This window comes from Microtus oregoni, unplaced genomic scaffold, assembly GCF_018167655.1.
Source record: "Microtus oregoni isolate MIOR12 unplaced genomic scaffold, Mior012 000049F_ref0000343, whole genome shotgun sequence".
NCBI classification, from domain to species: domain Eukaryota; kingdom Metazoa; phylum Chordata; class Mammalia; order Rodentia; family Cricetidae; genus Microtus; species Microtus oregoni.
The window spans coordinates 13,305,165-13,377,253 of record NW_024543223.1 but is presented as its reverse complement, the minus strand read 5'-3'; the positions used below and the strand labels follow the sequence as shown (position 1 = coordinate 13,377,253).

At 42.5% G+C, this 72,089-nt stretch overlaps 1 protein-coding gene and 1 long non-coding RNA gene across 2 annotated transcripts; one reads left to right on the top strand and one right to left on the bottom strand.

Annotated features, from left to right (window-relative positions):
• The first annotated feature begins 18,302 nt into the window (after positions 1-18,302).
• Tapt1 (transmembrane anterior posterior transformation 1) lies at positions 18,303-66,442 on the top strand. The gene is made up of 14 exons (XM_041636386.1): positions 18,303-18,552; positions 26,788-26,918; positions 39,489-39,607; positions 48,630-48,792; positions 49,488-49,623; positions 50,673-50,770; positions 50,938-51,007; positions 55,255-55,335; positions 57,726-57,835; positions 58,919-58,978; positions 59,286-59,354; positions 61,141-61,217; positions 62,387-62,547; positions 64,218-66,442. Exons 1-14 carry the CDS (start codon positions 18,363-18,365, stop codon positions 64,445-64,447), a joined length of 1,695 nt encoding a protein of 564 aa, XP_041492320.1. The 5' UTR covers positions 18,303-18,362; the 3' UTR covers positions 64,448-66,442.
• LOC121436456 lies at positions 49,270-54,175 on the bottom strand. The gene is made up of 3 exons (XR_005972707.1): positions 54,120-54,175; positions 50,397-50,532; positions 49,270-49,557 (listed from the first exon to the last, which is right to left on the bottom strand). It is a non-coding gene; the product is annotated as an uncharacterized LOC121436456 (long non-coding RNA).
• Positions 66,443-72,089: the final 5,647 nt, after the last annotated feature.

The window sequence follows — 72,089 nt, the reverse complement described above, 5'->3', positions numbered from 1 at the left end:
CTCACAGCACTTGCTGCTCTTGTAGGAGACTAGAATTCGGTTCTTAGAAACCACGACAGCCAGCTCAGAACCACCTGTAACTCTAGCTCCAGGGGCTCTGATACCCTTTGGCCTCTGAGAGCACACACCACACACACACACACACACACACACACACACTCACACCCACTAAAAGAGCAAAAATAAAGAGGCTTCATGAAACCCATAGAAATCCTGCCTGCTTAATTAAGCAAGGTAGTCCCGACCTCCCCAGACAAATTTCCTCAGAGTCAGCAGATCAGGCTGGTCTTCCACCGACTCAGTATCTGCAGACTGGATTAGAGCCCTTCTCTAAGTCCTCCCACAGAGCACAAAAGCTGCAGGGAACAGAGAACCCTGAGAACAGTCACTGGCTCCCCCCACAGCAGCCAGGTCTTCTTTCCAAAGTGTTGTCCTAAGGATTTACTCCTCCTGCCTTGTCCCGCCCCTGCCTTCATTCCTAGTTGTTCTTATTATAAATAGAGGCACAATTTTAAAATGTTCAAGAATTTATTATATGAGCAGATAACAGTGCACAGATTTGAAAGTACAAAACCTGAAGGGGCTTGGGGCTCCATCAGAGAAGCCCAGGGGACAAGCTTCTGCAGAGGGGCCTGGAGTTAAATCACGAATCTGACTGGTTGTGGTGCCACAGCCTTACTTTGTCCATCCGAATGCAGAGTCCTGGGCTGTCAAGTGTGCATCAGGCGGCTCTTTCAGACTGATGGAGCTTAAGCTCAGTTTTTCCCTACCATAAGCATTTACAAACAATAGGCCCAAGCTACAGTCATGTTTTCAGTCTCAGCACGCTTATTTTCAAGGTAGAACCGGCTTCATTAGCTAGGGAAATTTCTGGGACTGGTCTCCATTTCAGTTTGCTTAAGCAAGTCTCCACTCTGCTATACTCTCGGACAGCTGAAAGAGGAACAACCCAACACTCCAGTGTGACTCTTAGTCACCGCCTTGGAAGATCTCACCAGTCACTGGGGGTCATGTAAACATTATCACACTGAGACAGAGGATGTTGTCACTGTCATTAACAGTGATTGATCTTGAGCTTTTGATCCTGGTGACCTTAATTTGGTCATTGGGTGAATGTCACTGTTGGCAAGGTTTTGAAACCTCCGAGAAGATGTCATAATGATGGGGAGAGTAATGGGCAAGGACTGAAAAACTAATCCCTGGGGAAGAAATTCCCAGACCCAAGATGTAAACAAGTCCCTGAGAGCAGTGTCTCCTGGTAGATGAAAACTTTAAATCAAATTTTAAGATACTTAGCACTCTTAACAGTCCCTGACTTGTGGACACATACCCAACTCTTCCCACCTCCTGGGAGTACCTTGTATCTAAGGCTCACTTGTTTTGCAAGTGTGTGTGCGTGTGTGTGTGTGTGTGTGTGTGTGTGTGTGTGTGTGTGTGTAAGGCTGAAGGCCACATTGAAAAAGTTTGAAGAGAAGCACTGGCTTCGCTGAAGCTGTTTTCCTACAGTCTTAGAGACATTTTCAGCTGTCTCTTCTGATCTAGGAACACCTTCGGGAGGAATAAGCACTCTGATGGGCAAGGGAAAAAGGAAAACCCAGAGCTACGTCTAGCTGAAGGATTGGCGCTGCCTGGAATTTATGGACAAATGATCCCAATTCAATGATTTTGTTATCGAAAGTGCCTTCTGAAACAGCACCTGAGCATGAGCAGGGACCAGTCCTAATCCATGGCACCCGTGCTGATCCGCGAGCAAGCCTTGGACAAGGTTGAGCTGTTTGTAAAAATAAAATCCCTTACCTTTTAAGAATAAAGCTAATTTTTCAGGTTCTAGATTAAGGCAAATCTTGGATTCGTTGACCTCAATTTCCCTAAGAATTAAGGAGCAAGCGAAACTCCTAACTCCTGAATTCAGGTAGGGTTTGTTTTAGGGATTAGGATGGAGAAGAGTTACTTTGGGAACATTTATCTGCATATCAACACGAAACATACCTTGTGCTCCAAAGGGAAGAAGAGAGAATTTATTCTGAAACAAATATGAGTGACCATGCCCCAGGAGCTAAGATAGAAGCAGCTACATTAAGTTTTTCATAGTCATAGAACAACAACAAAAACCCAAATTTATTAATCATTAAATTTACAGAATACATAGGTGGGACATGAGGTAGGTGGATTACAGCAAAGCAAGGGAATCTCTGTTCTCAGTGTCAAATGTTACCTGTCTTAGCTTTGGAATTGGTGGAAGCTAATAGTCTAAGTTAACACATTGCAAAGCTCCTACCTGATATCCAAAAGATGTTAGGCCAGATACAAAAGTTGGTAATAAATGGTTATTAAGAGAACTGAGGCTAGAGAGTTGATTTCTCAGGTGAAGATGCTTGTTGTCAAAGCTGAGGACCTGAGGTCAATCCTTGGGACCCACATAGAAGAAAGAAGGAGTTAGCTTCTGGAATAATTATTGGCAGCATTCCAATTCTCCATCACAGGACTGTTTCCAGCCAGTCAACCAACCCATCAGGATCTTCAGCATACATATGACTTTTTCTCGACATGTCAGTTCACACTGTTAGTAGTTACAAGCAAAGGAGGGTTTGGTATGGTTGCACTGGGAACACCAAATTCCAATACTTTGAATGCGTTGTTGAAGAATAACAGATTCACATGAGGTGTTTCAAGCTTGATCAGTAAGAAAACAGAAAGCGGTGTCTGTGGTTGCTTTAGAGGTGGTGAGGAAGTAGAGTTGGGGAAGTCTGATTAGCTGGCCTTTGGGGATGTGTTCATCCCCTGGTGGAGAACCTGATATGTTTTTACAGCTGTGCCCAACCAATAAGAGTCGATAGTCCAATAAGAGTCTGGTTCTCCACATCTGTATTGGCACAAACTCAGTATTCTTCTTGATTAGTCTCTCTCTCTCTCTCTCTCTCTCTCTCTCTCTCTCTCTCTCTCCACACACACACACACACACACACACACACACACACACACTTTTTAAAGTATTCATTAAGCACTATTTGTAACCACCATTAGAAAAGCCTGGCTACTAGCCAATCAGTGTCTTATTAAAACAATGCAAGTGACAGAGTACAAGACCATTGTCCCACAGCATACTAGTATTTGTATTAGTTAGAAATATATTTTGTAGTAAAAGGAGCGGTGGACTGCATTTCTGGCGCCAGGCCACCTGGCTAGTTTACCAGAAATAATTACACGGAAACTGTATTCATTTAAACACTGCCTGGCCCATTAGTTCCAGCCTCTTATTGGCTAACTCTCACATACTGATTCAACCCATTTTTAATAATCTGTATGTCACCATGAACTTGTGGCTTACTGGGAAAGATTCAGCATGTCTGACCTGGCAGCCTTATGGCAGGTGGCTCTCTGACCCTTCTTTGTTCCTCCCAGAGTTCAGTTCTGTATTCTCTGTGCATCTAAGGGCTGCCCTATCAAAGGCCAAGGCAGTTTTCTTTATTCAACCAATGAAAGCAACACATAGAAAGAAGGACCCTCCTACATCAATATTTAGACAGAATTCACTATTCAAGGGGAACCCTTTGGTGGTTGGCCAAGAGCAAGATACTATAGGGAGCCTCCTTTGGCATTCTGGGTCCTCTGGTTGATTCTGTAGACACCAGAAGGTTCAGTGTTTTGGGGAATAGATGGCTAGAGTAGAAAATAAAGGCACATCTGATTTACATTCCCAGTTCCTCCACCTGCAGAAGCTGCTAGAGCAGCCTTGGATCCTTAAGAGGAGACTATGGTGTCACTGTAATCCAGAAGCAGAGGGTCCCACAAGCAACCTTCCTGGGCCTGTACTCCAAGCAAGGCAACCTGGAGACAGACACAGAGACACACACTAGATGGAAGGGGCTGTGAGAAAGTCATGCCAGTACTACAAACAAAGAGCAAAGCCAGTTCCCAGTCATAGTAGGCAGTGTGTTCCAGCAACCAATGGAAGTCCTGTCAGACAGGGAAAGAGTCACGGAGAAGGAAGCAGGTCTCTTTCCCTCCTTTCTGTTTTCCAACGGCATATGGCAAGGAGACTTTGGAGCTCGTATGGAAGTGGTACAACTTAGAGATCATCTTAACGGTGTTTATTGCACCCTTCAGTTTGAGGATTAAAATGACACCCGGTATCTCTGATGATATTTCTACCTCACTGGACATACATCAATCAAAGCATCAAGGCTTGATACGGGGAAGCAGAAACAGCTGTCTCCAGGTTGCCTAGGCTCTGCTCTTCCAGACTCTTGATGTCCCCTTCCTGTCCCCTATATAGTGTATGAACAAGAGCTCTGAGAAAGAAGCTGTGTCTGTGGAAACGGACTGGCCGACAGAACTGCAGTACTGTAGGGAGACTGCAATGCTACAGGTCCACATGCTGATTGTCCTATCTTGGGCTATTTTTAACACCCCCACCCCATATAGCCATCTCTTATCCACCTCTGTGTCAGAGCTAACATTCTGTGACTAATAAGCCTTGGGAATCTCGTACCTAGCAGACCCCTTGCAGTGACCAACCCAAAAGCAAGAATGTCATCAGATGCTACAGGATGGCCTATAGAGAAGCTTCCCCCATCTTGCTGTAACCCTGATGTATCCATCCATGTATTTGAATTGCCTTGCTTTATGACCTTCTTTGTTCTATAAACTACAAAACTTCACAAAACTACATTGGAACGTGGAATTTGGGGTAACCTAAATCTGTGTCCCCAGGTCACAGTCACTCATCATGGCACCAGAATAAACTACCTTATTCCCTTTAAGAAGAGAACTGAGAGCTGTGGGGGTTGTTTTGTTTTAGTTGGAGTTTTTGTTGTTCTTTTATTTTGTTTTTGCATTGATCAGTGCCAACACTAGAACCCAGAAACAGTGGCAAGCCGGTACTGAGGTTACCTCAGAGCCAGCAAAAACAGAGGCTTGGGGACTTGTCAGGGAAGAATGCAGATAGTGGCAGGTCAGTCCACTTTTTAAAAAAAAAAAATCCTCATGCCAGGAACTCAGGTTGGCAGAAGTCAAGCCAGAATGCTAGACTCAAGATCAGCCAACAAAGTTGTCCTGCCCTTTGTCCTACAAGCAAAATGACAAGAACAAGAACAGTGTCAGAACAGGATGGAAGGGGGATGCAAGCTGGAATTACAAAGGGACTCAAAGAGAATGCCCTTCCTCCAGTGTCCTGGAGATTCGGCCACTGGTCTCGACTGCCATATAAGCAGTATAAGCAGGCAAGTTTCCTTTAAGGTACAGAGTCCTGAAACCTGCCCCATCTCGGAGACAAAGTTAACCTTTGAGGCTGTGTAATCTGGCAGGGAAGAGGCACAGTTAGAAGAGCACATTTCATGTTTAAGTGGACTCAATAGTTTGTTAATAGATTCTATGGCAGGGAGAGAAAGGAGAAAGGAGAGATGGGGAGTGAAGGGCGGGAGAGGGAGTGGAGAAAGAGGGAGGAGAAGTGGGGAGGACAAAGACGAGGAAAGAAAGTTTACCAACATTGATTAACCTAAACTAGCTGGTTCTTGGCCCACCTTTTCACACAGCAGAGCAAAGAGGACTGAGTTATCTGTTGGGCAGGAAGCTCCCCAAGGACTGGGCTTGTGTTTCTTCATGGTGTGAGCTCTCTGGCCTGGTATTAGGAAATGCCCAATAACCAGTGACAATATGGATGAATGGGTCTTGCTTGATAAACACAAATGATACATGTGTTGACCACTGTCCAGTTTCTGTGAGGCAACATACATTTTCCTATAATTTGCACAGCCGTGGGACAAATGAGAGGAGTGATGGTGGCAAGGTTGGCCAGAGCAGAGGACTTTGTTTTGTTTTACCTGACCAGTTGAGTGATGGGTCTCCATACATGTGGTAATTAAGTCTTCAGCCCATAGCTAGACAGTATGTACAGCAAATTCTATCTGATGCGACGGCATTATGGGACAGCAGCATTTCTGAAGGGCAGTAATAGGCAGTGTGACAGGTGACATGACTGTGGATTAGGAATAGACTCCTTCCAGTGAGTTGGATGTGTGTTAAGTGTGTGCGTATACTGTGCGCCCAGACTTCAGAGTGGGTGCTGAGGATCTGAACTCATGCTTGTAACAAGCATTTTATGGACTGAGGCAACTCTCCTCCAGTGAATATTTTGAAGTGCTGGGCAAGTAGGATTTGGCTAATAATTGACCCATAGAATCAGAAGCTGAAGGAGAAATCAGAGAAGTACAATTAGATGAGCCTGGTGGGTGATGTTGGGCACAGGCTGCTGAAGGATCCCCAGACATGGAGATGCAGGCAGGTAGACAAATCTAAGACCCAGCCTATGGAGGGAACTAGGTTCTTACTATGTTCACCAGGGAATCCAGCTCTAAGTGCAACCTATTAAGACTGCACCATGCTCAAGTCTCCTCCATACTAAAGGGGAACAAATAGACCAGTCAAGAAATAAGCACACTTCCCTCTTGGCAGGCAAGCGTTACCAGTTTAAATTATCTCCACTTTCATCTGCCCCCAACTTGTGTACATGCTGAAGGATATATCTTTCTCCACTCGTGAGATGGCTTTCCGTGAGGACAGGTGCACTCTCGTAGCTGTTGCTAAGCCTCAACAGCACACTTCTGAACACATCCTCGCCCTGGCAGCCAACCTCAGTGACCACTTCCTCTTCCTTGATCAGACTCCTCCCTCTCGCGAGTTTCTCTGTAGCCTTGCCTTTCCGTGTTCCATTCCTTCTCTATCTACTTCTTACTACAATAGTATTGGTCCTACTGGGTTTGGAGGGTAATCTCTCATGATGTGTTCCCCTTGTGAAAGGTAATTCATTCTCTTGGGTTTCAGACACAAGCGAAAATGACACTGGGCACAGATGAACTTCACAGATCTTTTATCAAGCAAGTCTCCATTCTTGTGTCCATGAAGCTGTTTCCTGGACATCTCCCCTGGGTTATCTCTGATAACCATTGATGCTCACAGGGGCAGTTTTGATCTGAGAGACTAACTAGAAACCGACAAGGGCCAAACTACATATAACAAAACTTTCTATAGATAGAGAGGAGGCTTCAGAATCACCTATTACAGGCAGAAAGATGGCAGAGAGGTAAAGGCACTTGCAGCCAAGCCTGACCACCTGACCTGAGCTCCATCTCCAGATCTTACATGGGGAGATGGAGGAGAGTGAGGGGAGAGTCCACTTCTATAAGTTCTCCTCTGACTTCCCTGTGCATCCACAGATAGATAGATAGATAGATAGATAGATAGATAGATAGATAGATGCATAGATAGATAGATGGATACATAGATGGATACATAGATAGATGCATAGATAGATAGATAGATAGATAGATAGATAGACAGATGCAATTAAAATAGAAAGAATTACTTGCCATGAGTAAATAACAACACTGAAATAATTCTCCGAAGAAAATATTGGGCTTTTAAAAAAGATTTATTTATTTATTATGTACACAATATTCTGCCTGCATGTGTACCTCAGAAGAGAGCACCAGATCTCATTACAGATGGTTGTGAGCCACCATGTGGTTGCTGGAATTGAACTCAGGACCTCTGGAATAAGAGTCAGTGCTCTTAACCACTGAGCTATCTCTCCAGCCCCCTAGGCTTTGTTTTCTAAGTTAAGGTAAAATACACCTGAGAATAACAAAAAAATATAAAAGAGAAAAATATTATTGCTTGCAACTTGATGAAAAATCAAAACGATCTGATGAAAGTTTAGATGTCTAAAATTTGATGCAGTAAATTTGACACCATAGAAGCAGTTCCATAAGCTCAAATGAGATTTTGCACGGAAAAGGGTTAAACTGCAAATATCTGAAAGACGAAGAAAAACGAAGTTGACTGTATTGTAAAATTCACATTAGAAAGATCCTGTGTTGGTATAAATTACACTGGTACAATAAAAATCCAAGAGGAAAGAATTTAGATCTGTCATATCGAAAATTAAAGCAAAGATTTAAATGGTGCAATGGAGTTCTCCCAGAACAAATATTTGCCACAAAGCCCATCAGTGTTTGACATGTCATATGATGACGGAGTATTCGCATACAACAAGAAAAGAATCAGGGTTACAATATATAGAACTATCACAACAAAAGTCAAAAATGCCCTACTCTTCCAAAGAGCACCCCAAATCCTAATTTCCATATCAGACTCATTTTATATCCCCCACATTCTTAGTTTTTTTTTTTTTCTCTGTTGCTATGACAGAAAACCACAGACTGGATAAATGACAACAGAAATTCGTTCTGCTGTGATTTGAAAGGCTGGTGTATTAGGTACTTTCTCACTGTTATAAACTATCTGACAAAAAGTAACTTAAAGAAGGGGGGTGCTCTAGTTCATTTCTGTTGCTGTGATAAGATAATTAACAAAAAACAACTTAGGTAAGAAAGGGTATACTTTACCTCTCAATTGAAGCAGCTAGTCACGTGCCATCCCATCAAGAGCGGAGAGAAATAAATGTGCTTGCTTTCTTACCTGTGCTCAGCTAAAATTCTGTACTCTTACATAATCCAGAATCTTCTTCCTAGATTCTTCCTAGATTCTTCAGGGTCTATCCCACAGTGGGATAGGCCTTCTCATATCGACTAATTTAAGATAATCCCCACAAGTATGCCCACAGGCCAACCCAGTGTAGACCACACCTCACATAGATATCTTCCAAGGTAACTCTAGGTTGTGTTAACAAAGATAACCATTACAGGGGGATTATCGTAGCTCACAGTTCCAGAGTCCTGTCTACCATGGCGTGGTGTCAGGAGCATGAGGCAGCTGTTCACATTGCATCTGCAGCGAGACAGACAGCAGTGGCTGCTCATGCTCAGCTTGCTTTCCTATTTTGATTCATCCCAGCACCTCGGTCCAGGGAAAGTTGGTACCTATGCTTGGGCGGGTAGGTCTTCCCACCTCCACTAACACAGTGTATGGACTCCCTTACAGGCACACCCAGAACTTTTTCTCCTAGGTGACTCCAGACCCTTCCAAGCTGACAGTCAATATTGAACACCACAGCTGGGAAGACTTTTCACTGAATCATAACACCGTGGGAAGCAGCACATGATGAGAATGTATATGTGTGCATATGCGCATGCGCATGAAAGGGAGCCTGAGAGAGACAGAGAGGAACGGAGGGTGGAATGTCCACAACAGGGCCCACTCCCGTGATAAATGCATGAACCTAGACATGAGCGCACAGCCCCAAAACGCTAATCACTACATAAAGACGCAGCTCTTAATGCTTACGATGGCAATTAAATTTCAGCATGATTTTTTGGAAGGGACATTTAAGACACAGCAACCAACCGTAGCTTATGAATTCTCCATCTTGCATTCCCTATGTTACACAATGGACCATCAGCCCAAGTCAAAATCCTATAATCTTCCTTAAAGTTTCTCCTCTCTTTCCCTCCTCTAGATGACCACTGCCCCGCCCCCCACCTTTTCCCGCTCCTTAAGTTTCTCTGTGTGTTGAGTCTTCCCCATTCCTAATGCTGCCTATGCTACCTTTGGTCTAACTGCAGCCTCCTAACTGGTCATACTGGTTCACTGAACCCTTTCAAAGAACTCCACACCTTGCCAAGGAAAGAGAGCTTCTGAAAACACAAATAGGATCCTGTTCCCTTCGCGGGTTCTGTTTCCTCAGCTGGCTTCCAAGGCCCCTTCTGATGCTCACAGCTCTAACCGAGCCACATCATCACAGAGACATTGCAGCTCTCCCTGTGTTTTGAGCTTGCACTGCTCTGACTCTGACGTAGTCTGCGCACTTGGCTCTCTACTCAATGCCCTCCTGAAGCCCTCACTCCAACCCTTATCCTCACAAATCCTGCTCATTCATCAGTGATTATTTTGCAGTTGTCTATCTTCTTGTCTGTCCCTTTTCATAAAGTCTTTAGGGCAGGGTCATGGCCTGTTCACCTTCATGTTCTTAGTAGTAAGTATAGTAAATAATAGTTGCAATTACCAATGAGTAATAAGGCTCTCTATACATGTTGAGTTGAGAGATGGAAGTTATTTAATCTTGACCACAATCCGGCATAACAGGTATTATTATCCTCATTTAAGGAAGCTCAAAGAAGGTAATTGGTTCCTGTCCCCAGGGCAGGTAAGGAGGAATATTCACCCTCCAACAGCACAATTATGATGCGTGTGTGCCTTCTTTCTAGTCTAGTGTTTTGGACCTTACAGCTGAATGTCATTAAAACACAAAATCAAACCAAAAACCAGATCCGGGGGAAAGGGCTCCTACGAAGGTGGCATTGAGAACTACAATGGCTACTTTTCTTGTGGCTGTGGCAAAAACATCTGACTGAAGAACTTTATTGGCAGGGTTTACTTTGGCTCCTGGCTCGAAGGTAGTGAGGGCCTGGTGTCAGGCGCTTGAGGCAACTGCCTGAATTGCATCAGCAATCAAGAAGCAGAAAGCATTGAATGCTGGGGCTCAGCTTGCTTTCTCCTTCTTACTCATCCCAGGACCCCAGACCATGGAATGCTGTCCATATACAGAGTGGCTCTTCCACATTAATTGACCCAATCTAGAAACCACCTCGCAGACATGCTCAAAGGTTTTTCTCCAAGTGACTTCAGGTCCTCTCGAGATGACAATAGTAGCCACCGCAAAGGTCAACAGAGGAGGAAGCACTTTTAACAAAATGCTATGCAGTGCAGTCTGATGTTGTAGGGGGGTGGAAAGTTGTTATAACAGAAGAGAGAGGTGGCCACAGAGGAAATGGTAGTGAAAGATGGCTACAGGGAACCTCAAAGATTTAGGGAGAGATAGAAGGGCAAAGTTGGAGGACAATCCTTGGAAGATAGAGAAATACATAGTTTCCTTATCCATCAGCCACTTTATCAAAATGAGTAAGAAATTAGTATTCTCGGTGTGGCACAGATGACAGCGCTGCGCACGCCAATATTTTGACATCTGAAAACACTGAGATGATTAATGTACAAGAGCATAAATGCCACCAGGGCGAGTTCTCAGAAGCTTACGCATCGCACAGAGAGTGTCTTTTCTGGACGCTGCCAGAGTCCTCAGGCAGGCCATTATGAATGTATTTCTTCATGTCTTGTGCCTCATCAACGCATTCCACTGTGTTCCAAGTGCTAATTAGAATTGCACACCAATTGCCAAAGTAAAAGCAAAAGCACTTACATTATAACAAGTGTCTAAATGAAATGGCTCAAAGTGGATAGCCTCATTGTAGGCTGACATATGCTCCGCAGCCACCCACAGGAAGGTCTGGGGAGAAGGCGGACACGGACCAGAAAGTCAGACAGTGCGCTTTCCCTCTTGGAATGTATAACTCTTCCAAATCTTCTAGAATTTCGAAATTTACAAATAACAGCTTCCTAAACGTCATCCCGTTCTACCTTTTCAGCAGAACCAAAGTGGTTCGGTTTGGGACTCTGAAGGCGCAGTGATGTGCATGTGATAATCATATCACCTGTTAGGAAACTGGATCTGAGTCCCTTGAGAAATCCCCTCAAGTAGTGATCATCTTACAGCCGTACAAAGACAATCTTTAAAACGTTTGCCCCACAAGTGTTACCCTAACTTTCCATAAAGAAAAAAGAAGCCAGGTGCTAGAAAATTTTCCTAACTACAGATTGGACTTGCTATTGAGAAGAAGACTTAGGACACCACTATGCTTACTAAACACAAGCTAATCCTCAGCGTTCCCGCCCAGCTGTTGTGGAAACAAGTGCAAGTGAATTTCCATACGTAAGGGTTTCAAACTGTTCAGTTTGTGAAGGTGAGGGCAGTGTCTGCACCCTTTTAAGATTCCCTAGCTTCCCGGCCTGTTTCTTGGCCATTCTTGCCCATTCTTTTGCCTAGCCAATGTCTCATAACATGTTCTTTAGGATTATCTGGACACTGAAACTTTGTCTTCAAGTTCAAATCAAAGATTGCTATGTCTTCCTGCCTCACTCTCCACATTTGTCTACATCATCTGTAGGCCCTTCGGATGCCTTCCTTGGCCCTGTTTTCTGCTTGGCAAACTCATTTTGCAACCCCAGTCAAGGGCCACTTCTTTACAGCCTTTGTGGCTTCCTTCAAACTACAACTAGTCAGCCTCTTCTTTATACTACCATGACACCTCATCCACTGATCCCCACCCCCGCGTGAGTGTGTCCACACATGCAAACTACTACATCCATTTGTAGTACTTACTTCTGGGAGGGAAGTGCCTCTTAGTTATCTTGTCAGGCTAAGGCTGTGTGTAATACCTACCGCATACAAGCACATCAACAGCATGCACTGAAAAAGAGTACTACAGTCTGTTGGCTGAAGGTAGGCCATCCAAGATAAACATTACAACTGAGGATTCAATACAAAAAAAAAAGATATTAAAGGAGAATGCAAAATCAGCATTTAGTGACAGCCTAAAATAATGCAAGAAGTAGCTAAAATTGCATGGTTCTAGACTAGGAGGAAATTTATTGAGACTCTAGTTTGTCCTTTGCTACATGAAATTAGGACAATAAGGCCAACAAGCACAAGGCATATCTCAGGACAAGAGTGGCCAACCTCCTACCCAGCTTTCCCAGTTCGAGTCAGAAGTTTCCCCTGCCATATTCCATCGTCTTTCTGGAGAACATTTCTTGGCACCACTGAAAATCCCAGCCTATGTTCTAGTCTCATGCAACTATTTTACCCACTTTGATGCAGAAAAAAAAAAAAAAGCAGTTGTTTTGAGAAACCATCCGTTAGTTAAAAACATGTGCTTGCCTGGGTGAGTCCACCTGGGTTTACTCGAGTCCCTGAAGGGATACCAGATATTGCCCCAGTAAAATGCTGGTGATTAGCAACTTTTAAAGCAAAATACTCCTAATACCAAGGAAAGTATTTACTTGCCACGGAAAAATCAGTTATACAACCTACAAGATGCCACTGTTAATCACACCGGGGGCTCTTTCCATGAGGCACGATGAAGTGTTAGAAACAAATGCAGACTGAAGGAAAACATCACGTTCCATTCAGTTCCAAAGTGAATGGAATCCGTTTATTTTAGTTCCTTTACCTCCATATGAGACTGACTTTTATGGGTACAATAAGATAAATCACATATGTAAAAACCACATTTCATAAAACAGCATTGTGCTAAAAAGGAGTATCTATCCAGTTCTCAGACCATAAACACCAGCACCATCATAAACATCAAAATTGAATACTTGAAAATGGTTTGCAGCATGATAAGCACATCTCGATGTACACATTTAATGGCGCCATATATCTACGACATATGTAGATGAAAGGTCAGCGTGAACGCTAAGGAGAGGAATGAAGATCAGTGTCCAGCCTGGCCTTAACTTGCGTAGCGAGCAGAAATTCATGTGTGACTTACATGTGTCACATTTTAAACCCAGCACGTATGTGCCACCAGAGGACATGTGCTCAAGGGAATGGGATGGAATGTTTGTATTCCTTAGGCAAAGCAGAATAAAGAAAACAAATCGTCCTCAGTCTGGCTAATGCCACACTGTATGCTGTCTTTACTGCTGTTTTAAACACATGACCACACGCTGCTCCTTTCTGTGAGGGAGACCATCTTCCCAGGTTATAGGGGGAAGCCAGGCAAGTTTTTCATTATTTGAAAGTGGCACAGGAGAAATGAGAGGAGCAGAAGCATTTCACAAATATACGCCCAACCCCGGAAAAGAACTAGAATAGGGCAGACATGTGTAAAGACAATTGGAACGCAGGTGGATCTCTAGAACTAGGAAGGCACAGACTAAAAGGATTATTTTGAAAATGCGAAACTTTATTGAATATTTGTAATGATTTGTGGTAATCAGGACAAAAGTGAAAGATTAATCATTTGGTTACTATAAGAACAGCTGATACTGTAGAGTGAACCATTATTTGGGTCCCTTTCATCAGCATTTTAGATTCATCAGCATTTTAGAATTTTCCAGAAAGTTAAACACCTATACAGAGTTATATTGACCATAAATTTTAAATGTTGCCTAACAGAGCATGGATTACGTTCATACCTTTTTTTTTTTCCTTTTAGTTTTTTGAGACAGGGTTTCTCTGTGTAGCTTTAGAGCCTGTCCTTGAACTAGCTCTTATAGACCAGGCTGGCCTCGAACTCACAGAGATCCGCCTGCCTCTGCCTCCCGAGTCCTGGGATTAAAGGTGTGCGCCACCACCGCCTGACCACACTTTTGTCACATAAATAGAACCGGTCCTTTCAGTTTTCAGAACTCAGTATCTTTGGCTAAATATTCCTTTTAGCAAAGAAATTATTAGATAAGAATATTTTGTATAATTTTTGGAGTTTAAAATACTGTGATCTCAGTCAAATATTCTCATGCTAAAGAAATACTTGGGGATAAAATTCTGCTGGTGACTGTTAAGTTGTAATGGGTATATTTCAATTAAAGGTGTGATTACTTCTTCTAGAAACAAAGCTAGTTTCTATGGAATAAACCCAGAGAGGATAAAAACATGAGAGTCAGTCATTGGAGGGGGGAGAACTGCAAAGGCAGAAAACACTACTGAAACCCAGAGATATAATAACCTCACACCAATTTAGCGCAGACTCATCATAGACCCAACAGTGTCTTTTTATTCCTAACCTTACAGCAAAGCCGTTTAGATTTCTTTAAAAGACCTCAACTCTTAAGCTGGGCGTAGTAGAGCACATGTGGAAGGCCAGCACTTGGGAGGCTGAGTGGGAGGATCATTAATGTTAAGGCCAGCCTGGGCTACATGATACTCTACCTCCAAAGCAAACAATCAGGTGCTGGGCGGATGGCTCGTCAGTTAAGAGCTCTGTGCCTCTTGCAGAATACCTGGGTTCAGCTCCCAGCACCCACACGATGGCCCACAGGTTATCTGTAACTCCAGTTTGAGGGGATCCAATGGGCTCTTCTGGTCTTTGCAGGCTCCAGGCACACACAAGGTACACACACAGGCACAAGGGCAAAACATCCATACACACATAAAATAAATCTCAAAAAAAACCTCTATCTTTTTCTCTGAAGATAAAATAGCAAATGAATTAAATTCAGAGCTACAGTTTCAAAACTAAATAATGGCTTTCATGGTTCCAGAACTAGAAGTCATGTATTGTCAAAGTGGATTCCTACTAGAGACAGACATCACTATACAAGAGATGAGTTGGATGTGCCATCAGGAGATTAAACTACTTCATAGTTGAAAACTGAAAACATCATAAAGGTGGCATTCTATGTTATCACAAAAGGGAAGTAGTACTCTTTTGGCCTATATATTAATTCCAGGGCCACACAAGTAAATGTGTCGTTGCGACAGTGTTAACCCCGAGACTTGTAACCACAAGTCCCATACTCTTTGCTGTACTATTCCTTGAAGGAACAAATACACCAAGAAATCCCTTACACTGAAGCATCACTCTAGGGAATCACGGTGCTCTTGCAGAAGACCCAGGTTTGGTTCCCAGCACCCACATGTTGGCTCACAACCACCTGTAACTCCAGATACAGGTGATCAGACGTCCTCTTCATGGGCACCAGGCATGCATGTGGTATGCACACATACATGCAGGCAAAACATACAGGCAAGCAAAACACTCAAACATAAAATATAAATGAATACAAAATGGCTTTCTGTCTTACCATTTTCAATAGCCACACAGTGGCTATAACAACCATAACACTCTTCCCAACTTCTCAGCTTCTATCTACTCTATTAAAATTATTTCCCCCAAATAGAAATTTTGTTTCTTGAATTTTTTTTTCTTTTTTGAGACAAGGTCTCACTATGTCGCTTTGGCTGTCCCAGAACTCACTGTGTAGACCAGGCTGGCTTCCAACTTAAACATCTGGCTACCTCTGCAACCAGATGCTGGGATCAAAGATCTGCACCACCATGCCTGGCTGGTTAATTCCTTTCATGAACACACCTAGTCAGCAGCATGTTTCTTGCTTGCAGAATTAAATTTACTATAGCTCATTATCATCCAAGTCTAGTCCTACAACTCAATGCAAAATATTTGATTTGGAGAAGGCTGTTATTTAAAACACCTGTTTTTAAATGATAGTGTTGTAAACCTAAGCCTTTGTCTTTCTTTTATAAAAATTATGTTTAATTGGTACCTAAGTGTTCCTCAGAGGTTTCCTGGTTCTGTACTAAGTAAGTTATTTGTATCTTAAGGTTATTTGTAACCTAATTTTGAGGGTTCTGAATGCTTATTATTTTGAGGTTTGGGAGGAGCGGCCTCCCGTCACCTAGGTAGTTTCCAGTTGCTAATCTTGCCTTGACCTTGAGTGTTAGAAGTACAGGTGTGTACCACCACACCTGGCTCCTAAGTGTTGATTAGAAGCACTGCTTCCTGGATTCTGAATTAACTGCCACAGGTCAAATTATCTTTAAAATGAAAAGAAAAAAAAAGCTGGGTATGGTGGTGTACACCTTTAGTCCCAGCACTGAGGAGGCAGAGGTAGGGAGGTATCTTTGAGTTCAGAGCCATCCTGGTCTACATAGTGAGTTCCAGGACAGTCAGGTCTATGTAATGAGACCCTATTAAAAGCAAACAAACAACCCCCCAAAACAGAAATAAGTAAAATAAAATTAAAAAAACCTTTGTATATACAACAGGCTACTTGATGATTTAATTAGATATCTATACAAGGAAAGAATGCTGTCTGAATTTAAAGCATTTTGTGTGTACAGTGAGTTTGAAATTATGCAGTTTCACAAGTCAGATACAATAATGTAGGCCTAGTATTAAAGCCCAGTAAAAGAGAAGCTCAAAAGCCCTTGAATTTTTCATGTGTCCATCATGCTTACTCTGGCTGGAACACCTTCACTTCTTGGACAGGCTGAATTTCCTGACTGGGCCCCTCTCTTCCTCTTTGAGTATTTAAGATAGCAACAGCCTTCGAAATATAGCATCTTTCCTCAGGTTTGAGACTCAAAAAGCGGCAAGCCCATTCCTACAAACCTCCCTTAGCAAATCGAGCAAATCCCTTCTAGATCCAAGCGAATGGTGGGGGCAATAAGCAGACAGATGAGGGACACAGACACTGGTAAAAGCAATAAAATCGGCTGCCTTCTTAACAATCAGCAGACAAAACGGGGTTGTTTGCACAATACCAGAGAATAATGCAATCTAGGCTGGAAGGAACTTTAGAGGCTATAAAACTTAATGCCTTTTGATTTTCATGATTCTGTTTTGACCAAACAAAGCCAAAACTGATTTTATATATATTGCATCGTTCGGGTTTCCACAAGGTAATGGATTGGTATTGGTATTTCTTGGACTTTGCAAGTTCCTCTTTAACCTTTCCTCTCCCCAAACATACTGCTCTCCTATCAAATGGCCTTGCTGTGCACAGTCCTACAAGCTGGGAGTTTACAGTCGGGTGTCAGGCTACCCCCATAAGATCTCCTAGATGTACCATGACCTGTTCCATCGGTTCTCTTAAGTGCAGGGCAGATCAGTGCGAGGAGAGGCATTTGTTATGCTTTTACTCATTAAAAAGTTGCAACGATACAGGTAAATTCCGAAGTGGGCAAGAAGGCAATCGAGGGGCCACCGTGCCAGTTGCTGGAGCGCACAGCAATCACGCGGGAAGCTCGGGTGAAGGTCTCCAACTCTGAGCCGGATCCATTTCCACCCAGCCCGCAGCGGGTGGGCTCAGAGCGGCTAGCAGCGAAGTGTTACGGTCGCGGCCCCAAGGAAAGCGGTGACCAAGTGACAGAACCAGGCCACCTTGGCTGTCACCCGCTGTCACCTAACCCGAAAGGCAGCCCAGAATGTCCGCGGCGCGTCAGGCGCATCAGGCACACTGCCCGTCGGGCCGAGTCCCCCACCTGTTGGCACGCTCCCCCGAGCTAGGCTTTGGACACTGTCCACGGACAGGGAATGTGACAGACGATCATAAATATGCAGGACAGATGCAGCCAAGACAGCAGAGCCACCGGGCCGGCGCCGGCGGGAGCCGCGGAGCTGGAGCCCGGCCTCAGTCGCCGCGCTGCCAAAGCCAAGCGGGTTGCGCCGGCGCACTCGGGTCACCGCAGTGGCACCAGGGGCTCGGGTCGCGCCGACAGCCACGCCGAGCCCCGCCGCCGCCCGCCGTCCCCCACCGCGCCACCCGGCAGCATGGAGCCCGGCACGGCGGCCCGATCCGCAGAGCCCGCCGCGCGCCACGGCGACGGCAGGAAGAAGATGGCGGCGGCCGTGGCGGCGGCCACCGCGGCCTCCCACGCGCCGCTGACGCCAATGGCGCGCGCCGGCCGGCGGGCTGCGGATGGCGGCGGCCCCGGCTCGGGCGAGGGGCGGGGCGAGGCGGCGAGGGGGCCGGCGGGAGGCGGAGGCCGGGCGGGCGGCTGGAGGGAGGTGGTGGCGGGGACAGTGTGTGGCGCTCGGAACATGGCGGGCGTCTGCGACGCGGCCGCCCCGGGAGAAGGCGGCGGTGGCGGCGCGGACGGCCCCGAGCGGACGGGCCGCGGCGAGGCGGAGCAGCCGGGCGGTGGCGGCTACGGGCCCGCGCCGCAGCACACCGAGACACTGGGCTTCTACGAGAGCGATCGGCGGCGGGAAAAGCGCCGCGGCCGCGCAGGTGAGGCGGGCGGAGAGCGGGCGAGCGGGCGAGCGGGCGAGCGGGCGGGCGGCGCTAGGCCGCGGCGGGCTGCCGAGGGTCCGACGCGGGCTGAGGTGGCGGGGACGCCGCAGTCTCGGGTCGGCGCGCGGAGCGGCCGCGGCTCCGATGGCTCCCGAGTCCCCGCGGCCGGTGACAGCTCCCCCGGCCGCTAGTGCGCGCGGCCCGACGCTCCCGCGGCCATCCCCGAGCCAGGTGCGCCCCGGAGCTCGGCTGTTCTCCTGGTCTCCGTCTGCTCCTGGCCGGTCTCAACAGTTGACAGGCGTCTCCCGCATCCGAAAGAGGTCAAAAATGGGAAGCGCGGGGCTTTCTAGATGATGTCTATGCCAAGGTGACTTTTCCCTCCTGTGTTATATGCGAAGTTGAGCCTCGGAAACCTGTTAACTTACTCTTGGAATACGTTTTTCGTAGACTCAGCTGACAGTATGGTCGTGACCGTGAAGTTCAGTAGTTTCCTCCGAAATGTGCGGCACCCCTTAAAATGTTACATGTGGACTTTTCCTCAAACTTCTGCCAGGAGAAACAGCATTGCCGCACAAGAAATCATGTACCACTTTTGAGCCCCACCGTCCGTAAACACTTTAAAGCTTACTGCTAAAATATTAGATTTCCTGTGTGTTCTCGGGCCTTATTATTTTAAAAGAATTTTTAATAGCTTTGGTGTTCATAGAGAAGCTTTGCAGTCAGCCCGGAAAAAAGGGAAGATTTTGGCGTGTTCCTTTTATTTGGTATACTAGTGATTACATTTTAATTCCTACATGGGAAGCCCAAGGTCTTGGACAGCAACTTGATGGTATTTCTCCCCACTTATTCCAAGCTGCTGCAGCGGAATGAGGGCTGTGTTAGCCTCTAGAGCGTGCAGCCTGTATAAACACACATTCATGTTACCATTCACTGTGGGGGTTGAAGTTTTAGCAGTACAGAATGACGGGTGGATAGATCTGATAGAGTTGCCCCTTCTCAGAATTGGATGTAGAGTTTAACGTCGGTCCCCGTATCTTTGAAAACTTGGACACAGGCTGTGCCTTGTTTGGTCTTTTTCGATTAGCCACTTCAAATTTTTCCAGCATTCTCTATTTGGTTTAGTTGTCGGTTAAACTCTCCCCTGCAAGAGTGTTTGCTCTCTGAATTGGCAGGACCTAATAAGACAAAGTCTTCCATCTCTCGGCTGCTTGTTTACTTAGATTGACTGCAGCAAGCAAATCGAGGTGACCAGGTTTCAGTACAGTTTCTTTGAAATATTTCTGAGCTTTGGGAAAGCCGTTACTGTTGAAACCGTATGTTGTTTGCATGAAGAAGAAAAGAACGAAGCTGTGAGGAGCCCTTGGTGAACTCAGACCTTGAACTTGTGAAGAGGTGGACTTTCCTAGGGTGCCCCTGGATACTTGGATTTCCATACACTCACCTCTTAGCACACACTTGTTCTTCCCCAAGGCGGTCCACTGAGCAGAGTGTACTTAGTAGGTCAGAAGCTAGAGTTGTCACCTTCCAGTCCTTACTAGGGAGATACACAGCATTAGCTATTGGGATGACCCCCCTTGTTCCTCTGTCCATCAGTCTTGTGTAAAGGACGGATAGTGGCTACCCCTGTTTTGGTAGGTGACATTAGGGACCTAGGCAGGCATCGCGGGACCATTTCAGTGAGAGGTACCAGCCAGTGGTTTTCCTCTGTGGGTTCCATATGAACCACCCCATTCTGTCCCCTGGTGTCTGACTTTAAGATTCAAGCAGCTCTCACTGCCCACCTCTGACTGGGACTTCATTTGGCAGTGGCATCTGCCTAGAGTAGAAATCTATGCATTCTTGATTCACCTCCTGTGCATTCTTTCAAGGCTGTTATCTTTCTTTGCCTCCTATCCAAAATATAGGAAACTTACCGGTTGGGCCAGAGAGCACCACCTGGTGTCAGACTGGCAACATCTCTCCCTGAGTCATAGTCTCTCCTACAACTGGGTGCTCACCCTAAATAAAGTATTACTTGACCCTTCTCTGTAAAGGCTCCTTTGGACTTGCCCTGGCCTCCCTCTGCAAGCTAGGGCAGTCTTTTCTGCTCCCTTTGAAAGTCATAATCTTGGTCTCTAGATGGCCCTAACCGTCACTTAGTTCCACTGCCCCCTTTACCATTTTCCTCCAAGGAATTCAGGGCTTTTATTATAAGACATTTGTTGGTCAGTCCGAGCAGTCTAGCAGTCTCTTTAAATGAATATCCAGTTAAGATGCTTGTTCATACTTTAAGTGAAATAAAATGAAGTATAGTGGTCAAGGTTCATTTTGTTATTGTGTTCCTGCCCATCCTAATTATTTGTTGAAGAAAATATGTATATATGTATATTAGTTTGAGTATATACAGCTATAAATATGACGTGCATTTATCTGTCAGTTATGTTTTTTTCTGCTTCGCAGACTCTGCTCTCATTTGATTCTCAGCAGCATCTTTTTTTAATACTCATGTATTGTCTGACAGATATTCTACTTACACGTTAGCACAGTTAGAAATGGATACGCTACTCACCATTCTTGTATGTGCTCCCTGGCCTCGAACTCTGGGAATAGTGATCACCAAGAACTGCAGTCTCACCTTGTTCTTTCTTCATACTCTTAAATTCTTGCCTTTTCATGTTGCACTTTTAGACATAGACCAGATAGTAAGTAGTGCATATCATCCTATTCCTGTGTTGTCCCATTTGACTCATCCACAAAGTTCCAGGTGAGAGAGGCTCTGTGTAGCTGTACTTGCCTTTGGGAATTGATGCCCAGCAAGTCAACTTTGGACTACAAATTAGGCAATCTGTGTTCTTAGCTTGGTTCAGTTGTTGAATTGCTTTTGTTTAGACTACTTGCTTAATCCACTTGGCTCTGTTTCATCAGGCCACTACTAAACAGTATTTAACTTAGCTATTTTACTCTCCATGGAGACTTAACAGGTTTGTTATAAGATAAACATGACACCTGCCCAGGAGCATGAAACAGTTCCCAATAAGGCAGGTGTAGGGGGTGAGCAGATAAGCCTTGCTTGTAAAGAGACGCCTGATGGCAGGTGTGGTCATCAGTGCTGTTGGTGCTGGACGGGTGCTGGACTGTTGTTCTCTAGCATGCTGACTTACGGAGCTCACCCTTGTCCCATTTGTTTCCTCTCCTTGCCTTTGCACATCTTGCTGTAGCCCCATGAGCAGAAAGAAAACGGAAACCCAGAAAAGCCAACTGGTTTTCTGTTACCAGTTCCCACAGATTGACAATGTGCTTCAAACAATTCATAGTTCCTGCATCTTATTGTTTGTGACCTGTAAGCTGGCTATAGGTTTGTTGATACACTTCTCACATTTTTGTACCTTTCTGTCTCTAGACTTTTCCTTTTTACTGTCCTAAATAAGATCGTAAACATTTTTTAAAGGGTGGGAGGCAGAAGTAGGAAGATTCTGAGTTCAAGGCCAGCCTGGGTTACAAGGGGAGCAAGCCTAAGTCTTAAAAAACAAAATAAACAATAAAAAGCTTCAAGAAATTAAATATAGTATGCAAAATGGTTCTTTTTCTTACATTTGATTTAGGAGGGCAAAACTACTATTGTGCTGTCTCCTAGAAAAGTTGATTCCTAGTTTCCCTGTACAAAACATGCCTATGTGTAAGAAAAGTATGTTTAGTATTTAAGGTATCTGTTTAAACTTCAGAAACACTTTCTTTTCTTAAGGCTGGAGATATGCATGTTTCATAGTTTAACAGTCAACCAGCATTCCTTTCCAATTTGCTGTTTTAAATGTGCAGTGCAGTATTTTAAGAAAGATCTATTTAGACCTATTGCTGAACATATAAATATATGTATGATTACTCATTATTTTAATAAATACTTTTTGAGCCTAGCTTCTAGTTTCTAAAGTAAGCTAACTCTGATGAGTAAGACTAATAGTTCTGTTTCAGGGGTGAGGAAAAGGATTGATACAGTTATTTCTCAATTTAAAGAACAGGTTTACAGAGCTTTTCTGTGATAGGTGAATACTGATTTAAATACACTGGTGGAATTGATTTGGACTTATGATTGGTGTTATTTTACCTTATTAATGTGTACACTCTTCTAATATAGACATACTTATAATTAAATAGTAAAGTTGCTCTATTTTCAAAAGATTATACCCTAAGTCATAGTACAAGTAAACTCAGATAGGTCTATAGAATGCCACCTCTCCGGGGAGTGAGGAGGATAGTGGCACAGGCAGCAAGGCCAACATGACAGGTCAGGTCCAAGGCAGTGGACGCCCCTTCCTTTGACACGGGTCAGAGCAGACTCTAGCCAGGTCTTTCTCTAACATAACCAACAGTGGGTGTGGATGTAATCATAGCAGGAGAGAGAGCGTCATGCGTTTGCCGGTCAGAGTTCTGGGCTTTGCTCTCATGTTTGTCCTTTAAGTGGGTCGACAGATCTGTTGATTTTCTCTTTCTTCATTTGTATCATGTGAATACTGTTGTCTCCCCCTCTTTAGTTATAATTGTTCTGAGAATTATATGAGGCGGTGAAGAGAAGACATTTGTAAGCTGCCTCAGAGTAGAAGGATCCCATCCCTTAAACAGGATCTTATCTCCTTATTGTTAAGGAGGCAGGATAACACCTTCACGCTTTTTCCTACCATGAAGCCTGGGCTTTAGTAAGCATTATTTTACTGTACCTTTGAAAAGCATTCTCCAGCACATTAGCATGGGTTGTGTGCAGAGACAACTGTTACATTTAGAGCTTGCTTAGGAGGGACGTTATAAAAATCAGGTACATGGTACTTGGTTTATGGTCTCCTAAGGGAGTGCACTGGCTTAGTGTGGCTGCACAGAAGTGACCTCAGGTTCTGTGGAAGTACAGAGAATAGGGACTGATGGGGTACTTGGTTTTTCAGAAGGAGTACAGGTGTCTATTTTCAAAAACACTTGGAAGCTGGGCACGGTGTCTCATGTGTATAATTCTAGTAACTTGGAACAGAGACAGGAGGATCACTGCAAGTTTGAGGCCAGCCTGATCTGTATGTGAGTTCTAGACCAGCCAGCCATAGCAACTCCCTGTCTCAAGAAAGAACAGTACTGGAATGTGCAATCTAGTAGTGAAAAACGCCCACTTGACCAGAACTCTCACTCTGGTCTATCACTTGGTTTTGGGGTAACCTCGGAGGTGCCTTTGCTTCTCTATGCCTTGGTTTTCTTTTTTTTCTTTCTTTTTTTTTTTTATATATATCCAAAATGTGTTTATTGGGATGGTTCCCACTCATCTCGAATCTGGTGCTTTTCGGTGCTGCTTCCTCCTGAAGGAGCATCCTTCTGTCAGTCTTGCTTTCCTGCCTGTAGGCTGACAGAGGACAGGGGAGCAGCCGACACACAGGACTACCGTCTGCGCATGGCTAAAGACCGTGCTGATTCTATAGCCTCCTGGGCACTTCACATCCATAAAGTAGGAATTGGGGCTCTGCACCAGGCGCTTTTTCTTGTGTTTCCTCTTTTCCTCCTTTGCGAGAGGTATGTTCTCGTAGGGAGGTCGTCACCACCGGAAAGGTGCCTTGGTTTTCTTTTTCTTCATCTGCAAGACAGCCGTAGCTATAGAACTGGTTTTACAGTTTTGAGTACTTGTAATTAAAGAATACTCTTTTATGATTTAATGTTTTAGCATTATAGAATCTAACGTGGGGCAGGAGTTAAGAATTTAACTTGGTGCTTAACACTAAGATTCTTGTATTTCTAGAGGTAGATTCCTCACATGGTCCTCTTTTGTGTTTATAATACGGTCATAACGTTTTTGAGCATATCATGGCCTGTTTATGAAATCTAATGTAGGGTAGGTTATATTGTTTGTTAAATGTACTTGTGATACTTTTCACTGTAGAACCAGGATTGCAGAAATAGTATTAATAGATATTAGTTAACAAGCACACCAGGAATGGTTACTATTACAGCTAATATGTAGACACGAAACTGCATCTGCCTTGTGGCTTTCATCTGCTCTCCCACAAACACTGGCAAGTGCCTCAGGATCTGTGTGAAAGGCAAGACATAAACAGGTGGAACTGGCAGCAGGCTCAGTTTTCTCTTTGGGGAACTTGAGATTTGTGACTTGACCGTCACAGACCTCAAAGGTAGGAGAGTTGGTACGGTAGTCCCTTCTCCAGCTGACCCCACGTTCTTTTCGTGGACCAGAACAAAGCACTGAATATGTCAAAAACTGACCTCCGCAGTCACCAAGCAAAACCCCACTATGGCAGAGAATTTTCCCAGTAAAACAAGGTGTATCCGGGGCTTTTTGTTATAGTTTGTTATAGTTTGCTTTTAAAATATAAAGCTATTGTATAATGACCTGCCTGTGTGTCTCTTTAGTACAGATGACAGACTCCTAGTATCCCCTACTTCTGGCTCATGTTGAGCAGGAAACCTCCGATCCTGAGATGGCACCTTGACACTGCTCCAAGGGGTTAGGCCCAGGGCCCTTAGGCTGTCATTTATAATCATAATCACTGAGAACCATGGGCCAAGGCTGAGGGCCTGAGGTGCTGCCAACTCCCCAGTCTCAGACAGTGCTAGCCATAGCACCCAGCCCTTCTCTTCTAGAGACTTGTATTCTCTTCTTTTATACTTCTGAGTTGATTGTCTTTTAAAGGTGTATCATTGATATTTACTAAGTTCCACTAATGTTGAACATTTGGATTAATCCTCCTTTTATGTTCATGTAGATCATCCTCAGTTAAGTCCGTGTTGGATTAGATGGGTAGTGCCAAAAGTTGACACTGAACTCAGTATAAGCGTAGCTTTCTTTAGGGTTAGTGTTTCTCATATGCAGCACATTGGGGCTCTCTTTTTCCCTTAAAATTTTGCTGTAGTTCTAGAAAGTTTCTCACCCAAAGTTTTACTCTTTGTGGGTGAGGTTATAGCGCACCTTTAAGTCTGAGCATCTGTTAATATAAGCAGAAGCATTTGTATTTTGTGTCTACTTCACCCCATGACTTAACTGTAACACCCTAAGAAGGGAAAGCAGGGTGGGTGCCCAGGGTGCACAGTGACCCTGCCAACCCTGTGCCAAGCAACTATGGGGAAATGGTGACATTTCTCCCCATGAAGTCTTGCCCTCCTCCATTTCAAACTCAGATATTTCTTGGTATATTAGCAATTCTGCAAATACAATATTAGTCTGCTGTTTAGAGGTGTGTGTATGTGTGTACTTACATACAGCATTCCACTTAGCAGAAGTCAGGCATGTGACCAGAGCTTGGAATCGTTCCAGTGCTGATGGAAGTAAGCTTTAGGGCATACTGTTCAGACCCTCAGCTAAGCCTGCTTCCGGTTTGCAAGAACCTTCTGAGGCTCATTTTGATTGTCCCCACTTGCCACATTTGTTAGAGCAGAGCGCAAGCTCAGGGGTGAGTTTGAAAACTTTTGCTATCCTGGAGGAAAGTTTGGCCTCCTGTAGAGTGAGTTGGTGATGGCCAGGTTGTTGAGGTACCATGGGAAACATGGCACACCAGAAAGAATGGGCTCGGGCATCTCCACCTCATCTGCTTACCTCAAATCCAGCAGAGCTGAACACATTTCAGCTACTTTGGCCTTGCCTTCCTCGGCTAATCTAAACTGCCCGATGAACTTATGCTGGAGGAGCAGAGGAAACATGCACAAGTGGACCAGCCTCTGGAAAGGGAGGTTCCACTTTGTGTGGCTAATGACCTCAAGGCGGTGGGAAACTTCCACATAGTAGGAATAAGCTGTCACAAGGAGAGGTGCCGCTGCTAGCCCACTTCTGCAGGCTCTCCGGCTTACCCGAGCGGGAGGGAGCTGACCTGTATCTGCATGGCTGTCCTGGCATAGGGATGGGCTGAAAGCAGTGCCTTCCAGGCCTCTGGGCTACTGGAATACCTACTTGATGGAGTCTTCATAGCTACTCTTTCTTCTGTGTCTCTACCGTCCACACCTGTAGCACCATGAGACCCAGATCTGGTTGGAAAGATGTTCTGACTTCTCTGGCTCTCGGTAACCATCCCTTCCATGCTCGTTAGTGTTTTCAGTTTATGCACCAGCACTCAGTCCCCAACAGTAGCCTCCAGTCATTTGGGTGTCCCTCTCATCAAGGCACAGATTGTGGCATTCCCCTTTCGCTTCCTATGTGTATTACTTATGGCCCCAGCTCCCCTGTGAGTTCCATGATAAACACTGTTCTTTTTGTTTTGTGTCATTTTCTTTTTTCTGTAGAACTTTCATTATTGAGGTTCCTCAGTGCTGAACTAACAAGAGGGTACTTCCTTGAACATAACGAGGCCAAGTATACAGAGCGAAGAGAAAGAGTGTACACTTGTATGCGAATCCCAAGAGAATTGGAAAAGGTACTTTTTTTTTTATTTCCAAACATTATTTGAAAGTTTTAATTGTGAAAAAAAAATTGTGAATAGCTTGTGTTGAGTTTTTAAAATACTGTAACTAACATGGTAAGTAACTGAACATGCTTGGGGCTATAGGATTGCTGTATAGAAAGCGGCTTATGGCAGCTAGTTTTAGTGAGAAGGGAACATTACTGACCCTCTCCACGCCTTAATTTGGTACTTACTAAACTTAGATATTTTCATCTTATTCAAACAGCCTTATCCAGGATTCACTTTCTGTCTCTGAGCTCTGCTAACTCCCTTCAGTTGTATGCATCTAGAATAGCACTTTCTTTTTTTTCCACTTAAGGTATTTAATTTCAGCCTTTTCTGGGGCTTCAGTTTCTTAGAATAGCCACATGTTTGAAGACATAGGTGACAAACCTTCAAAGGAAAAAGATGACTGGTTTAACCCTTGTCACAGAAAGCGTCCTGTTAAAACAAGACCAAGTCTTCAGTAGCTCATTGCAAGGTCAGTCAGAGGACAGGAAAGCCCTTTTCCTCTGATGCTGCTGGGCTAGGAGTCCTGAGAGATTTCAGATCTTATTACAAGGAAAGATGTATGAGCTAACGCATTGGTTTTTATAGTAACAGAAGGCTTGTCGAGTCTGGCTGCTTCCTCAGAGCTGTGCTTCCTATTAGAATGGCTGTGGGGAGCTTCCCAGCTTGTTCTCTTGCACTGTGAAGCAAGAGGCGTGGCAGGCGGTAGGAAACCAGCACCCAGCCACTGTGGATGAGGAGAAGAACAAATGTAGGCAGCTTCGGCATCTTTACTTTGCTGAGGTTCTTGGTAGAGTGTCACATGCTACAGATTTGAGGGAGCTGGCACTGGAGCGAGATTTGAGATTTAGAGGACTGCCGAGGAGAGGCAGAGGCCCTGTGTGTGCCAGTGGTCAGCACATCATTGTCTCTCTGAGAAGGATGGGGGAGCCCTGGAGCAGCCTGAGGGACTAACAGAACAGGGGGAAGAGTAGCTGCATTTTCTCTTGGGGGATTCAGCTAAAATTGTGTCTGGGGTTAGCAAGGTGAGACAGATGTTTGTTATGGGAAGAAAGGAGATTTGATATCAGTTATGTTGGAAAACACTGGTTGCCTTTTAAATCTCATTGTTTATTTTTTCCAGTAGTAAACCATGGGGCAGAAGTGTTTGGACGTAGTGTAGAGGCAGGGGTAAGACAATCTGCTGACATCTAGTTTGTCTGGGGTAAGACCAACATGTACCCACCTAGCCTTAAGTTTTTCTCTCAGTGAGCAATCCCAGAAAGTGTTTCTCAGCAGAAGACAAGGAGGAATTTCTCTGCCACCACAGCCAAACTTCTCAAATGCAACCAGGGTCTGCCTTACAGTGGGACCATATATATCTGGCCCCTTTGTTACAATATCCATTAATTGTTTTCTTCATCAGAACCGTGTATACATCATTTTCCTTCATAGCAATTTTAAAGTGGCAAGCAGATACCATGTTTCATGGTGAGGAAATGCCCACAGGTCTCAATAAGACTTAATACAAGCAAGTGTTCTTAAATTAGAGTCCACTGTGAGACCACAGGTGGGTTAAGTAATGTATGTGATGTGTTGCCATCAGGATTTGCCTTTTCAAAGAAAGAATCTATACCAGGAGTTAGTATTGTTTAGAAAATTGCATTTATTTGTAGGAAGGTTAAATGAATAATATCCCAAATTTGAATTAACTTTCATTTCTCAGTTATTTTGCCTTCCATGAAAGTGACTGCTGGCTGTAAGACTTTTACGAACATAGAGAATGCTTCAGAAGAGAGCCATATTTTCCAGTTGAGTACACTTCTCCTTGACTGCTAATATAGAAGCAGGACCTCACTAAAGCCTGGGAGACTCTTGGACATTCAGGTTAATCAAGATGATTTCCTCCCTTTTAGTTAACATTGTCTGTATCAACATACAATACCTTATTGACCGTTTTCTTGGTAAACACTGTCACATAACATTATCTGGAAGAGACACTTTGCAATTAGAGAGCTCTGTGCTTCTCTGAATTCTGCAAAGATTATAAACATTGCTGTTTATACTTTAAGGCCAAGGAAAATCAGTTCCGTATCTTTTACCAAACCTGTCAACTAATGTGGAACAAAATAATCCCAGAAACTACACGTCAGTGGATTAACAGCTTTACACTTGATGTTGTGTAGAGATATGTCCTCTGTTTAAAACAGTACTTCCAGCTTTTCTCCAACATTCCATTTCAAACTTCTTCAGAGGAATAAGGCCCTGACATTTTAGAGTACTTCCTTGGTCTGTGTAGGGATAAATTTATTTCTTTCTTCCTCCTCCCCCCCTCCTTCCCTCCTTCGTTCCTCTCTTTTCACGCAAGCCTCCCAGTCCTGCTCAGCTTTGAGACTCTTCTGAGGTCTGCTCCTAAGTTCTTATGGTCCATTTGGGGAGTGTCATTCTGTGTCCCGTAAAGCTGAGGAGACTGGCATTCTCTGAGAGAAAGCACGAGCACAATAGTGCAGTGGCTTTCAAACCAGGTGCTGCTGCTGGCTTCAGATCCCAGCCCCACGGCTTCTGGCTGTGACTCCTGGGTTATCCCTCACCTTCCTGGGCCTGGATTTCCTGCTTCTGGATCAACTACATGTCAAACCCTGTAGAAGTGTTTTCAAATCTTCATCAGTCCTTCACTTTAGCACCTTTCCAGGGGTGTCCTGCCGTAAAACAAGATGAATTTCTTCATCCACAGGTTTCACTCCTAAGCTTTCAGGACGCGGCAGGAGGTGCTTGGGAGAGACCTGGTTCCGAGGCTCCCTTGGGTCCCTTATCTCCTACTTTGCTTTCATTAAACATGACTTTGCCAACTGTGCAAGAGATGATTGTTTGCCAGCCTTTCTCAGGTTGCTAACCAGTGGTAGACAGAGAACATAGGGAAAGCCGATGTTCCCACTTCCCTTTTAGTCAGACTCTCTTGGGGTAAACCTGATCTTGTTCATGAAGATTTACCAGACAGGCACACTAGGTAGCATGGCCTACAGTTGATTCATAGTTCGCAGCTTTTGAAGTTTAGTTTCAGTGGGATACAACTAGAAGTTAGTTGAGGACAAAGTCCCATGTCTTCTGCCCTGTGTGGCAGTTTCTATGCTGAATTCCAGACTGAGTTCACTTCCCCTCCATATTTTGGTAGGGACCAGTACTAGGGAATGATTTACTATGTGTCACATATGCAATTATCTCTCTCCAAGGGCTATTTTTGTTGTCTCTGGGAATCTAAAATTACAATTTTGCAAAAATTAGAATTTTGCAAACCTGCCCATCATAGTGTTTTCTAAAATTCCCTGACCAGTTTAAGTGCTAATTTAAGGAAATAAAGATCACATACTTACTGATTTATTTGCTCTCTCTCAAGTACTTGTAATATATCCTAGGCATTTGTAGCATGGAAATGAATAGGTAAATATAAAAATCATATTTTATCTTATGGTTATCTTGGGAAATATTGGATTCAGAAGTAATTATAATAGAAGGTAAAGAATGATAAGTGCTTTTAAGCTGTATAAGTAAAATGCTGCTAAGAATTTCAAGAAGGGAAAGTTTGCTTAGAAGGTGAGCCGCAGAAGAAGGCTGGGGCAGAACCTGTGAAGGAAATTGGTGTGGCAAAGTTAGAAAAGGAAAGGCAGATTGCAGAGGTAGAGCGAGCATCGCAGGGTATGTGTGCATGCACCAGGTGGTACAGGTGACGGTGCTGGAAAGAGTCAGAGATGGGCACATGGTGTGAAAAAGGAGCCACCAAGAACTGGAAGATGAGCTTCGTCTAGATTTTGTCTTAGGATCAGGCTGAAGAGTTTCGAATGTAGGCTTCAGGAGGAGACTACCCAAGATGTATTTGTTAGGAGTGCTCTGGCTGTGTGTAGCAGACAGTCAGGGTAGTAGAGACTTGCTCAAACATGCTTTATCTCCTTCCCTTTGAGCAAATGTAGTCCAAGAAGGTCTCAGTTAGTCCAGCAGGCTAGTGACCTGCCACAGCTCCAAGACATCATTCCACCCATTCTCCGGTATTTAGCTACTGGTCATCCTGATTATTGATTTTAAATAGAAAGTTGAGAACAAGTTATTAAATCTGCATTATAATCAGAAAAAAAAAGAGGGGCTGGTAGTGCCACCTTTTGATACCCTTCCTAGGGAATTAAAGATTTCCCTGAGCTCTTAACACTCCCACTTGAGTCTTGTTGACTAAATAAAAATAAGCACATGGCCACTCCCAACTGTAAGGGGGACTAGGATGATGAATGTTGGGTTTGGGCAACAGAGCAAAGGATTAAGAACAGTTACTGGGTTAGCCTCAGAGTTCTGCTTCTGAAAAACTAGGACAACAGTCAGTGTGGACTGAAAATGAGCAAGGAAAGCTCATATCCTTCCTTATGTTACTGGTCATCCCGATTATTGATTTTAAATTATATCTTTCTATAAAATATTATCTACAATTGATTTATTCACGTCTACTTGTCATTTATCCCTCATGTTGGATATATATTAGATATAGGTTACAATAATTATTGTTGTGCAACTTTTACAAAAATTACTTGTTTGTGAACCTTGCCTGTTAGGAAAAGTTAAACTAAAATGAAAGTATGTTTTACCTTGTAATGGCATGCTTTGGGCAGCCATTTATTTCACAGTTACCATACTTTGTATATGATAGTTTCTAAATACATCTTACGTAAACTAAGCTCCTCTGTTTAGTCTTAAATGCAGCTACCATTTTTTTTATAGAATTGACTTTATTATTTATTCAGTTACAAGAGAAAATCAGGAGTAGGAATCATTCCATATACATAAAACACATCTGATACAAAAATTAATCAATTATTGATTGGAAATGTGCTGAAGGCCTCAGAATCTCATTTAAAATCATGTCAATAACAGATATTTTTTTTTTATTTTATTTTTGGTTCTTCGAGACAGGGTTTCTCTGTGGTTTTGGAGACTGTCCTGGAACTAGCTCTTGTAGACCAGGCTGATCTCGAACAAAAAGACTTTTCGATCATGTGGCAACAAGCCAATGAAATTATATGGAAATATCCTATTTGTTCTTTATACAATCAAACACCATTACCTGCAGGAAGTAACCAAAAGGATACTCAAAGGAATGTAATCTGGGCAGATGGCACTGGGTTTCTGATCCCACTGCACGTACTGGCTTTGTGGGAGCCTAGGCAGTTTGGATGCTCAACTTACTAGACCTGGATGGAGGTGGGGGTTCCTTGGACTTCCCACAGGACAGGGAACCCTGATTGCTTTTCGGGCTGGGGGGGGGGGACTTAATTAGGGGAGGGGGAGGGAAATGGGAGGCGGTGGCTGGGAAGAGACAGAAATCTTTAATAAATAAATAAATTTAAAAAAAAAAGAAAAAAATAAAAATAAACAAGCAAATACTTTAAAAACAGTAAAAAAAATGGAACACATCCATCTGCAGCTACCATTTTTAAGGAATCTTTCAACCACCTATTTACTCATCATTATTTATTTATTTTGTTGTACTAAGGATTAAACACAGGGAGGTGCAGTGAGGCAAGTGCCCCACTACTGAACCACCCCAATTTTTATTATTTCAAAACAGATCTCTTATTGTGTAGCTTAGACCAACTTCAAAAATGAAAATTTACTGCCTCTAGCAAACTCACAAATTTTTATGAACCTTAAATTTATCAGGTTGAAGGTTAAAAATAATGATATTTATGTAGTTGGTCAGATTTTTGAAACTGGCATAAACAACTAGGGAAAACAAAATTTACTTGTTCATATTATTTCAGAAGTACAGTGCATAGACCTTAACTCTGTGGCTTCTGAGTTGCTGGTGAGGCAGAACCTAGTGATGGGAGTGGGTGTCAGAGGCAAACAGAAAGCTGAGAGAAAGCAGAAAGGTGTCCAGGATAGAATACAGCTCCTAAGGATAACCCTTCCAAAACCTCTCCCCTCCCTAGGCTCTGTCTTCTAAATTCTCAGGGTCTCACCTGGGAACTACATGGTCAACACATGAAACTGTTGTAGGACCTTCATATTCATCCACAAGACACCAGAAGTTATTACTAAGCATGGACTTTTAACCAAAAAGAAGAGAGGTTCCCAGAGTACCAGAAACATGTGGTCCACCATCAGCTGCCTGCTCGTTTGAGTCTCCTTAGGACTTTACTATATTCATCTGAGAAGATTGACAGAGTCATCTCAAGAGACCTAATAGTATATGAACCTGTTATAGTTACTATTCTACTGATGTGAAAAGACACCATTACCAACACAACTTATAAAAGAAAGCATTTTATTGGGGGGTTGTTTACAGTTTCAGGGGGTTAGTCCAGGATCGTCATGGTGGGGAGCATGGCCACACCAGGCAGGTAGGCATGGCTCTAAAGCGGTAGCTGAGACCTTAATTCAAATTCAAAGCAGAGACAGACAGATAGAGACTGACTTGATGTGGACTTTTGAAACTTCAAATCTCACCCCAGTGACACACCTCCTCCAAGGCTACACCTCCTAATTGTTTCCAAAACAGTTCCAATGACTAGGGAGCAAACATTCACATATATGAGCATATGGGGACCATTCTTTTTCTAACCGCCACAGACCTTTTAATGAGTTTGCTTCTGAGAAATGGGGAAAATAGATGGTAACAGAAAAATTCTAGTAGGAGAACTCAATTCTTGCTTTTTTTGACAGTAAGCAAAGTTAACATTTAAGCAGAATAATTCAAAAGTTTATCTCATAGTAATGAACTTAATTTTCATCATATAAAGCTGGTTTTGTTTCATCACAAGGCGTATGTAAAGAAAACTTAGTAATAGCTGTCAGTTCACTTTATTTCAGTGAAACAGCTCCCGATTTCATTGTGAAACTGACATACTGCTTACTCAGATCCCTGTTTCTGTCAGTGACTTATTGGTCATCCTCTTGGTTTCTAATTCCATGATAACACGTTTATAGAAACTTCCTCTAAATCCATCTTGGGATGCAGCCTTTCTTTGTCTGGGACGCACACATTGCCCAGATCCCCATTTAGGGTGTTACCCAGAAGATGGAAGACCAGTGCAGCCTGATTGGACTCAGCATTTTGGCAGGCCTTCCTCCTCTTCTGTATCATCCCTACCTGAGGCCATAGTGACAGAAATAAGGCTTGATAAGACAAGATAGCAGCCAGTGAATTATCACTACCTCTCATTGTGAAGTTGCTGTTGCCTGCTGGGCACATAAGACCATCCAGCTAATTAGAAGACGACTGTTTGTAACCTTGCAACTTAGGAGCTGATGGTCAGGAACTTTTTGTCTTGTTGGCTTTGGATACCTTATCTGATGCCACCTTGATCCCTTACTCAGGCTGTTTTGACTCGACTGCTTACTGTCCAACTAGCAAGGCTGATCTCTTCCTGAAAAGTAGATCTGAGCCTAAAAGACGTGTTGTCACCTTGCGTCCGCTTCCTTCGTCTGCAGGAGCTGTGAAGCCCTCATGTATTTGCGTAACTTCCATCCTATTCCAGCTTTCAGGGCACACTTACTGTCCTGCATCTGGCCAGCCTCTCAGCAGGACCCCCTCTGCCCAGTCTGTCCCATTAAGAATATCAAGTAGTAATTCTGCCTGTGTATTGAGAAAAGTCCTAACCAAGTTAGCATAAGTGGAGTGCTTAGGACATACCATCAGATAAGAGACTAGAAAATAGTAGGGTCATTCATTGTACTTACCTTTCTACAAATTCAGTTCTTCAGTTTCTCTACCCTTCATGAAGTCTGTCTATTGTTAATTGTGCACCAGATGTGGATTATGATGACTGTGACGCATTGATTGAGATTGCCTTGCTTTCTGTGCTTACAGGTGTGTATATAAACTCACCCAGCACAGAAGAACCTGACTCAGCAGTCCTTTTGTTGGCCATCTGAGTATAGACTTCTTAGGGACATGAATTTTTGAGTTCAGGTACATGGAAATATTTACTCTGCAGATATCCTTGAATGTGTGGCAATTATGTTCAAAGTCAGATCCTTACATGTACGTTTGTTGAGAATTGCTGGATAAGAAGTTGAGCTCTTTAGCTATGAACTGAAGATGGTATTATGCCTTTTATGCCTCTTATATAACTATATCCACAGCCTACACCCCACATTGCATGAGGCGCATGTTTCTCTGTGGAATTCTGGTCCTCTTGACTGCCTGGTGACTCTGTTGTTTCCTCTGTGGAAATCTTTCCTGACTGTCTTGTGCATAGGCTTCAGTGCACCCCACATCTCCCATCACAGACACCACAAACACTGATCCTTCCCTGGGGCTTTTAAAATAGTCACTTTAGTTCTTAATTTGTAGGAAGGTTATACCTCGTGCGTGGCCTCTCTCACCATGCTGTTGAACACTGCTGTATCCCAGGCATTCCACTTAGCCTTGCTTGGACTCTTCCTTGGCTCACCACTCTGCCCACACTGCACTGTTTCCTTTTGCTCTGAGATCATTAACACCCTGTGGAGCCTCTGTCCCCAAGTGTAGGACCAGATACAAAGTGGCAGTTGGGGCCAGAGAGGGAGCTCTTCTAGGCTCTTTACCCATGTTTTCCAGCCAGCACTCAAGGCTGCAGTGCCTTGACATAGTAGAAGATGTGTTCTGGCCTCGGTAGAGGGACAATACTCAGAATTCTGATGAACTCTGAAGAAACAAATACATTCCACAACCGTTTCTGTTTCTTTTAGCCATAGTTTTATTTATTTTGAAATTTTAAATAACATTAAGGGAGGGGCCCTGGAGATTTTTTTATTTTCAACTTAAAAAATCAAATTCTCCATGGATAGAAGCTATGTTTTTGTTTGTTTTAAGACAAGTGTTTCAAATGGCTAAGAATAACTTTATTAGGTTCTGTGTAAATGCTTAGAACATTTCACAAGTGTTTAATGTTTATTGCCCAGCAGTGTTACAGAAATATTACCACTCCTATAACAGCCTCAACACAGAGTATTGGATGGGAAAAGCCTTCAGTGAATCGTTTTTAATATAGAGGACTAGGAATTCAGCAGTGAATTTGAGCATAGAACATGGTGTGCCTTTCTGCAGAATGACCAACATCTTTGCCATGGCCCTGCTGCTCCAGAACATATCCGTAGTGTCACTGCAGAGTTAGTCCTGGCCTGATGGCCATAAGAAGGGGCTGCACCTATAGAGGCCTCAGTAGACTGAGGGACAGATGTCAGAGTCAGACTAGCAAACAGTCCTGCCCCTTGATTGCACTCAAGGGCTTGCAGTGGTCACCTTATTAATTAAGCCCACAGTTATTTTCGAAGGAATCTTTTTATGCACGTTTGATCAGTCTGTGCTCTGAAGACTGAAGAGAATATATTTGAGAATGGAGTGTCTGCAGTTTGTAACTTGTAATTCAAATTCACCTTTGTAAGAACTTCCCACTGTGTTCCAGCACTGCCCTCAGCAAAAGCCCACTGTCTCCATGTCTGCAGTGTCTGCTGCAGAAGGAACCAGACTTTAACTCGCCTACCTTCCTAGGCTGAGGTTTTTTTCATACTACGAGCCAGCATGGATTGGTGGTTTATGGACTCCCTGAGAACACGTTTCATTTGGCGCTCAGGATTGGAGATATCATTATTTAGAGGGAAAATAGAAAACATCAACTTGTGCTCCAAAAGCAAACACTATTTTTGTGAGGCTTTCTTCCCATTGTTTTGAGTATGTATATGAATCTACATAGTGAAATACAATGTAAAGTGTATTCTTAGCTGTGGGAAAGTTCCAGACAGCCAGGAATACACAGAGAAAACCCTGTCTCAAAAAACAGCAAACAAACAAACAAATCACTGCTGGTTTTGTGGTAGTCACAGCATTGCATTGTTTTGAAAATAAAGTGATTGTCCAAGGAAGGCAGGTGACCTTTGTGTCTCAGTAAAAAGCTGCATACTCACTGGTGTCGTTCTTTACTTTATACTTTGTCTGCTAGAGAAGGAACTCATTCACAGATACTTACAAATGGCTAAGTAAGTTATAGTTAGTGTAAATAAAAAAGAAATACAAATGACCTGCCTTCCCAAGATACCACACAAAGATTTGAAAGTACACATTATTTATGTTGATGTGTTCTCAAAGCGTTTCATTGGCCGCATAGTTTAAAGCTAGCAGCCAGTCTAATTGTGTGATCCATTAAATTCTTGGATTTTCTGAAGACAGTAAACAGATTACAAGATAAGTTAGTGAAAAGAAAACCCAGCCTAACCCATAAGACTAGTAAGAATAGTGGAAGTACTCTGCTTGAATTACTTGAAGAAGCCAAAACAGGAAGGACATTTGGTCTGACTGGACAGACTTGCTAGTTTCTTTGCTGATGCACATCCCTGGGCCAGCTTTCAGCCTTCACATCCATGGCTTCCTAATGTGTCAAGCAGAGGTGACCATTTCCTCAAGAGCTGATAGGAGCATTGCATGCTGAACACCTACACCTGCCCCTTGCCTGGAACGCTGCAGACAGTGGCAGGAGGCCAGAGCATCCTGAGTCACTGTGTCCATGAAGTGGATGATGGACAGTGATACCCTGCACAGGGCTAGGCTCACACTCCGCTCGTCTCTCTAATTTCTTTGCATTTGTAAGGAATTTAGAAGAGTGCTCTTGAGAAGAAAATGTGATGCCACAGTGACAAGAACTGTCCTCTTCCCACATCTCCAAACTGAGGGGCTTTCCTCCTGCTTTTCCTTTGCATTTTGTACTCTCACACTTGTGAATATTTACCCTCACTCAGCTAAAATGATTTTAAATTGCAGTCACATGCTCTCCTCTGTCTTAGTCATGAGATCCTTTACCAGCTCCAGTGGTCCAGTTATAGGGTCTACACAGTCACTGGGTATAAGGCATAGACTTGCATTGTGAAAGGAAGGCCTTTAGACTTCTGCTTCTGCTCTGCACAATGCAGGGTACTAACACAAAACCTGCTGAGCTGAGGAGGAGTTTTATTCTTCCCATCTTTACTGTCTTGCCAGCACCTCACGGCCCTTAAGGCTTATTTTCTCCCTACCCCCCTAGGCCTGGCCTAGCGTGAGCTCATGAGGAGATGGGCACACACTGCTCTTCTTAGTGTTTTGTGTTCTTGTGTAGACATACCCAAGACTCTTCTTGGGATGTGCAGACAGAAAGGGTTTCTCAAGGGCAGGAGAGTCATAAGTAAGGACTGCTGCTCGGTCTTTAGTACTCCTCTGCATACCCGTAAACATGGATGAAAACCAGCCCTGCACACCAACAGTGACATCTGGGTGACTCATGAAGGGGGAGGACCTAAAACTGTAGTCTTCCACATGGCTTAGATTAGCATTCTGCTCTCATTGTTGTTCACGAGTCTAGACTGTTGAAAAAAGCTGTATGTTCAGATTAAGAAATCTGGCATATAGATAAGGTATTTATTTCTTAGATTTTGTCAGAAATTAATAAAATATAGGCTTTTGCTTAAATATGTATGCATTTGTTGGCTGAGACTACCATAACAAAGTATTGTACATTGTACAGTTTAAGCAACAGGAATGCGGTGGGAGGAAGCCTAACATGTAGGAGTCAGCAGAGTTGGTTTCTCCTTGGTTTGTGGACAGGCTCCTTTTCCAAAGGTCTCATCTGGTCATTCCTGTGGGTGTCCATGTCCTAATTCCCTCTCTTATAAGAGCACCAGTCTCGGCTGGAGAGCTAGCTAAGCCATTGAAGGCAAGGCTCACAACTGCCATCTCCAGGGTAGCGGTCATGTTGGATCAGGACCTAGCCTAATGATCTTTACACCTAAATCACCTCTTTAAAGACCCCATGTCCGGGAAGTTAGAACTTTCTCATGAGTTTTGAGAAGCTTCTGCTTATAGCAGGGTGAATTTGGATAGTACATACAGGCAGGGCAGTTTATTGCCTCCAGTTATGCAGAGTATTGTAGTAAGAGCATATCCATCAAACATGTTTGTATGTCACCATGTTTGAGCAGCGGAGTTTAATAAACTAGGTCCAGTTACTTCAAGCTAAGAAAAGACTTTACTTCCTTTTAGGAAGTATCCTGCTAAATTTAGTGGGGGAAATGGAAAGTATAAATCTATATGAAACAGGATAGGTTAAAAATAGTAATTATTTCTCCAATTAATCAGAATAGGGCTTTCCAAGTATAGCAGCTATCCATGCTTGCAAAATTATATTAAACTTAGTAACCAGTTTATAAAACTGTTCTAATTAAAACTGCCTCTATCTATCTGATGAGCAGGACATAGAAGAATAAGGTTAAAGGTAGGAAGCTCATCTGAAAGACTTTGCTTAGTTTCTCTAATGTTTTAAGAAGTACCAGAAAGTCACGTTGTTGAGTCCAAGCCACTCATCTTTTGAGTAGTTAGTTGGCTTCTGTGGATGGTAAACCAAAAACTCTGGGAAGAGTAATGAGAACCTAACATTGTGCTGGTTCTTAAACCAAGTAATCGGGAATTCATTTCTCATAAGTTTAGAAATCCTGAATGTTTGAATTTTGGGTCAACAACTATTTAAAGAATATTTCTCTTTTTTTTCCTTCTCTCCTTTGTCAATGTAGCTCATGTTTTTTGGAATTTTCCTGTGCCTCGATGCCTTTCTGTATGTGTTCACCCTGCTTCCTTTAAGAGTCTCCCTGGCGCTGTGCAGGCTCTTCACTCTGCCGTGCTATGGCCTGCGGTAAGTTTAGATCTTTGGCTATTTTTAGTGTCTAAACAATTAATTTGCTTTATAACTTGTAGGGTTCTTAGAATAAAGATAATTCATGTGGTTTCGATCACAGGTCTTTAAACACTGCTTATCTGTTCAGTTTATATTAGATAATGTTACACATCTTATATATGCACTGTTTTCCAGAGAGATTTTGGGCCAAACCTTTGCTTAGCCAGTAAACTGATACTGATGTGGAGGGCTGTGTGGGCGAGTAGGAGAGAAACAGGACTAAAAGTAGAGACTGGCTGGCCATGTTCTTAACCCACCTGTACGTGGATTATGAGGTCTTCTGGGCCTCATCTATGAAAGATCCAGCTTCTAGGCTGGGCAGGTGGATCGCTGAGACCCCTAAGTAGCCCTCACTTAGGGGACTGCAGGCTTCTTCCTCTAGTTCTCATGAAAATCACTGTTGGTGACCTGTGACTCCTTCATCACAGACTTCCAGCTGATGGCAGTAGAGAACTATAAAGGCACCATTCTGATAGGAAGAAGTCAGCCCAAACCACCTTGGATGGAGTGCCTGCCTCCCCTAAGCTTGTCCCTCATGTGTCAAAAGAGGACACTGAGAGCTCAGTACCAGTTCCCAGAAACCTGGAGATATAAAAAGCATGCCAGCAGGGTGCCTGCCTACAGCACCCAGGAATAAATACCAGTTCCTTTCACTTCCAGGGTGTTAAGCCTGTGTGGAGTTGTGTGCTTTTGTTCTTCAGGGGAGTAGGAAGTCTGGCTTTAGACAGTCATGTCGGCATGCCTCCACGCCATGTCGTCACCTTTACCTGTGCTACTTGGCTCCAGCACAGCTGTTTGAGTTACAGCTCTAACAAGGGTCACTTCTGTAATTTTTTTTTAAAAATTCTTTTCTGTTTGAAATTTTAAAATGCTAAAATGAATAATAATTTGTGAAACTCCATTTAATTATGGTGAATATTTGATGGAACATAACATTTGGAATTATGGTTTTACCACCAAAGTTGAGTTAAAAAAAATTACTAGTACATATTCAAAATTGTGAATTTTTTTTTAAAGACTAAAGTCACAAAGATGTTTCTTTGGAGGTAGAAAATGAGCCTATACTTAGTACTTCTAGTAAATACAATCCTTTCAAAAGAGCCTCTATCCATTGAGAATGAAAAAATGCTTCTAATGCAAATAGAATAATATAATGATCAGGTTGTGGAAGGAATAAAAATTACTCTTAGCAAAATTGCAGAGAATAAAACAATTGTAAGAGTTCAGCTTACATCAGTGTAATAGAAGTTAGTATTTTGTATCTATAATCTTTCTCAGCTTCCAGAATGATATGAATTATGCCACATGTTTTATTAGTCATAAGTTAACCAGATGGGAAGATTGTCTCAGGAACTTAGGATCTGTCACGTATTTCTTTTGACTTTGAGGAGAGTTTTCCAGAGGCTTGATCTCATTATCATTAGTAAGCATTTGGGGACCTCTGTGGCCGGTCCTTTACTCCTCACAGCCTCACCTTCATGTGCTGCTTTCTGTATTGAGAGCTTGCTGGGTCTTGGCATTTTAGTTCCCTTTTCACAAGCCAAAAGAAGAAAATCAATAAAATGCTACCAGCTGTGAATCGTCGTGTGTGGCTGCATAGAGAGGGAGATACAGGGATATTAGATTAATCCAGTGCAACAACCTGACATAAAATAACTAAGGTCTTGCAGGGGTTTCCCACGTGCGTTGTAAGTGAGATTACTTCTTCGTTATTCCTTTATCGGCAGTGTTGAACAGGTTCATGTTCTATCCGTGGCAGTCTCTGATCAGCTGTTGGCATTCCTGGGTGAAACATTGAAAGGGTTTATAACCTAGAGACTCTTTCTTCTGGATTGGTTCATCCCTTTCTATGTGGGTAGAGCATGGGTGACATACACTGCTTGACAATGGCATGTCAGGGTTCTCAAAATTCTCTTGAGGGTCAAATTCATCATCTTATTTGAAGATACTTTGTATTCTTGAGGCATCTAATACTGTTGTATGCTCAAAATCATTTCTGTGTTTCTCTGGCAGTTGGGGAAGTAGAACATGTAAGTAGCATCTAGCATAGCCTTTCTATTCCAGATATTAAGAGGTATTGCAGAAAATAGGAATCTTAAGTCATCTACTCCAGTTTGCTTCAGGTAAATGAGTGGTGCTTCCTGTAGTCAACCTTTTATAATAGTCTGTTTTTTTTTTTAGCACGTAACGATAATTGCTTTAACAGATTAGTTTGAAGCATTTTTCAGTCAAAATTAACTTTAGTTACATTTGTAAAGTGCTTTCTATTTCCATTGTTTTGTAACTAAGAGGACTGTAGGGGGCAGCCTAGTATAAACAGCTTGTAATACTCTGCAGTGTAGGTTAACTGAAGAGTTACATTTCATGCTGCCACTCATATTTAAATAATAATTGAAACACAAGAATACAGTTAAAATTCTATTGAAGAATTTCAACCATCTTGAAACATCTCTAAGAGCAGGCAAGAAAATACGAAGTATTGCTTTAATGCCTTACTTAGTACCTTCAATATTGTTTATCTGAGTTAAGCAATGTGTGTTTAGAATAATGTGAGCCACAGTTTATTTTCTCTGATCAGTGAAAACAAAGTCTGTAGATTGTTTGAAGCATGGAAATATATTAGACTGTGAAAAGTGACTCTGAACAAAACTACTGCTAACATTATGCTTACAGCCTTTCGGGTATTTCTGGAAGACCGAAATACATTTGATTTTAACAGAATTATTTTTAAATAGCAAAATTCTTCTATCTTACAGCTTCCCTTTCAATGTTCTCTACTTCCGTTAAAGATTATTTGATTGTTTTGCCTATCGCTGTTTCATGTTCCATCTTTTTCAGCAAAGTGCTCTCTCCTCCAGTCTGACTCGAACCTGCAAAGTTGACTGTGTGCTTCTTCCCAGCCGCTTTCGTTCTCACCTCTTCTGTTTCAAAAACAAAAGTTTTTTATTCAAAGAATAAAAATCTTCCTAGTCTCTTTGTTAATTTTTTCTAAAAATAGAAGAAAAGTGTGCTTGTTAATTAAGCCCGACATGGAAATAGTAATCTGTAGCGGGGCAGACTCAGCAGCAGCAGAGTTGCCCTGAGTGAGCCTCTCCTCCTCTGCCTTAAATTCTCTCTGGTCAGCATCTATGACAGGCTTTTTAAAGCAAGCAATGGCCCGGACCCAGAGTGTCTGCTTTGAGCCTGTTCCTAGATCTTCTGCTATCTTGATGTGGTTTTGGCTTTGGTTTGAGGTTTGAGTTTTTCTTGCCATTGATAACAATGGACTGAACAGAGACATTGCCTTAGCCAAGGGTGAGAGGCAGCAAGATTTTGTAGCCTATTCAGTAACTCAGCCTTCATTTTGGCTTCCTGGTCAGCAAACCATGTTGACAACTCTGAACCAGCTAAAATTGTGTTTGTTGGGGGATGTTGTCAGGATATAATTGTGAGTCTACCCTGGCGTGTGCTCCTTGTAAAGGATGCTGCACTGCTCCTGCAGAAAGCGCATCCCACCCTCAGGGATCTTAGAAAGACTTGGCTGCATCTGTTTCTGATGAATTAACAGTCTTAGCCCCTACTATCCAATGTTTAATGAGAGAGAAGGAGAGAGTGATGCATCTAGGATCATGAGAAACAGGTTCTTTCCCTAGATAGGATAAGATAGCTCATTTTACAGAAGATTAGGATGTTTTTGATACTGAAAACATAGAAACAGAATTGGGTTATGATAATTATATGAGTTATTGGGGTGTGTTAAATATCGTCTTTCTAAATTTAACATTCCAAATTTGTGAAATATGCTAAAAATACCAATTATATGGGTAATTTAAGTAGTATCATTGTGAATCCTATCTCTTCCTAAAATTTCCGTTATTTTGTGCTTTAGAATTCTGTCACACTTAGTTAAACACTGAATGAGATTGCAGAGGAAAATGGTAAGATCTCGGCCCAGAGCCTACAGCTGTTAGTAAGAAAGCCCTGCTGAACATTACAGTGCTAAGTGCTAGATTTAGGAATATGGGGGTGGTTTTTCTTTTATAATTAGAGTAAATAAAATTCAGACAAACAGATTTTCTGGTCCCTTGTCTTGGTTTTAGACATGACTCTTACTGAAGGCTTCACTGGCTTCTTCTTCTTTTTTTTTTTTTTCTTGTTTTAGGAAAGGAGAGTATCTTTTTCTTTTGAGTGATGACCCCATAGGAGAGTTCTTAGCTCCCAAAAGAACTATGGATTTCAAGTTCTTGAGTTTCTTCACCTGTTGGCTTTCTTCCATGTGTCTTAACCTCATTCAATATAGTTATGCTCAAATTAGCATTTTATGTGCAGTATAAATAGGCTTTTCTCTTACCATACAAAATTAAGCCTTTGAATCTGGCCCGAATAACTAATGCCACCACAAGAGCATGTATGGAGAGCTCTTAGTATCTTTGTTGGGGAAACAAGTACGTCCATTATTTGCTCTTGGCAGGCAGATGGTGTGCTGCACCAGTGGAGAGCATTGTACTGTTGCGTAGAAAGCCCTCATAGCATCAGGTTTTGTTGTCCCGTGTTCCTCAGCATGACGCTCTAAGTAGCGTAGCAACATTACAACCTTCTCTCTTTCTTTCTCTCTTGTAAATCAGACCGAAGGGAGGAGCACTTTCACTTCCTTTATAGGATGGAGTGTGGTGGCACAGGGACTCCTTGTGGTGAGTAAACCCTGATTTTTCCTTCTATACTCTTGGCCAAATTGACCTCCGTACAAAAGCAAAAGCGCCAGCATAGGACACATAACCACTTGAGGATGGAAGCCTGAGGAACTGGGATTCCCCTCCTTCTCTAGCATCCTCACTTGGTCTTAATCTTTATCCACGTTTATCCCACAATGTTTGACCATATCTCACCCCTGACAGTCACCTGTGACGTAATCTCTAATGATTTGTTTGGGTCTCTGTGGCAGCAAACACCGCAGTCCTTGCCCCAGGACACAGCCCAGCTGCTTGACACAAACAGCTTCATAAATCAGCCACTTCATTCTAATAACTAATTTAAGGTAGAAGAAAAGATGTTAGCCATCAGGTATAAACTGCCAAGAGATTAGTTACTGTGTGTCAGTCAAACTTGAAAAACTCTTCAGTTTCCCAGGTCAGGAAATGCATCTTGTTCTTAGTACTTTATTCTAGTCTACTTTAGGATTATAAAGGGACTTCGCTTAACAATGTGAACACGTGAAATACATAGGTTTTAAGTCTCAGTAGTACTTGTCCTTCTCCCCCTTTAGGTGCACATGTATTTTACAGTGAAGTATGTCATGCTGACACTTGTCCTGTGTCCATGGCTTGAAATTAACTGAGCAGCAGGGCCCTGGTGCCTCAGCTTGTGGTTGCCTCTTCCTTCTTGATCTTGCTAGTTAGTACCAGTTCCACTTTCCAGGTAGAGTATCAACGGTGAGGCTGCCTCCTAGTGAGCATCATTCTCCGCCAAGTAATTCTACTTCTGTGGATCTATGAGACTTTAAATGGCTCAGAGATGTATAATGTATACAAGTAAAATGTATAACAAGAAATTGCCATCTGTAATAACTGCAAAAGTATAGTGGAAGTATTTGTAGGAATTGAAAGGTGAAATTTAGGATGCAGAGAATCTTTCAGTATGGTTTTTTTTTTGAGACTATATGGTGTTTTAACTTGAATATCCTTTAAATTGTGTTAAATGTTTTTATTTTAAGTTCTATTGAATATCTTATTTAAGCTTGTCATTCCATGGCATGTAATCAAACCATTATTCTAAACTATATTAGATTGGTGTGGGGTATTTTAGATTTTTTTTTTTTAATTTTATCCAGCATGTGCTTGAGATTTCCAGCATTTGCTGAAGGAGCTGCCCACAGCTGCTCTTTAACAGCCATTGGAACCAGAACCTCAGCCTGACAGGTTGTTCAGGTGCCCGCCTGACAGGTTGTTCAGGTGCCCGTTCCAGGTTGATTGGCAGCATTATAGATAAGCTTCTTACGGTGTTGATAATGCTGACTGATAGTCATCTAAAAATATCCTGGCAGAGAGGAGCAAATGCTGTGATTGGTTAAGTTACTTTAATTAGATAAACTCATTTGTGAGCTTAGATCTTGGAGAAGCTGGGGTGCATGCAGGTATCTTGTAAGATGCTACTTGAGGAGTTTGTTGTTTTCTCTTTGCTACTTTCCTTTTTTATTAACAACACGTGTGGAAGAAGAGCCTTGTTTACAGGGCTATGAATCATGTTTTGTGCTGTATTTGAATAGTAGTCCTTAATTTTGAAAACCTGTAGTCACCATAGCATCCAGTTAAGATGTTATTAGTCGAAGAGTTCACCAGAGCAGACAGTGACAAATAGCTGAGGAACCAGAGAAGTGTATATTGTCCTGCTTTTTTATTGTGTATTTTAGAAATTAATAAGATGAGAGGTATGTTTGTTTCTTAAAGCAGTAACTTTTCCAAACGATAAATTTTATAACGTTAAGTTTGCTGACAAGTAGAAAGCAGTAAATTGCTGACTTGTATCAGTTTGAAGGTTCAGTTTTTTAAAATTATTTATGTAGTAATTTTGTATGCAGTGTTCTGCCTGTATATATGACTGCAGGTCAGAAGAGAGTACCAGATCTCGTAGATGGTTATGAGCCACCATGTGGGTGCGGGGAATTGAACTCGGGACCTTTGGAAGATCAGACAGTGCTCTTAACCTCTCCAGCCCCTGGAGGTTCATTTTTAAAGTGTTGAAAGTCAGTGGTTGTTAGAGCCACACCTGCACTGATGCCTCTCAGGGTCTTCCCTGGCTGTTAGTGGGGCAACAAGCACCCTAGCCCAGGAATGCAGACTATTCAGCATGTCTCCTCCTGGTATTTGAACTCAAAATGTGTTTGCTCTTGACAGAAGAATCCCTGTCCCCAGTTCTAGCCTCATGTGGAGTGGGGCATGAAATCTCCGGGATAATCAGTTAGCCCTTGGTAGAGAGTGTGCTCTAAATTGGGTATGTGGGAAGTGAAAGATAAAATTTGCCCTGCTTTCCATGAGAGTGAGCCTGGGATCTCTGTGGGAGGGAGGAGAGCAGCCCTGGAGAAAGGAAAGTCGGGATAGAAGTAATGATGGTGACTGTGTGCTGGCTGCGCTTCTGCCCAGAGCTCTAACTTGAGCTGCAAAGAACAGTCAGTCAGAATTCGACATCTGTTGTAGGACAGGTGATCCGACTAGCGAAGCCAGGCTTGTCTCCATGTAGGGTCACTAGAATGTCTTCCCATCGACTTATGACCCTTTCTGAATGTGTCCTTTTCATACCTGCAGTGTCCCATATTGTTTCCAAACTTGCTGGTAACCATGGAAATGTAGTCCTGTGACAGGTGCTTTCAGAGCCGCGCTGCAGCCTAATCGTAGGAACAGTTTAAAAGACTCACACATTCTTTTGGAAAAGTCCTGCTCATATGGGCTGGCTGAGAAGGAGCTGAACAGAACAGATAGCCAAGAAACTCCCAAGAAGTAGGTGTGCAGCTCAGAGGTCATGAGTTCTGCCCACACCGTTTCTTGGAGTAGCAACTGTTGGTAAAGATGAAGAGGCCACAGCTCCTAAAGAATGCACTGTAGGTAAAAGCTGCCAAAACAGAAGTCTGAACAGTGGTCCAGAGGAATAAGCTGCAGTAGACTCAAGCAGACTCATTCTTGTTGTGAAAATGTTAGGTCCAGTAAAAGGGAACCCTAAATTTCTTCTTTTCTGTTTGTTTCTCCATCTTGTTGTTTTCTTCCATAACTTAGGCTTAGTTTTTATGATCTGGTCTCAGAAGGAAGAATCGACTCATTTAATTGTGAAAAAATTCAGGTCATGTCACAAAGAACTAACTTCTGCAGTAAAAGATTGTCCTACAAGCCAGTACCAAAAATGGAGAGAAAAAGAAGAAAAGATATGAGGAAAGGATTCATTAGAAATTTAGATAAATCTTAAAAATTTAAATGAGTCACTCAGAGCAAGACCTCATAGCATAGGCCTATAATTCAAGTTATTTGGGAGGCCAGGGCAGGAAGATTGCAAGTTCAAGGCCTTCCGGGACACCTTAATGATACTTGGCTCAAAATGTTTTTTAAGATTATTTTAAATGGTGGTATGGTTCAGTGGTAGAGTACTTGACTAGCATGAGCAAGGCCCTGGGTTTGTTCTTCACCTAGTACCAGCTCTACAGAGGTAAAGTAACATTGAAACTATACTGGGTTTTGTTGTTCATCAATGCAACTGGCAGAAATCCAGGAGTTTGGTCACATGTTGTTTTGGAGCTTATAGACCACAGGCTTCTCAATACATTGCTAGCAGAAGTGTAAATTGATGCAACACAATAGAGGCCATATTAGCTGTTTCTACCAAAATATCAAGTGAATATAACTTTACACCTAGAACTTTAGGATTTATAATACAGATACATTTTTACTTATGAGACATGTCTATTGTGCTAGCTTGTAGTGAGAAAAGAGTAGAAATTTGTCAAGAATGAGCTGGAAAAATTATAACATGTGTTTTGGGAGGACCTACATTACCGTAAAGATGTGAGATCCTTTGAACCACTATGAAAAATGTAGAGCTGGGCATGGTTGTAATTTCAGCACTGACCTCAGACCCTCTATGTGGCCCGCTAAGTAGAGTGGACAAGGTGCAGAGTGGTGTGCATAGTGCACCCACTGGGCTGGGCGGGCTGGTCCAGCCGCCAGGAATACAGGGAGCTTTGCTGTCCCCGGAAAGCTGCTGTTTTAAAGCACGACCAGCAGCCGGTGCCTGCCCACTCTTTTCAGTTCTGATCTACTTCTAGGATAATGTCTTTATACTGTGCACACAGCAGAAAGTGTCCTGCTACACAGTCTTCTGGGTGGCCATCCTTGTGAAAAATTTTACATCGTCAGCCTGATTTTCACTGTGACTTTGGTATGCTGTTGTATGCCCAGTAAAGATGGCTTGCTTTGAGAACACGTGAAGTAAAACTCCTATTTCCATTACTTGTATGTTTCAGGGACAGACGTTTGCTTCAGCCTGCACAGGTGTGTGACATTTTGAAGGGTGTCATCTTGATAATCTGCTATTTTATGATGCACTATGTTGACTACTCCATGATGTACCACCTCATAAGAGGGCAGTCTGTCATCAAGCTCTATATCATCTACAACATGCTGGAGGTAAGGCCCCTTGCTGCTGCAGACTGGCCGGGACTCAAGACTTTAAGTCTAGCAGTGTAGAGGGAGTGGGGAGAAGAATGCTTGCTGTAGCTTCTGGCAAAGGTGCTTCATTCACCTGAGGGTCTCGGGAGCTAAGCTTTTATGGAGGTGACGCCTGATACACTGTTCCTGGATCGGTGAAGGGCACAGCTCCTCAAAGACAGGCGTTTCCTCCAGGTAAAGGCAAGGTTCCCTCTGCATAGTTCTGAGGACGCACGCTGTCACACTGCACATTCACTGGAAACCCTCTTGCCTATTGGGTTTTTTGTTGTTGTCTTTTTTTTAACAAGAACTTTAAGGATTCTGAGTGACTGTTAATTAATGAGCTTTGTATACTAAATGTAAATTGCTTTGAACTTTTTAGTTTAAGTTTCTCAATTTTTTAAATTTTTATTTTTATTTTTTTTTGTTTTTGCTTTTTGTTTGTTTGGTTTTGTTTTTTACAAATGGCTAATTTGACAAGGCCAATTCTGAGTCCCCCGTGTATTGAGTACTCAGCTGAGCCAGGAGTGTGTAGAGGAAGTGATAAGCTTTGCTCTTCTTCAGCTTTCCATCCAGAATTGTAAAACTCAGGTTTCTAATGATGGATTTTCATCTGGTTGCTGGCAAAGTACTTAAATGAGCAGTTAAGAAACTTCCACAATTTCTCTCTGCAGGTAGCTGACCGTCTGTTCTCCTCGTTTGGACAAGATATCTTAGATGCTCTCTACTGGACAGCGACAGAGCCTAAAGAAAGAAAAAGAGCACACATCGGAGTCATCCCTCACTTCTTCATGGCTGTTCTCTATGTCTGTATCCTTTTTGACTTAGTGGACATTCCAGTCACCAGCGTGATCTACCCTATTTTATTTCTTTACCTATCCCTGCGTGAAATGGTGTATATGTGGAGATTAAAATGAAATCACTCATTCCTTTTGAAAAATTGGTTGTAATATCCATTGTAAATTAGTTTAAGGCCTTCTGCATGCCCAACTGCTTTTTCTTGTGATTGGTTGATTATGGGAGAAGTTGATGTCTGTCTATAGCTAGCTGTGTGACTCTTATTATGCTTAACAGCTTTCTTGAAGTTTGTGATTTGCATGATACAGTAATGGAGATTTTGTATGTGTCTGTGTGTGCATATGTTTCTCTTCAAGTTTCTTTTTTGGAAAACAAGTACTTTCCCACATTTGTGTGTGGCTGTACATGTGTGCATACTTGTACCTGTGCTTACCCTCACATAGATTTACATACACGTGCTTATCTATGAAACCTGTACTCACTCACAGGACTCTATCATATCTTTTCCCCACTGTCAGTGACACTTTGAAGAAATTAATACTTGGGTACAAAATGGGACAAAGCTTGTTCCCATTTTAGTGGAAGAAAGGTAAATTATTCCATGTGCAGTATGATATAATTCTGTATGACATGAAGAACAATCTAAGACATTTCTTACCATTTTAATTTTCTGTATCATTTGAGTAACCAAGGAAAAGCTATTCAACACTAACTTTGTGTTTATTTTTAAAACTTTGAATTATAATTCAGATTTATATCTCTTCATCTCTTCTTTCATTGCTTACCATGATTTCTTCCATTTATTTAATACCTGTTTGAAGGCTTAATTCTTCTTAGGTGCTGTGCCAGGCACCAGGGGTTCAGTTTTATATAATAAATGTACAGATTTCTTCTGCTTCTGTTTGTTTCACATGGAGAAATCTATACCAAATAGATAACAGGAAAATTATGACATAAGAAAATATTAGTCAGATTTGATTTAGAAAATAAGATCATTTCTTCTGTTTTTGATATTGTGTCAATAATTCTGAAAACAAGTTTCTTCCTTGACTTACTGTTAGTTCTACATGCAATTCTCATAATGGTTCAAGCAACGACACTCAATGTGGCTTTCAACTCACATAACAAGTCCCTGCTTACTATCATGATGTCCAACAATGTAAGTGCAACATTCTGCTTTCTGTTGTTAGTTAGGAAGGGTGTTCACACGAGTACTATGCTTGAAAACAATTCTTTGTTTCCTCTAATCTTAAGAATCTTTTTGTGGAGAGAGTTGATTTTACAACTGTTGAAGTGACAAAGATGGTATTTCTGTTGCTATTTCAGTTTGTTGAAATTAAAGGAAGTGTTTTCAAGAAGTTTGAAAAGAACAATCTCTTTCAGATGTCAAATAGTGGTAAGTAGTTAGATTCTGATTGTAGCTATAATTAACATTTGTTGAAAGTGACTCATTACCATAAACGTTAAATAACATTTTAATGAAAATTAATTGTATCTTAAAATAATTTTTAAAGCTTTAAAAATCGTATTTTCTAAAACAGATCCGTATTTAGTGAGGTATTTTTCACCTAGTAGTGTTAACATCTGGATGAATATTAAGTGAAAGAACTTTGACCTCTGTCCTCCTCCAAACAAGTTAATTCAAAATGTTTTGTTGCCATTAGTATAAGTGCTACATCTTAAAATTTCTGAAATAAAATATGGGAGACTATATCCACAAGAATAGGGGAACATTTTTAGAGACTACGCAAATAAATTAGTAACCATCAGGGCAATATAAAAGTTGAATTTCAAAATTTAAAATATATATGCTGATTAAAAATGAAAAGACAGGGACTGAAGAGATGGCTCAGAACTTAAGAACACTGGCTGCTCTTTCAGAGGACCTGTGTCTGTAACTCCAGTCCCAGAAAAGCCAACGCCCCTTCTGGTCTCCTTAGGCACTGAAAGTACATGGAGCACAGATATACCCATAGGCAAAACACTCAGGCACACAAAATAAAAATGAAGGAAAAGCATTTTTTTAAATGAAAAGGCAGATCACATTTATGTTAAGAGAAAAATGTTGAGGTTATATATATCGGGAAAAGGATTTTATTATCCCTGAATATGTATTGCAAATTCTGCCAGTTAATTATGAAAGAGTCATCTGATTTAGAGGAGCAGAAGACTTGGATTTTAAAAATGAAAATTTTCGAATGGCCAGTATGTTCTCACAAATGTTCCTAGCATCATTAGGGAAAATATCACTGGGAAAATACAAAGGAAAATCAAATGAGACGTTACCACATGGCCACAAGAATGCTCTTGTAGGCTGCAGTGCCCTGTCATGGGAAGACAGGCACTAACTGGGTCTCGTGCCTTGATGGTGAGTGTGAGTGTAAATGTTGCAACAACTCTGGAAAGCTTTGGAACAACTTCCTTCTCAGTGTTCATACTCCCTGTAGTTCAGCACTGGGAGTTAGTTTGGCAACTCTACTCTAAGAGTAGCCCCAAAATGGAAATGACCCAGGATCAAACAAAACATGAATAAAATAAATGGTCGTTCATATAAACCGTGTAATACTACTCAGCAAGTAAAGGAGATGGAGGCTGGAAGTGGCCCGGTTGCTAAAGTGCTTTGCCACCCTGACCTGAGTACCCGAGTCTTATTGTGAAAAACATAGAACTCTGGATGAGGGGCATACGCTTTTAATCTCAGCCTTGGGGAAGAAGACAGGTGGATCCCTGAGGCTCCTAGCAGCCAACCTGACCTACTCAGCGACCCTCAGCACAGTGAAAGTCCCTTTCGAAAGAGAGGCATATGGATCCTTAGCAAAACCACCTCTGGCCTTCACAAACTATACAAACTTCAGCACATTCACGTAATGCCAAACAAATTAAATAAAAATAAAGGAAAAAATGAAATACTGATATAGCCTGCTATGTACATCACAAGCATCATGTTCCTCAACAAACACCAGCCTCAAAAAGTACGATTTCATTTTCCTGAGGTCTGCAATCAGACAGATTAATTTATAATGACAGAAATGAGAGTGGTCACTTGTTGGGGATGGGACATGGCTGGAGGAAGGGTCAAAGGAACTTTCTTGATGGTAGAACTCTTCCGTTTCTAGTTAAAAGGGCACCAGACATTACCAACCTATGTACTCAAGATCTGTGCATTTCATTGTGTGGAAATTAATGACAAAAGTAAAGATGGGTGAATAAATTAAAGCAAATAGCTTAGAATTGTAGATTTGAAAACTTCTCAAAGAGTAAAAGAACAAATGGGAAATTAGTGAGGTCTAGACAGTTCTGTGGGGCTGTCCATGATGGGTCTTTAGACAGTTCTGTGAGGCTGTCAATGATGGGTCTGAAAGCTCTGAGCCACAATGGCATTTATAGATTTTACTTCACTAGGAAAACCCCTTTTTAAAGATTTTAGATATGTTTTAGTAGAGCTCACAGTTTATGTAAATAAAGCCTTGACTTCAAGATGTATGTAAAACATTAAAATAGAAAAAATAGAAAGTAGCAGAATAAAACTTCTTTTCACTCTTCCTGGGTTTCATTCCATACTTAGGTTGATAGATTTTTGAAATAAAAATTTAATTTTTAGTTTGTCAACTTTCCTTACTATTTAAAACTGTCATTTTTCATATTACAAACTTATATTTACTTATCAGAAATGGTTGATTTTTATTCATTTTCTCATATTTTGGATCACCTGTCTTCTGAACTGTTTTCCTCAAGAGTCCCTGAGCAGAATTTTTTTCTCTCCCATCAGTGCCCTTCCAGCTGACATGGCTGTCATGTTGTATGTTGTAGCTTCTATGTGCGAGAGCTGGAGACAAGCTAAATACTGCTATCATTCTGGCTCCATTATCTCAGCAACCCAGTAGTCTTGCTTCAAATGATAGATGCTCAGTTTCCTTGCAGATAATTGGGTTAAGAACCAAGTTTGTCTTATAGAGCCATTCTTAGTAGTACGGTTAAAATAAGTACATTTCTTTAAGTTTGTGAATGAAAATTAGAAGTCAGCACACATACAGAGACAGATTTGTGAATAGCTGTATAAAATTCCAGTTAAAGGTACATTAAGAAAAGCACCCCCACAAATTCAGATCCATCTCTAATGAAGCACAGAGAATATGTCCTCCCGTTGGGCTGACTTTGCTAGGCACTATGCTAGGACAGACATGGAAGCGTGTGAACGTGTGTTGTGGAGCTAGTCAGAACATGCACTTGAAAACCTCACGTGCTTTTCCAGTTTTAGTGTGCATTCACAGGGGGTGAGTCTGTACTCCACACCTCAAAACTCATTGCTGTACTTACCACACAAATGGTATTGTGTAAGGATTTATACGCTGGCTTCATGGATAGCACAGCATTTGTGTCCACAAGGAGTTAAAGGCCCAGTTCAGACCCACAAATGAGAAGCTTGGCAGCTCTAGAAGGGCAGGTACCAGCTCTGACTGGAAGAGTTCAAGAACTTAGGGAAGGCACAGACAGTAAAGGTAGCTCACCTGAGAGGATTTGCGGTGGAGGAAAAGTCCAATCGTGTTGTAGAGCAGCAGCAGTGGGAAATGGTGAAGCAAGGACAATCCTAGAGGACACTGAGGTGACAATGAGATGCGTGGTGCTGGCAGGCGGTGCCACAGTCAGGTGGTATGGAAGCTATGCTCTGTGAGGGAGAGTTCCTAAGCACAGCTCCCAGGCACATACACACACACACACACACACACACACACACGGTTCACACTCACTGTCACACGTATTTATTTCTTGACTCCTAGAAGAAAATAACAGCTGAAAAAAATTAAATATATAAACTGTCTCTGGCAAGAATTCAATTCTTGGTTTTCATTGAATTCATTCCAATTAATTGGCTAGTTGTTAACATAGGGCAAACACCTCTGTGAAACCTGCATAAACACACACACACAAGAGACTCTCCGCATACCACCGAGCAGTGCTGTTACAAGGCCAGCGTTCTCTTAAGTAGGAAATTACATACACATTCACTACCAGGTTAGATGTTTCCTGGAAGCACACAAAGTCTTGTATTTTATTCTGTGATTCTGTTTTCCTTCTATAAAATGAAAACACTTGTCATATATTCCCAAAGACTGTTGGAGGCATTTAATGACTCAATTTGAACATTTTAATTTTTTATAAAATTTGCATACTAGAAATATGTTGGGAAATGAAGTAATGGTTTGCACAGATGGGGATATGTGCACATGTGTGCACACATGTGTGCGCACAAGTGCACACACACATTCAGCTGTGAGTCCTCTATGGCTGTAGGAAATTCTAAACAGAAGTCACATCTGCATTAAACATGTGAAGACTTTCTTGTCCCTGCTCCCTACGTAATGTTGTATCATAACAACTTTATACATTGTTCTTAAGTTGTATCAAATATTATTAAGGATGGAGATGACTTCGAGCATATGACAGAAGGTGATAGATTATGTCCAGATAGATAGTGCAGTGTTTTGTCTGAAGGACTTGAGCACTGTGAATTTTGGTATCTAAAAGAGTTCCAAAAAACACTTTATTTTTTAACAGATGTTTTAATAAAATTATTTTAATTATTTCCCTATTTAATATATTTTAGCACTTAATGTTCAATCTCTTTCTCCTTTTTTTTTTTAGATATTAAGGAACGATTCACAAATTATGTGCTCTTGCTAATAGTGTGCTTAAGAAACATGGAACAGTTTTCTTGGAATCCAGGTAAGTGCCTCTTGAATCACATATGGTATCCTGTAAAGTTTACTTTTAAAATAAACCAAGGCTGGGTAGTAATGACACATGCCTTTAATCCCAACACTTAGGATGCAGAGGCAGATGGATCTCTGAGTTCTACAGAGCAAGTTCTAGGACAGTCAGGACTACACAGAGAAAACCCTATCTTTTTTAGTTTTAAAAAAAACTAAAAAATAAAAAATAAATTAAAAAAATTCTTCTTTTCCATAGAATGAAGTCAGTGCTGGAGGGACTGTCTGTACCAGGGTTTATGTGTTAGAAATGGCTCTTCCAGATGGAGTAGGGTGCTGTCATTTCTCATCAGACCCCTGTCATCTCTGCAGATGTGTGTGGATAAGCATACTCCACCAAGCACAGCAGCTCAGGGCTCTCTGTTGGAGTGGGCTATGTGGTTACTCTGGTTCCCGTTAAGACTGGAGCCTTTGATCTTCCTCGCATTTATCATTGTTTAAATGGGGTGAATTTTAGAAATAGGGTGAATCAGTAATTGTGTTGCTTATATTCACTCCTGATCCTGGCTGACAAAAAGTTGTCAGAATTACACAAATATTCACCTGTTTGGTTAGCAACTAGGCACTGCTATGTCCCATCCCAGACAAGTGGCCCAGCCCTATGCAGCTTAAAGTGCTAAGAAATGCGCAGGACTCACAAGCTAATGGAGTAGAAGGTGATTGCAGTGCAAAACTTGCTCAGATAGCTCAGATCTTTGTCAAGCTTTTTTTCTTAATGTACAGTTTGTTCTTAATGGAACAGGCAGTGTTTCATATTTCTTATGTTACTTCCAACATTATGGAAGTCCTAAGCCTCTAAAAGAAGCCCTTGCTTCCTTACGTGACCCATGCCCTGTTTTCAGGGACATTTAAGAATCAGGGCCACATATAAAGTGATACTGAGTTTGGAAATACATTTCCAAAGGTTACCTTCTTACAGTAAGGTCAAGTCGTGGGTCTTAGCAAGTTCTAATCTGAGTAGATTCAATGGCATTTGATTTACAGTGGGAAAGCCCCCCATGCAAAACACCTGACTTTGAGTTATCTACATGCTTTCAAAATGTGTGCGCACATGTCCTCACTCATGCCTGTGTGTACAAGTGCTCACTTGCACACTCATGCAGTTAGAGAACAGCTTGTGACAGTCACTTCACTCCTTCCACAGTGGCAATTCTTGGACATGAACTCAAGTGGTCAAGCTTAGCAAATTCCTTTACCCACTGAGCCATTTCTCCGGCCCCTACCTAGATGCTTTTGGTGCATAGTGTTTACAAGATCATCACAGTTACCACAAAAGACAGAATGTCTATGTGTGGCTGGCCCTGGGAGCCCAGATGGAATCATTCCCAAAGGAACAGAATCATTATGTCAAAGGAAGGCCTGAGCCATCTGACGACTGAATGTGTGAATTCCTATAATCATACTTTAAGTCTCCTTTACCTCCACTGTACAGTGACAAACCAACACCATGCTTTGATGCTTTCAGTTTTAGACATTGTGCTTTGATATTTCTGGGTTTTTTTTTAATTCTTTTTCCTTTGTGCCCAGGTTAACTAATAACAAAAATACTGTTGTGCATGGAAAGCACATGGTTGCATATCAGTATCTCAGTTAAATCTTATAGTAATGAAAAGTAAACATTCTGTTATTCTCATTTTGTAGATGAGGAAACTAGAATTTAGTTGCTTAGAAAATTTGCCCAAGAACATAACAGGAGATGGCAGGCAGCATTTGGTATTAAGAGTTCTAAGAGTCTCATAACTTCTGCCAGACTCAGAAAAACTGCCCTGTGTTGGCCATGTAGGCGGCCCTGCCCTCCAGGAGTCCATGCTGAGTTTCTGTAAGCTCCTGCTAGCATTTCCAGACATCTTTGCTTTATATCTCTTCAGCTATGGTTTGGGGCCTAGGGAGGATGCCTGTGGATGTGTTTATCAGTTATGTAGCACTGAATTGAGGTCTCTTGCTATAAAAGTAAGCAGTTAAAGTAAGCGGATATAGTAAGTTTTGTCTATGTGGCTCTGAAATAATGAACCAGATCTTTAAGTGATCACGGTGATCAAGGAGGAAAGGGCTTCACCACTTACCCTCTCCAGTGGGAGGTTTCCTCCCAGGCCAGAGGTTCTGGTGGACTCTGGCCTGCGTGTAAAGCGGTGCTAAGATAATACAAACTGCTGAACAAGCATTAATTATCCTTTGACTTGGTAAGATGACTCTGGAATGAAGGCTGTGATTAAAGAACGCTAGTTCTCCACTAAAGATTGAAAATACTGCAGTGCACCCTGGTGGAGGTTCCAGATTGCTGGGAGCTTGAGGTTCAGGTTCTGTTTATGAAGAGGTCTAATTATCTGGTTCTTCCCTGCTTTATAGATCATCTCTGGGTCTTGTTTCCTGATGTCTGTATGGTGATCGCATCAGAAATTGCTGTGGATATTGTAAAGCACGCCTTTATCACCAAATTCAATGACATCACTGCAGATGTATGTATTTCTAGCAATTCCTAGTTAATATTTCCTTGACTCCGTATTATCATAAAGGTGTAACCTTTATTTTATTGTATCTATGAGTTATTAAAATCATAATAGATCTATTTTTAAAATAGAAACATCAAAACCTTGATTAATTTGCAAAATATTTCCTATTTAAAATTTTTTTTCTCTGAATATAAACAGGTACCTAACTCCTAGGAGACAAGCTGAACATTTTACTTCTGAACTCACTTGAGAAAGCTTTAAAGAGTTTGCTTTATGTTGTAATCATTCTCTCTAGGATCTTTAGAAATAGTTCTGTGCCTATAAATCACTATCCAGATACGTGAAGGTGGAGAGTGTCATGGCACAGCCTCAGCCTTAGTTCCAAATGGAGAATTGGCTCAACAGCTTTCTTGATTTTCTTGTGTTGTATTTTGACAGCCTATTTATTGTTTACCTCAAAACTGAATGGAATATCAGTTGTAACATTCTATTTCTGTTTTCTAAATGCTTGAAGCATGTTTCTGTCCTTTCAGCAAAGCAGGAATCAAAAATGAATTCATAAATTTTCTCTCTTGGCTTCTTCAATACAGGGTGGTTCTCTTTCATAGGGTCATTTTCTCAATACCTGAAATTAATAGTAAAGGTTTGATTCATGCCATTTTTAGTGAGAATATAGTTGTGATGCTCCCCAGTAGCTGCTACCATGACTCTGATAAGGTCCAGTCCATTTCTGTCTCCCTCGCTATCGCCATCCTTTTGTTATTATTGTGGTTGAATACACGATTATAAAACTTATTTTATAAAAACTTATTTTAAGAATTATTTTTTTTTAATATAGCACTGCTTCAAACAACCACATCCCTGTAACTTCTAAACTCTGGGAATGATAGTCATTGGCTGCTGCTCCTCTTTGAAGCAAATCCTCAGGACAGCTTAGACTATCTTCCTCAAGCTGTGGGTGTCAGGCTGCTCGTTAGCATCTTGCTTCTGTCCCTGAGCAGTTAGCAAGCATTTTTATCTAGAGTCTAAACCTTTCCACTGTGTATATGTTCTAGACTACATCTTACTTTTTTTCTTATTTGCCTTCAGGTCTACAGCGAATATAGAGCCAGCCTTGCTTTTGACCTTGTTAGTAGCCGGCAGAAAAATGTAAGCATTTCATTAAAGTGTTGTCTGAAATTAACTCCCCAGTAGTTAAATGTACTAGAGATAAAACACTTAAACTTATCTTTTTCTAGACATTGACTATTTATACAGCAATAACATTAAATACTGTATCTCTGAAAGAGTGTAGCAATGATATAATTTCTTATTTGAAATGTGTTGTGATAGTTTAGGTTCCTGCATCCTTCTGTTTAGTTACAGGGCAGGTGTCATATTCTCTTCTTTTCACACTGCTCCTGCTCAAAGCGTTTACTGATTAAACCAACTGAGTCCTTTTCACCTTTCTCTGCAGGCATATACAGACTACAGTGACTCGGTAGCACGGAGGATGGGATTTATTCCTCTCCCACTAGCTGTCTTAGTAAGTTCATGCTTTTTTGTTTTCATAATGAGATAGCCATCATCATAAAACATCAGTATGTATTATCAGTAAGTTTGTTTCAACAAGTCTTTGTATTTCAAAAAATTATAAGTAACCCGAAAGAAGAGTTTGTCTTAAATTCTAAAATCATTATTCCTTTGGATTTTGAGCTATCCAGCAGAAAAGTGACATCAAGGAACTGCTTATCCAAATAGTTTTTCTAACAATGAGGCTATTCTTTTTTTATCCATTAAGTAAAGAATTTTCTTCTCTATTGGAGATATACCCGAAAGTGGGCACTTTGCTCTGGCTACTGGAACATGGAGGTGGCAGCACAACTCGTCTTGTTTCTAGAGGGCACTTTGATAGTGATGTGCTAGATGCCATCGATCTAATGCTGGGAATTTATGCCTAGGAAAGAAATGCAGACTGCAGAGCGTGAGTGGCAAGCAGGTCTGAGCATTGCAGTGTGGTTACTTACACCTTCCGCACTACTGAATCCAGCATCAGAACATGAAAAGACCTGAAGGCAGTTGTGTCCAGGTCAACTAACAAGAAACTGGAAGTCATAGCAGCTGTATTTAGATTTTATCCAACATTTTTAGATGGTGGTTGATGATAGGCTTAATCTTAAATTTCAACAACTTAATAGATAACCATATCCTAAACATTGTTATGGTTTTAGTTGCTTATGATATAATAAAACAAATTTCTTTTGCTTTAGAAAAGGAACTCCTAAAATTTTGGAGAAACTCAGATTTCAAAGGTTATTTAGTGAAAGTTAAAGAAACTGAAAAACAATAGCATATCAAATTTTTCTACTTGTATTTCCTGGTATTAGAAAAATTACATATTCAGTCATGAGGATAAATCTAGCTTGTGCAAGTGTTTTTTAATAAAAGAATTAGTTAAATGGTAGTAGCCCTTTCTCTCCTAGAGGCTGTGGCCCACACAGGTACAGGGCTCCATGGTGGTTTTCTCACAGTGACGCTTGATTGAACACATGGCAGTCCATTCTCATATCTCATTCCTATTGTACCTTTTAATGGTAACATTTTGATTATATTTAAGGCATCACAATAGAATCTTGGCATTACTGGGTGAGGCCAGTTATCTCTGCTTCATTTCCATGTAGCCACTTCCAGGACCTGCACCTCTAATGTGTAAATGTTTTTTCTCAGCTGCTCCCACCAGATTCATTCAACAGGCTTCCAGGGATAATACTTCTGTTGCATAAGAAACTAGGTGTTAGCCATAATTAGCCAAGGAGACAGAGCTTCATGGCTTTTAAGTAATTAATTGTGTGCTCAGTTTCCTAAACAGTGTAAGTCTTCCTTTGCCCTATAGTCCCTACAAGTTACTGAGTGCTCTTAAAGAATTTGAACAACGGACAGGAAAAAAGCAGGAATGAGAAAAATGTCCAGCCAGTATTTTCTCCTCCAGCAAGAATTAGACGAGCTTCGACAGACAGACCTTATGGGTTGAGTTTCCCACAGCTCTGTTAGGTGTAAGCAAAAGCACAGTCAGTGAAGTAGGCCATGTGAGGCCCTGAGAGTCTGTGGCAGCTGCACTGCATGCTGGATTTGCCTGCGTAAACCCACGCCACCACAGATGCCATAGGAGGCAGATTGCCAATGAATTGGAAAATCTAGACCCAAGCCCTTCGACCTAGATGCAAGTATACTCTAAAATATTAAAATAAGGAAGAAAAAGTTTTAAAATATTAACTAATCTGTGGTTGTGTTTTGTCTGTGTTTTTTGTGTGTTTTGGTTTGTTTCTGGCTAGCTCATCAGAGTTGTAACAAGCTCAATTAAAGTGCAAGGAATCCTGTCCTATGCCTGTGTCATCCTCTTCTATTTTGGGTAAGAGTGACTATTCTTGAATATGTTTAGATTTTACAGAAAACTATGTATAACTGTAAAATGTAATAGAAGCTAATTGCATCCAAAAATATTTTTCCTATTCTATGTACTTAAGATTAAATCTTTAACCAAAAGTTTACAATAAGGTCTTTTTGTTCAAGATCTGTATTCTACCCATACTTTTTTTGGTGGGGAGGTGGGGGAGAAGGGTCTTTCGCTGTGCTAGCTTTTCCATATTCATAAACACCTTTGATTTTCCTGTGTGCTTTCCAAGCTTAATATTCAGCACACTGGACCTGTGCCTTATCAGCCTAATAATATCAGCTGAACCTTTTGTGAATTTGTTGATCCCAACTAGCTTAACATTTCTGGTTGGGAAACACAAGCAGGAAGTAAACAGTTTAATTTATAATAACCATAAATGTCAAATGTTATTTTGCCATCGTTCGATTTTTCAAGAAGTGAACTAAAATAAAGAGCTCGTCTGAGTTCTGAGACTTTGCCCAAAAAGAAATCTGGGAAATCCATAGCTGAACTGACTTATGTGGGGTGCATGGGCAGAAGTGCTGCAGAATGCCTGCCAGTGGGAGCATGCAGCCCTGAGGACCTCCAGAGGAACAGGTGGCGCGCAGATAAGCAGAGCAGGCCTTTGTACTGAGCATGGCTCTGAGCCTCTCCCAGTCCTCTTCTTTGTGATCAGCTCTGGAGGATTCTGCCCACATCCATAAAGGACTCCACTCACACACTGGCCCCAGATCCCTCTTCTTGCTCCCACTTTGCCTCTACCACAACCCTGTAAATAGGGCGTCATTTCTGCACAGTGAGGAGGTACAGACGATGTACGTAGAGCAAATGGCTAATAATAGACTGGATGCCACATAGGGAATTAAAAATCATCTTTTATTTCTTGCTCACCTGCATCTACCTGTTTCACGATACAAGAATACATGTTGGCTTATCTATACTAGGAAGAGCTGCTGACTGATAGAATTTCTCATGAATTAGAATGTATCAGAAGTCTTCCTTTGTGATAAAGCCTTGGGAAACTCAAACTTTGTACAAGGAACTCATGTTCACCAGTCAAGCTCCCCTCACCCTGTTCTGCATCCCAGAAGCAGGCTAGGAGGTTGGCTTTAGATCAATTCCCACAACTCTGTTCTCTGTCTAAGGTTGATCTCCCTGAAAGTACTTAACAGCATTGTGCTGTTGGGCAAGTCATGTCAATATGTGAAGGAAGCCAAGATGGAAGAGAAGCTGTTTAATCCTCCTCCAGCCAGCACTCCCGGCAAACCCTCCAGTAAATCCCAGAGCAAGGGCAAGTCCACTCAAGGTACATTGGCTTCAGAGGTCATCTGAATTCTTCTGAGTAAATCGCTGCTCAGCCAAGGCTAAGTGGTTTTAGAGACGCGCTTCATTCCGCGTCACTGTTGGGTCCTGTAATAGTTCTAGTCTAGGACAGATACCCCTGGCCCAGCGCTGTTTCTCATTGGCTAGCCCACTGTTCTGGTGGTGGTTATTAAGCACCTATTACATATCAACACACGGGGATGCAGTAGGGTGAACTGGATCTGACTAGTGGGAGGAGGGAAGAACAACAATAGGCAGAGCCTGTGTCAGGCACAGTGATTGCAGTCAGGAATGGGAAGCGCTGCAAACACAGCCAGTGAAAGACTTTGGTGTTCAGAGGATAACACGAGCCTGGTAGCTGCTGTGCTGGTCAGGGCTGACTTGGTCTGAGGCCTAGGAGGACCGTACCTCCCCATACCACCGGGCCCTGTCACTCTCTGAAGGCTCTTGACTTAGACTTGAAAGGGAGAGGAGGCCAGTGCATCCAGACAGCGCCCAACCATGCTGGAGAGTGTAAAGCTTGATCCAGAGAGAGTAAAGGAAACCAGCTGGTGCAGGGTCTGAAGCAAGGTCATGTTCCTGTGTGTTTTCTCAAGCTAAGGTGGAAGCTCAAGTTTTAGATTGTACGTTGCTGTGAGAACCCTGAGCTCTGTCAGTGTTGCGAAGGTGCAGGTGCATCATCCTGCATTCTCTTACTTACATCGAGAAGTTAGTCATGTCCTTAGTCTAATGGAGGATGGCCATCAGATGAGGGGTCATGTCGTGTCACATGAAGTACACGTAAGAGGAGTGTCTGTGAAGGGTGCCCTAGAGGGCAAGAGACTACAAGCTAGAGATGGTTCAGGGGTTGTTGAACTCAGGCTCTGAAGAGGGGTGGAAGTCAACCCTGAAGACAGGCTTAGCTCTTCACCTTCTCAGAGTTACAGATGACAGGGTCTCAGCAGGACTGCACACATGGCAGAACTTACCAGGTTGCATCTTAGATAGTGGCAGTTTATCTACAGCTCACTCTAATTTAAAGCTTCTTTAAAAGGATCAAATTGGGCTAGGGAGGGGCATTGAATGGGGTTGAGGATGTTAGCTCAGTGGTTGAACACTTAACTTAGCAAGCATGAAGTCCTGGGTCCAGTCCACAGCACCTGGGAGAAGGAAAGGGGAAGGGAGTAAATTTTAAATCAGAGGTCAGTGGGTCCCGGTCTCGCTCAGCTGCCTTCTAAGCCAGGCTTCTAAATTCCTGGGCTAGGACGAGGAGGTGGGGGCTTTCTGCAGGTGATGATGCTGGTCTGAGATGAGCCAGTGTTTAGGGCCTACTTAGCCCTTAGTATGAAGTGAGGAACAAGTGCTGTTTTTCACTCAAGCAATAGTTCTGTTGGTTTGTGGCCATGTAAGAGGGAACTATAAAGACAGGGAGGATCTTTCCAGAGTTAGGTGGTAGTATTACCTATGGGTGTGCACAAAATTTTGGATGTACGGAGTATGACTAGCCTCAGAACTTTATTATGAATTACAGCTTACACAGTATGCTTTTAGTTTTCATTTGTTTATCTAAGAGAAAGAAAACAGATACTTTTCATCACCCCTGAAAACATGGTGTTTGATAAGCGTTTTCTGTGGCTGAGTCATCTCCTAATCCATAGATCTGCTTTCCCACAGGCCTTTCCACAGAAGAGAACCTGTCCACTTCCGCCACCAGCCAGCCTGTCCATCAGAAAGAAAACGTCATACCCTTACTTGTGACCAGCAATTCCGATCAGTTTCTGACAACCCCAGATGGTGATGAGAAGGACATAACACAGGAGAACTCTGAATTAAAACACAGATCCTCAAAGAAAGATTTGCTAGAGATAGACAGGTTCACAATCTGTGGGAACCGGATTGACTGAGGTTGTGGCTGATGAGGTGAAGATGCCGGGCCCTGGGACCACAAATGCTGGTCCGCCAGGACACACTTGCTAAAAATGGCATTTAATATTTATTTAAAAACTTAAATTATTAATGGCAAGCAAATCTTAGTATCTTTCTTCCAGTAATGTGGCCTGGCAAAAGGGCAGATCACGGAACAGCGCCGGCTCCTGGCCTCGACTGGAATGCTGATGGAAGACAAATACTTCCTCCTGCTTGGCCAACAGCAGCGGCGCTTATGGCACCAAGCCAGAGACCGCAGGAGCTCCTTTGCTTCGTCAGCCTGGGCTTCCTGAATGGTGGATTTTCCTCAAGGCCTCGTCAGTATAAGGACATCCCTGGGAAACTGTGAAGCTTTTACCGTGGTTATCTTTCCGGCCTCATACAGTTTCACAAACTCTCTCCAAACTTGACTTCACCTGCCAAAGCACTAAAAAAAATTATTAAATATAAGTCCAGATAAATGTTCTTACCACCAGAGTCATCCTTGGCAATACATCTGAACTAATAAGCAAAATAAAAGCCTACATAAATACATGGTGAATAACAGCATCTTATAGGAAACAGAGCTCTCGGCCCCGTTTACTTCATGAAGGTCATGTGTAACTGTCTCAGTTACTCTCGGAGCAGTGTGAGCCGTGTGGAACCTAATGACGGTGACACAGTAAAAGGCAGTCTGTAATGAACACACAGAGCAGTGTCAGCTGTAAGGTGTGCTTACCCGGTTTCATTTTAAAGCTGCATCAGTTATTGCAAATCGAAAGATTTGGTGGTGAATTGGCTGAAAAGCTGTTGATACACAAAATCAAAGTGGTTGCCATCAACATGCCAGTTTATTGGTTTTTGTTTTGAGCAACATTTTGTTTATTTGGTTTTTTCAAGACAAGGTTTCTCTGTGTAGCTTTGGAACCTGTCCTGGAACTAGCTCTTGTAGACCAGGCTGGCCTTGAACTCACAGAGATCCGCCTGCCTCTGCCTCCCCAGTGCTGGTATTAAAGGCATGCGCCACCACCACCTGGTTGAGTAACACTTTTAAAGTATTCACAACGGGTTGAGCAGCATCACCTTGCCGGGCTCGTAGAATGCATTTGTCCTTCCATGGCTCTGTGTTCTATCAGGGAAGGGGACGGTGGGTGCCTTTGCTGGGACAGTCCCTCACATGACTGTAAAGGGTACTGGGATAGGAGAGGGTACTACACTGTGGACACTGGGAATAGCAACCAAAAGGTGCTTTGGGGTTTTTGTTTGAGATGAAGATGCTGTTCCTGCTTCATTATTTGTTGGTATCATCCAAGGGCAAGTTCTCACCACCCCAATTTTATCTTGAGAACCTTTTCTGCACTTCTCTTTAAAAGAAAATTGACCACTTCTGCTTTCTGAACTGTCCAGAAGATGGTATCTTAACTGCATTTCCTTTACTGTCTCACTTGTGAAACTGCTCTCATGCAAACACTTGAGGCACAGATGGCAAGTTTTAGATGGTGTGCCTGTATCCTGGATAAATAGAAAACTAGTTTTGATGCTTTGGCTTATGCATTTAAAATACAGGAGGGTTTCTAATGATTTGCACTAACAGAATCTAAAGCTGTTGGAGATGTTATACATGCCTTGTAAAACCAGGAAGCAGTTTTAAGCTTAAAATGAACTTTGTCATTTATTTTGTGTGTGTTTCAGTGGGGCCCCACTTTTAAAATAGTCTTTTTACTATCAAAGTGTCCATTGCAACTAGCAGCAGTGTGGAGAAAGCTTTGCCAAACGCAGCCCTGATCAGAACAAGAATATGGCCTACATGTATCTTTCAGTTCCACTTGGACTTTGTGTTTCTGTGTTATTTTCTGAAGAATGCATTTCCTTTGCAGATGCTGTTCAGAGTGTGGATGATACTCACTTCTGTCATAATGGCATTCAGTACTAATTTTATAAGTGCATCTTGTGTGAAACTCAATAAATTCAATTTTGTAATCTTTTTTTAAAAAGGTCGCTGAATTTCTTTTAGTAACTATTACTATTGTATTTGATAGAATGGGTGTCTCATTGTGTAGAACTTATTTCTAGTTTATAAATACTAGGGCTGAATTAATTATGTTTAGTTAACTCTTGTCCTAAATGATAAAAAAAAAAGTTGTGTTTTTGGTTTTGAAAGGATAGGCTGCATGTTGGTCATAGACCATTAGTATATCTTCTTACATGAAGCTGTTTACATTTGACAAGGATCTTAATGTCACGGTGTCAGCATGTACTTGTGTTATATGGGAATCACATTCAAGATGATACTTTGGTTTTTAAATAGTCTAGTTAAGGTGCAACATATTTCAGACCCATTTTGGCTTTTCCTGTAGATCAAAGTACTAACTGCTATTGATGAATTTACCCTGGCTCCCTGAGGACTTGTGTCAGTGTTTGAAAGAAGCATGCTAGAATTGGCTCCTCAGCATCTGCCCTGCCACATCTGCTAGCATCCGCCCTGCCACATCTGCTAGCATCTGCCCTGCCACATCTGTTAGCATTTGCCCTGCCACATCTGTTAGCACAACATAGATAAGTTCACGATTGTTTTTAAATTACTATATTTTCATATGTCTCAGCTCTAGGGCTCCCCCACCACCACCCACAGTGATTTGCTAGTTATCTCCTATGTCAGAAACTTCTGGGCAAGGGATAGCAAGAAACATAAAGGTTTCTGACTGCTGGGCACAACTGACAACATCATGCCCGCTGGCCATAGCTGTCCAGTGGCCAAGTGCCCTCTCAGGCTTACGGCAGGCCAAGGATAGCACAGGTCACATCAGGCTGATCTTTCCCTGTTCTGTCTGCTTACCTTTCCCAGAGCTTTGAAAAAATAATAAAAAAGGAAATGCCTTTTTACCACATACTGTTAGTTAACCTGCCAGAACCTGATCTTCCTCCATGCTGTGTAGAGGACTGCAGCCAAACTTCACGCACCTCATTGTATGAGCCCAAGTGCCATAAGGCAGCTGCAGAAGCGAGTATGCCATTTTCAAGTCAACACCCCTAGCACGCTGAGTCCCCTTTACTTCTGTCTCCTGCCTGCCTGCCGGTACGCAGCTGGTGGCTTGCTCCCCACCACAGGTATTGCACACACCCCAGAGTGGCAGGGTCATGATGAAGAAACTGAGGCCCAGGAAGCCTCTGAAAAGCAAAATTGCCGTTCGGCTTAGAAAACTCAGACTGTCTTAAAAGGGAAACAAGCTCAGAGTTGTTTTGATTTGCATTTCACTGATGACTAAGAATTGAACATTTCCTTAAGTGTCTTTCAGCCATTTTAGATTCCTCTATTGAGAGTTCTCTGTTTAGGTCTGTACTCCATTTTTTTATTGGATTATTTGTTCTCTTGATGACCAATTTCTTGAGTTCTTTGTATATTTTGGAGATCAGTCCTCTGTCTGATGTGGGGTTAGTGAAGATCTTTTCCCATTCTGTAGGTTGTTGTTTTGTCTTGTTGACCATGCAAATCAAAACAACTCTGAGATTCCATCTTACACCTGTAAGAATGGCCAAAATCAAAAGCACTGATGACAACTTATGCTGGAGAGGTTGTGGGGAAAAGGGAACACTTCCGCAATGCTGGTGGGAATGCAAGCTAGTACAACCCCTTTGGATATCAGTGTGCTGATTTCTCAGAAAATTAGGAAACAACCTTCCTCAAGACCCAGCAATACCACTTTTGGGTATATATCCAAAGGATGCTCAATCGTGCCACAAGGACATGTGCTCAACTATGTTCATAGCAGCATTGTTTGTCATAGCCAGAACCTGGAAACAACCTCGACCGAAGAATGGATAAGGAAAATGTAGTACATTTACACAATGGAGTACTACACAGCAGAAAAAAATAACAACAACTTGAATTTTGCAGGCAAATGGATGGAGCTAGAAAACATTTTGAGTGAGGTAACGCAGACACAGAAAGACAAGTATCACATGCACTCATTTATAAGTGGTTTTTAAACATAAAGAACACCAGCCCACAAATCACAATCCCAGAGAACTTAGACAACAATGTGGACCCTAAGAGAGACATACATAGATCTAATCTACATGGGAAGTAGAAAAAGACAAGATCTCCTGAGTAAATTGGGAGCATGGGGACCTTGGGGAAGGGATGAAGAGGAAGGGAGAGCAAGGAGGAGAGCAGAGAAAAATGTAGAGCTCAATAACAATCAATAAAGTCGTGGGAGGGGAGAACAAGCTCAGGAAAGGCTTGTTTTCTCAGCCTCTGATGGGCCGGAGTGTGCTACCACAAGTCTGAGAAGATCTGCTGAGACAGTGTTGGTAACAGAGATAAGAGTCGGGCCTATCTGAAAAACACTCCCTGCAGGTACCCTTGTTTACTGTGAGTTTAGTAGGGGGAACAGTAAGGCTCATTATGCCCATGTTTTCAGAGATGCTGCACCGCTTGCCCTGTTACTGAGCAGGTATTTCTTGCCCCTTATCTCAGGACAGTGTGTGAGGGTTTATTTATAAAGAACCAGCAAGAAGGCTCCAAAAGCAAAAGCCAAGGCTGACAACATGAGTTCGACCCCTAGTACCCACATAATGGAAGGAGAGAAACAATTTGCACAAGTTGCTCTCAGATCTACACACAGAGAAGCATGCCCACGTGCACAAAATAAAGTTCAAAAAAGTTACTCCTAAGTACAACCTAACAGCAAGAAGTAGAAAGGAAATTAATGAGCCAAAAAAAGAGTAAAATTCTCAAGGTCAAGGAGACCACATCAGTGGTTGTTGAACTTAGTCCTGTTACAGTCCAGCATGGTATGTTGTGTTCATTAACTGCCTCAGGCATCCAGGATGGTCTAGAGCAATGGGTCTCAACCTTCCGAATGCTGCGACCCTTTAGTGCAATTCCTCATGTTGTGGTGACTCCCAATCAAAATATTAATTTTGCTACTGTTATTAATCATAATGTAAATATTGGAAGTGCAGGATATCTGACATATAACCCCTGTGAAAGAGTCATTTGACCCTCAATGGGGTTGTGACCCACAGGTTGAGAACCACTGTTTTAGCGTGTTTTCCTGTAAAACACCTAAGTAGGAAAGGACCAATAGTTACTCAGAAGAAATTGGCTGGTGTAATGAGGAGGTTTTAGTGATCCTCAAACATGTTCTTCACAGATAGGGAACTGTGAATGCCCAGAGGGTGCCGTACAAGTGAGGTCTAAACTTCAACAAGAAATGGAAATATAGTCAGGTGGTGGTGGCGCACACCTTTAAAATCCCAGCACTCGGGAGGCAGAGGCAGGTGGATTTCTGTGAGTTCGAGACCAGCCTGGTCTACAAGAGCTGGTTCCAAGACAGGCTCCAAAGCTACAGAGAAAACCCTGTCTCGGGGTGGGTGGAGGGAGAAGAAGGAGGAGGAGGAGCAGGAGAAGCAGGATGAGCAGGAAGAGGAGCAGGAAGAGGAGGAGGAGGAGGAGGAGGAGGAGGAGGAGGAGGAGGAGGAGGAGAAGGAGGAGGAGGAGAAGAAGAAGAAAAAGAAGAAGAAGAAGAAGAAGAAGAAGAAGAAGAAGAAGAAGAAGAAGAGAGAAAGCAAGCGAAGAAAATAGGAGCAAGGTAGTGAGAATGAGAGAGGCAGGGCCCTCTGCTGTCTGGTGAGACCACACGAGATGCAGAAGTAATGTGAACGCTGTGTAGGCATCAGTCTATAGAGTTTTGCTTTGAACATACACCCTGACCTAGTAGTAAGGAAACCAAGCAGTTGGTGAGGGTTTGCCTGGCTTTCTGTGTCTATCTTCATGTGTGGTATACATGCATGTGTGTGTGTGTGTGTGTTCTATGTGTGGGCGTACGTGTACTGGCATGCAAACACAAGTGCATCTGTGTGCAAAGCGGAAGTCAATGCCCACTTATTCAATGAGGTGGGGTCTCTCACTGGACCAGCCACCTACCTGATATCTCTTGTAAGAGATTAGATTAGGAAAGCAACACCAATTTGCAAGGTGACTAACGTGCAAAGCGAGTAGCTCATTTGTAGGATAATTATTCTGAATGTCTATTCCTGTTTTAACCATGTCTACACAGGAGTGTAAATGCTGGGAAGATCAGAGATGCCTGCTGTGTTAGAGTTAACCAGGGCAGGGAAATGAAAACTGGGAAACACATGGGCATCAGTTTCCTAGTCCCTTTGAGGCATGAAAATGAAAAGGTTGTGCTGTATGCTGGCGAGCGGATCTAGTGCAGTGGGCATGGGAAGTACCAGCTAGAAGTACACAGTAACTAGTGTTACTGTCTCACAGGCACGGGTCACAGGAGACCAGCTTATGCAGACAGGCTCTGCCCCATTCAGTGCTGCAGCCCTCGCACACTCGGCTCCTGACACAGGCAGCGGGTATTGTTGCAAAAACTCGGGGGCCAGATGTGTATTTAAGGTGCTTGAAAAAATAGGACTTAGGGCAAGGGAGGGGCTGGCGAGGCAGTTGTCATTGAAGGTGGAGGAGCACACAGGATGTCTGCAGCACAGCCTCAGCCTCTCCACACACTCACTGTGCCAACTGAGAGGCAGCCTCTGCCGAGACCACAGAGAGGAGGGCTCCAGTCGGAGAGCTTCAGATGCAGACAGGACTTGCGAGCTATTAATGCCTTGCTGAGGATCCTGCACCTGCTCCGGGGGGAAGGATGGGGAGAGTGGAGCTCGTGTGGGATTTTAAGTTTGGTTGTTATACATAGGGTAAGTGAAGAGGCCGTTCTGTGACTGTAAAATACGGTGATCAGATTCATATGTTAAGAAAGGCGGACTGGTGGCCTCCTGAAGGACTGGTACCTAAGAGCTTTTGTGTGAAGGCACAGTGCTCTCCTCATCTCCCATGTTATTTTATTTATTTACACCCCCCTGTGGTGTGCATGCTGTTGTCTCATCCTACCCTAGAAACAAGAAAGGAAGCATAACATGCCCACCACACAGACAGCAGAACAGAATGTGAAGCCCCTTTCCTGCAGCCCTGACCTGCTCCATCAACTGTTTTCTGCAAGAGAAGGATTGGGGAAAGGAGGTCCCGTAAGGAGGCTATTGGGGCTATCCACTCCAGAGAAAGGACCAGAGAAGCTAAGATACCACTGGTCCAGGGACCTGGTGCTAGAGAGCTGTCTGTGTGGAATGCAATGGACTCACACAGACCTGGGATCGCATTAGGGCAGTGCCATGACTCCAGACTGTCCTGAAGGCACCTTCTAATATCCTTTGGTGAACCAGACCCAGACAGAGGATTCTGAACCCAGACTTGGTTCCTTTGCTTTAGTGCTGTCACCATCTGGAAGGGAAAGCTGACTCCCTTTCTAATTGGATAATCATGTGATGAACTTTCTCCAAATCCGTCACTCTGCAGGAGTCAAACTGCACTCCCAGAGTCAAACTGATGTTGCCCATAGGCCATAGGTGGAAGGCAAACATTCTATGAGAACAAGGAAGGGACAGTGGTCTGTGACCCTCAGCAGCACAATGAGCTGAGCCCTCTCATGTGGGCAGAACAGAGAGCTTGGCTGTTAGAGCCTCGGTAACATGAAAAACAAAGCCAAACCAGTTCAGACTCCACCAAGCATGGGTTTCTGGCTGCCATTATATATATCAGCCATATATGCAAAGGTTTAGTTTGGCTTCCGTTTT

Coding starts and splice junctions, on each gene's coding strand:
- Tapt1 (XM_041636386.1), top strand. CDS start 18,363: ATGGCGGGCGTCTGCGACGCGGCCGCCCCGGGAGAAGGCGGCGGTGGC. Junction 39,608..48,629: donor CTGCCGTGCTATGGCCTGCG/GTAAGTTTAGAT, acceptor TGTATGTTTCAG/GGACAGACGTTTGCTTCAGC. Junction 57,836..58,918: donor TCAATGACATCACTGCAGAT/GTATGTATTTCT, acceptor ATTTGCCTTCAG/GTCTACAGCGAATATAGAGC.